The 72089-nt window shown below is 43.6% G+C and overlaps 1 protein-coding gene and 1 long non-coding RNA gene across 3 annotated transcripts in view; one reads left to right on the top strand and one right to left on the bottom strand.

The window, feature by feature from the left end:
* Positions 1-8104, top strand: part of LOC139409142 (mitochondrial coenzyme A transporter SLC25A42-like) — a 19458-nt gene extending 11354 nt beyond the window's left edge. The window contains exons 6-9 of one of the 2 annotated variants that reach the window (XR_011634361.1): positions 62-178; positions 4956-5107; positions 5215-6485; positions 7153-8104. Coding sequence is in view for 1 of the 2 variants with exons in the window: in XM_071153898.1 (XP_071009999.1) it covers positions 62-178; positions 4956-5107; positions 5215-5540 (595 nt within the window). In the remaining variant the exon portion in view is untranslated. Of the gene's footprint in view, positions 1-61; positions 179-4955; positions 5108-5214 lie in introns of both variants that reach the window. The other variant, XM_071153898.1, reaches the window with a different exon arrangement.
* A 33425-nt stretch (positions 8105-41529) lies between these two features.
* Positions 41530-71461, bottom strand: LOC139410140 (uncharacterized). The gene is made up of 4 exons (XR_011634457.1): positions 70145-71461; positions 68715-68755; positions 56695-56810; positions 41530-42596 (listed from the first exon to the last, which is right to left on the bottom strand). It is a non-coding gene; the product is annotated as an uncharacterized lncRNA (long non-coding RNA).
* Between the last annotated feature and the right edge of the window lie 628 nt (positions 71462-72089).

Below are 72089 nucleotides of genomic sequence, written 5' to 3'. Positions count from 1 at the left end.
AATGATATCCGTTGTGGAAACCATAGCTGCACTCTAATGTAATTTGATCTGTCTGTTTCAGAGCCCTTACTCCTTTTCCACGTTTCCTGGCAGGGTCGTTGGCTGGCACCACAGCTGCCATGCTCACCTACCCCCTGGACATGGTGCGGGCCAGGATGGCAGTGACACCCAGACAAATGTAGGGCTCTCCAATAATACTCTTAAATGTCAATCTTTGAATGTATAAACATACCTGCACACGGGGCTCTAAAGTGCGACAAAAAATGCGGCCAAATATTTTGCTGTGTGACCAGGAGTTTTATTTTGGGAGCACTGTGTGACTATGAACAAAATCTCCCATAATTGTTGTTTCCAAGTGCCTTAAAGAAACAAGCGAGTGCAGATGTGTTAGCATCATGGTTGCACCATTACTACATTAAAACAGCTAGCTTCCTTCTAACCCAACTAAGATCTGACCTATATTACCGCCTCAACATTTTTATATTTCTATAGTGGATTGCATTGACCACATTTTACATTCACAAACCATTTCGTGGGCCATTCTAAAACTACTCAAAACCACACCGTTTCTAAGCCCAAAGGCGCAAAATCATGAAACTCCGGGAAAACTTGCGAAACAGACCAAGCAGACTAGGCCAAGGTTTGGGGTTTGAGAAGTCAATGAGAAAAGTGAAAAATTCATCCATAGTTGTTAACATTCTCAATCTAAAGACACAATCTAGACTCTAGCGAATGTCTTAAGTAGTTAAACATGTTACTCCTCCAACCGTGTGAAAGTGATTTTCGTCAAGAAATGACTTTATATTGAGGAGTGCCTTTGATTTGACGGCCTGAACAGTTTGGCGCGATACGGAAGTTAGACCCGATGACGTGTTTCTACCCATGAGTTTTAGCTTGCCAACTTCGCCATGACATCGCCTACAAGTGTGATCTGGGATTTATATTGAAGAAGCAGTTTCTGCCTATCTTCATACTGTACTGTCTTTGTCCAAACATTTGGGGTCATAGAAAGAAAGGACAACGGATAGATTCTTCAGGAGATCAATGATCGTCAATACAAACCTTACGTTTTTAAGAGACTGTGTACAATTTTCAATGTAATGAATCTCAATAGGAAAATAGTGATTTATACACAATGTAGAAACCTACTATTCCACAAATGACTTTGTCATTTCAATGACAGGTATTCATATTATTTATTTTAGCTTTTATAATAAACTAATGTTTAAAGGTGTTACATAATGAGTTAACTCTCTTGCAGATAAACATGTGCCTTACACAAAACAAAGGTTAAAAGACCGATGCAATCCATGGTTTACTCATGAGTTGTCTGAAAAATGACAGGAAAGAAATGTAGCTTGGGTTAAGGTCAGATGACTGATTCTACTTCTGATTGGCAGTCCTTCAGACATTGGAGAAATGGATGTCTATCCCTGTTTAAAATAACAAAATCAACATGCTTCTTGAATTGTGTATCTGAGAGTGGTGGTAATCTAGCCAATTTCTGGAAAGTGGTCAAATCTTTAAAACAAAACTCCACCCCCTAATTTTCCCCAGCAGGTTTTGACAGCCTCTGCACCCAATCTAGACTAAATAGAAATGTGTGACGCTTTTAATAAGCATTTTGCCTCAGCTTGGCCACCTGTTTGAAAGGATCATCTCTGAAAATCTAATGACCTCAAAACAGATTGTAGAGAATGATGCATTAACAGACTAATATACTTTATTTTTTATTTCAACCCTTTGATGTCTATGATGTATGAATGATGATGTACAGTTGAAGTCAGAAGTTTACATACACCTTAGCCAAATACATTTAAACTCAGTTTCACAATTTCTGACATTTAATCCTAGTAACAATACCCTGTTCTAGGTCAGTTAGGATCACCACTTTATTTTAATAATGTGAAATGTCAGAATAATAGTAGAGAGAATGATTTAGTTCAGCTTTTATTTATTTCATCACATTCCCAGTGGGTCATACGTTTACATAGTATTTGGTAGCATTGCCTTTAAATTGTTTAACTTGGGTCAAACGTTTCAGGTAGCCTTCCACAAGCTTCCCACAACAAGTGGGGTGAATTTTGGCCCATTCCTCTTGACAGAGCTGGTGTAACTGAGTCAGGTTTGTAGACCTCCTTGATCGCACATGTTTTTTCAGTTCTGCCCACAAATGTTCTATAGGATTGAGGTCAGGGTTTTGTGATGGCCACTCCAATACCTTGACTTTGTTGTCCTTAAGCTATTTTGCCACAACTTTGGAAGTATGCTTGGGGTCATTGTCCATTTGGAAGACCCATTTGCGACCAAGCTTTAACTTCCTGACTGATGTTTTGAGATGCTGCTTCAATATATCCACATCATTTTCCATCCTCATGAAGCCATCTATTTTGTGAAGTGCACCATCCCTCCTGCAGCAAAGCACCCCCACAACATGATGCTGCCACCTCCGTGCTTCATGGTTGGGATGGTGTTCTTCGGCTTGCAAGCCTCCCCATTTTTCCTCTAAACATAGTGATGGTCATAATGGCCAAACAGTTCTATTTTTGTTTCATCAGACCAGAGAACATTTCTCCAAAAAGTACAATCTTTGTCTCTATGTGCAGTTGCAAACCGTAGTCTGGCTTTTTTTATGGCGGTTTTGGAGCAGTGGCTTCTTCCTTGCTGAGCAGCCTTTCAGGTTATGTCGATATAGGACGATATAGATATTTTTGTACCTGTTTCCTCCAGCATCTTCAAAAGGTCTGTTTGTCTAGGATTGATTTGCATTTTTTGCACTAAAGTACGTTCATCTCTAGGAGACAGAACGCGTCTCCTTCCTGAGCGGTATGATGGCTGCGTGGTCCCATGGTGTTTATACTTGCATACTATTGTTTGTATGGATGAACGTGGTACCTTCAGGGGCTTGGATGAACTAGACTTGTGGAGGTCTACAATTTTTTTCTGAGGTCTTGGCTGATTTCTTTTGATTTTCCCATGATGTCAAGCAAAGAGGCACTGAGTTTGAAGGTAGGCCTTGAAATACATCCACAGGTCTACCTCCAATTCACTCACATGATGTCAATTAGCCTATCAGAAGCTTCTAAAGCCATGACATCATTTTCTGGAATTTTCCAAGCTGTTTAAAGGCACAGTGAACTTAGTGTATGTAAACTTCTGACCCACTGGAATTGTGATACAGTGAATTATAAGTGAAATAATCTGTCTGTAAACAATTGTTGGAAAGATTACTTGTGTCATGCACAAAGTAGATGTCCTAACTGACTTACCAAAACTATAGTTTGTTAACATGAAATTTGTGGCGTTTTAATGACTCCAACCAAGGTGTATGTAATCTTCCGACTTCAACTGTACATCTATGATGTACTAATAAAAATTAAACATAGGGCCTGATTCACTTCAAATCTAATTTTATTGTTCACATACACATATTTAGCAGATGTTATTGTGGCTGTAGTGAAATGCTTGTGTTCCTAGCTCCAGCAGTGCAGTAATATCTAACAATACACAACCATACACACACATCTAAAAAGTAAAATAATAAGAAATATAGCAATATTAGGACGAGTAATGTCAGAGTCCGGAGTATAAATACTGTGTGTGTATATACAGTACTAGTCAAAAGTTTGGACACAGCTACTCATTCAAGGGGTTTTTATTTATTTTTACAATTTTCTACATTGTAGAATAATAGTGAAGACAAACTATGATATAACATGTAGTAACCAAAAAAGTGTTAAACAAATCAAAATATATTGTAGATTCTTCGAAGTAGCTGCCTTTGACAGCTTTGCACACTATTGGTATTCTCTCAACCAGCTTCACGAGGAATGCTTTTCCAACAGTCTTGAAGGAGTTCCCACAAATGCTGAGCACTTGTTGGCTTCTTTTCCTTCAATCTGTGGTCCAACTCATCCCAAACCATCTCAATTGGGTGGAGGTCGGGTGATTGTGGAGGACAGGTCACAATGTTTAAAAACATACAGATGAGCTAGTTAAAAGGCTAAGATTTATAGGGGGCTTTTAAAAAAAAAAAAAATGGGATCTTGCCTCTCCCTAAATAGCAGGAAGCAGATTGTACAGTCAGTTCTTGATTTTGGTGACACCGTTTACCAGATTGCAACAGCCACTACTCTTAAACCTTTGGATGCTGTCTACCATAGCACCATTAGTTTTATCACTGGTGACAGTTTGAATACTCACCACGGCATCCTGTAACAAAAGGTTAGCTCGTCCCCATTAAAGTGCCGCAGATCAATTCATTGCTCCCTTTCTGTTTCCAAAGCCCTACTACACAAGCTTCCAACTTACCTAACTTCATTGCTAAATAATGAGCTACCAAACCCGCTTGACCAATTTAAGTCAATCTTCCTTTAGTTTCAGTGCCCTTCATTGTTCGAATAACCTGCAAAATTCCTTGTATCTTGAGTGCCTTTTGCTGCTAGGGCAGTTTAGGACTCTGGTGTTAAAGGAATTCATTGAGGATTGCACTTGTTTCGATTTTTTGTAATGGTATAAGTGTAGTATTGTACCTTTTTTAAAAGTTTTTTTCTTCTTTTTGTTTTATTTGTAATGTTCATTTTCTTGATTGTGAAAATGTTTGTACTCAGGGCACCATTGTGAATGAGACCCTGGTCTCAATTGGGCTCCCCTTTGTAAAAGTAAAAACAAAACAAGAGCTTCAAAAGTAACTAGACTTCATATAGGCCCAATAAAGGCTGTATCTCAATCAATTTTTAAAAAATCTTATTTTATGGTGCTCCTAACTTTTATGTGGTGCTCCTAACTTTAAGTTGGGTGCACCATTGCTACCAATGAAAAATGTTAATTTCGAGCCCTGCCTGCACGTGGTTCCCCCTTTCCCCACTTATTGAAAGTTTAACAGGTATATAGGGTAATATAGGTAATGTTTTTATCCTTGGTTAATATCCTACTCTTCTCTTTCTTCCCTACAGGTACAGCAACATTATGCACGTGTTTGTGCGCATTACGCAGGAGGAGGGCATTAAGACCCTGTACAGAGGCTTCTGCCCGACCATCCTGGGAGTGATCCCATACTCAGGAATCACCTTCTTCACATATGAGACCCTCAAGAAACTGCATGCAGGTACAGCCTCCTTTTTCTTTCACAACTGTCTTAATTTAATGATTAGCTTTTTGATTAAGGGCTTAATTGGATCCATCTTTCTCTCCTTATCCCATTCCTTTCTTCAGAGAGGACTAGGCGGTCCCAGCCGTACTCCTACGAGCGCTTGGCATTTGGCGCGTGTGCTGGCCTACTCGGCCAGTCGGCCTCTTACCCGCTGGACGTGGTTCGCCGACGCATGCAGACGGCCGGGGTGACGGGCCAACAGTACGGCAGCGTCCTGAACACCATGAAAGCGATCGTGGTGCAGGAGGGTGTGGTGCGTGGACTCTACAAGGGCCTCAGTATGAACTGGATCAAAGGGCCTATCGCTGTGGGGGTCAGCTTCACCACCTTTGACCTCATGCACAACCTCCTGCACAAGATGCACCAGTTGGGATACTTCACACACTGAGCCAGCAGAGGGAGCCAGAGGAAAGGTTCACTGTTGAGACTAGAGTTGTCGTCCGTCGGTCACAGACACAATATGGATCCTCTGTAAGTCAGATAGGGATTGAAAGGGGAGAGTGGATACTGGACAGACAGGAGGAGACAGAAGCTGTCCGTTTATTTAAGCGCACATCCTCTGACACATTAAGCACGCACAGCCAGACCCCCCACTCTTGCTGTTGATGGATGGGATGTCTGTACTAAGGCTACAATAAGTGTCATCAAACAGGGTAGATGTTTGATGAGTTTGCAATATGAGAGGTATGAGAATGTGAATGATTTTACATTTCCAGTCCTGATATTTGTTTGAGATTGTGGTATTATCTCTGGTAAGGGCACTTAATGGGGCTGGAGATTATCAGAGGCGAAGAACTTTACAATCGGTTCATTTTAGTATGGAATTTTATCAACTATGCTCACAATGTTTTCTGTTGCTTTAAACTGAAGATTCACTTATATTTTCAACCATGCATTGCTGCTTTTTCTTCTTGATTATTTCAGGGCTTGTTGCAGCTGTAATCCGCTGCTCTGCTCACTTCTGCATTTAGCATCAATGTTTCATGGAAGAGTCACCTAGTGGGCCTTGCTGCCAGAAAATAGTTTATTGGTTGCTGGTAGTTGGGGATGTAGTCTTATTCCAAAGAGCTTGTTTCTGTTTTGTTACGGTTAAAAATGTCAATTTTATGACGTGCCAAGATGGAATGTACTGTCAGGAAAATTATTGGCACCCTTGATAAAGATGAGCAAATACTGTATAACAAGTACTGAGCTATAATGTATGCTCAAAAATGAGAAAGTTATATTTTATACTAATACAGTTGCTCAGAGAAAGAGATTTTGTTTATCAAGTAATATTTGTTTTCAATACCTCTCCTTGCGAGGATAACGACACTGAGCCTTTTTCTATAATGTTTGGTATAATGTTTGGTGAGATTGGAGAACACATTGGGAGGGAAATTGGACCATTCCTCCATACAGAATATTTCCAGATCCTTGATTTCCTTCATCTGCGCTTATGGGCTACCATTTTCAATTAAAACCACAGGTTTTTCCATGTGGTTCAAGTCTAGAAACTGATGGCCATTGCAAAATGTTGATTTGTGTGGTCAATTAACTGGTGTGCGTGGCCAAAGAGCTCAATTGTCATGTCATCTAACAAATGGAGATTGCTAAACGGCATTGGCAGTTGGTTTGGAACCTGTGCTATGGTCAGATGACACTACAATGAAGCCCTAGGCTTCCACAGAATGATGCATATGAAGAGAAAAAAACACCTACTGTTCCATATGGTGGTGGATCTTTGATGTTATGGGGCTAATTTGCTGCCACTGGTCCTGGGGCCCTTGTTAAGGTCAACGGCAGCATGAACTTTACCCAGTACAAGGACATCCTCTTCTAGGATGCTGAAACTTGGCCACAAGTGGATCTTCCAGCCAGATGATAACCCCAAGCACACATCAAAATCCACAAAGTAATGGCTAATTGACCACAAAAATCAACATCTCAGTCTCCGGACTGGTTTAAATTGAAGAGGGCAGACGAAGGATATCGAGGATCTGGAAGGATTCTGTATGGAGGAATAGTCTGAGATCCCTCCCAATGTGTCAATCTCATAAAACATTTTAGAGAAAGGCCCTGTGGCATTCTCCTCGCAAGGCAACTTTTTAAAACTAGTGATCATTTATATCTGTCGTTTAAAAAAAGTTTTTTTGTATTGTTATATTTTGTTTATCTGAGCAATTGCATTAGTATAACATTTTTTTATGTTTTATTCTCCATTGGACCTGACCGTTGGTGTGCAATAATGCCCTCACGTTGATGAGACAGAGATGGTGATATCATAAATAGTTTATTTTTATTAACAACATGCCTACAGTCCCTCACACACTCTGAATGCCATCCTCCATTTAAACAAACTGAAGTGTTTCAGGCAGGAGGCCACAGGTGTGTGCAATCAGCATATTAGCAAGGCTCGCAAGCAGTCAGCTGACAATAAAGGGGCATGTCACTCATTCGAACGTTCAAACCAACAGTTAAAGGTTGTGCTGATGAATAAAGATGAGTTTATTGGATTTGCATGTGATAATGGATTGACAATTTAGCTAGGATCCTAGATATATAAACACACAATAAATACATTCATTCATTTTACAGTGAAGGCTACTCCTTCACTGTCAGTAATCATTTCAGCCTGACTGCACAGTTTCACTATCTGGTGTCTATAAATATAGATTTGTAGTGTCTAACTGGAATCTAATGGATATCATCCATATTTTCCCACTAGATGTTGCCTAAGGCATAAATATATAATCAGTATATTTCTAATATTAAGGTAGTCTTTCTATTATCTGTAGTCTTATTGTGAAGGAAATCCAGTTTGTCATAAATCTGTTTCTATGTTTATTGATACTTTACACAAGAATTTCACTACACCCGCAATAACATCTGCTAAATATGTGTATGTGACCAATAAAATTGGCTTTGTTTGACTTGATATTGATGTCTTGAATATATTAAAATACTAAAAAACGTACTTCTCGAGATCAGTGTATATGTGAAATAACCATTGATCAACACAAATTATGCTAAAGACACATCCTGTATTAATGACTAAACTTGACATCTAATTGCAATATTTTTCATGAATGATTCATTCATAGCAATGTTTCCCAACCCTGGTCCACGAGTACCCCCAACAGTACACAGTTTCGTTGTAGACTACAAAGGGACAGACGACAAAGGGAAGATTACCAAGATGTGTACTGCGGGCATGCGCTGACCAACTGGAAAGTGTCTTCACTGACATTTTCAACCTCTCCCTGTCCGAGTCTGTAATACCAACATGTTTTAAGCAGACCACCATGGTCCCTGTGCCCAAGAACACTAAGCAAACCTGCCTAAATGACTACCGAACCGTAGCACTCACGTTTGTAGCCATGAAGTGCTTTGAAAGGCTGGTCATGGTTCACATCAACACCATTATCCCAGAAACCCTAGACCCACTCCGATTTGCATACTGCCCTAACAGATCCAAAGATGATGCAATCTCTATTGCATTCAATACTGCCCTTTCCCACCTGTGAGAATGCTGTTCATTGACTACAGCTCAGCGTTCAACACCATAGTGCTCTCAAAGCTCATCATAAAGCTAAGGACCCTGGGACTAAAAATATCCCTCTGCAACTGGATCTTGGACTTCCTGGCGGGCCGCCCCCAGGTGGTAAGGGTAGGTAACAACACATCCGGCACACTGATCCTCAACACATGGGTTGAGTGTACTGTACTGCCAGGCACGATTCCAACACCATCATTAAGTTTGCCGATGATACAACAGTGGTAGGCCTGATCACCGACAACAACGAGACAGCCTATAGGGAGGAGGTCAGAGATCTGGCGGTGTGGTGCCAGGACAACAACCTCTCCCTCAACATGATCAAGACAAAGGAGATGATTGTGGACTACAGGAAAAGGAGGACAGAGCACACACCCATTCTCATCGACAGGGCTGTAGTGGAGCAGGTTGAGAGCTTCAAGTTCCTTGTTGTCCACATCACCAACAAACTAACATGGTCCAAGAACACCATGACAGTTGTGAAGAGGGCACGACAAAACCTATTCCCCTTCAGGAAACTGAAAAGATTTGGCATGGGTCCTCAGATCCTCAAAAGGTTCTACAGCTGCACCTTCGAGAGGTTGCATCACTGCCTGGTACGGCAACTGCTCGGCCTCCGACCGCAAAGGCACTACAGAGGGTACGTACAGCCCAGTACATCCCTGGGGCCAAGCTTCCTGCCATCCGGGACCTCTATACCAGGATGTGCCAGAGGAAGGCCCTGAAAATGGTCAAAGACTCCAGCCACCCTAGTCATAGACTGTTCTCTCTGCTGCCGCACGGCAAGCGGTACCGGAGTGCCAAGTCTAGGTCCAAGAGGCTTAGCTTCTACCCCCAAGCCATAAGACTCCTGAACATCTAATCAAATGGATACCCAGACTTTTTGCATTGCCCCCACACCCCCTCTTTTACACCGCTGCTACTCTCTATGCATCTACCTACATATACATATTACCTCAAGTACAACTAATCGGTGCCCCTGCACATTGACTCTGTACCGGTACCCCCTGTTTATAGTCTCGCTATTGTTATTTTACTGCTGCTCTTTAATTACTTGTTGCTTTTATTTTGTATTCTTATTGTAATGAAACAGGCAAGGAGCAGGTCTCGAACCCTCGTCCTTCCAGCCCGAGGTCCGGCGCGCGATCGACTGTGCCGCAAAAGCATGCTCGTGCGGCAGAGTCCGGGCTTATAAAGTCAGAGTCTTTACACAACTTCTTCCTTTCAAAGAGCGCGACCTCGCGCTAGCTTGCGACTCTACGTCTTACAGGAACGCGCTCACCGGCCAAGCACACGCACTGTCGTGGATGCAAGGTCCGATCACTTCTGACACGACCCAGGGTCGTTACAATATTATTTACCTGCATTGTTGGTTAGAGGCTTGTAGTAAGCACTGTAAGGTCTACTACACCTGTTGTATTCGGCACGTTTGACTAATAAAACTTGATTTTATTTAATCACTACCGTGCATGAAATATACGTATTTTCGTAACACAAAACAATATCTCCATTTGTCCACAAGGTGGAGCCAAGTGTTCAGCAAACTGAAAGCTGTGGCTGAAACGGTACACGGTATGTGCAGAACACCGAGACATTTTATTATCTGATAGACTGGAAGTCAAGCCATAATTTGTTGACCTGAAATAACTGTCCAAATGGAAAATAATATTAAAGTAATTGTAGTTTTTCATTAGAAAATCATTAGAAAGTACCATTGTTCGTTATATGTTGACTTGACCTCTGATTGTGGCATAGGCAGTAGGTTGATGTAAAGTATCACTAGATGGCAGTAGTTAGTTAGTTCAGTCTCTGATCACAACCTGCCTGCCTGCCTGCCTGCCCTGAATTTGACCTTCACACTGGTCACTGTGGGGTTTTAGTAGGATCATTGTTATTACTAAAATTAGACCTTCATACACGTTTCTACACCCACCAGTGTGCAGTGCAAATCTTTTTAATTTGTTTTGTTGTAAAATTGTATTTTCTAACAATATAAAACATACACAAACAAAAGACAATAAACAGACTCAAACATCAATGACATCACACCTGCTCAGACCCACCTGTTCCTACCCCAACAATACACATCACGTATGTCTCGCAACCACACTCCCACTCATCCTTCATCCCCTGGACCTTTCCAGTGCTTGTAACACAATGCCATATGGCCTCAAATTACGCATTTATGTTTCTCTCTGTAGCCCAAATTTGTTCAATATTTAAATAATAGTGCATTTGATTCATCCACTGTCTTAACGATGAAGAATCAATTGAGTTACAGTTTTTACCTCAAAGTTTTTTTTCAAAATGATTGATGAGAAAAGTATGGTCCAGTCCATTGGGTATGATCCAGTCCCACCCTCATATGCCACGTCTTGAAATATGCAAATATATGGAATAAAAGTAAACTTACAATGCAAAACTGCAGTGCAGTAAAACAAATATATATATATACTGTTTGGTTATTCTACATATTGAGAGATTGGGACTATGAGGTTCTATAAAGCATTTTTGGCAACATTTAGTTATTGACACAGACTTTTTCTGTTCAATGTTCTTTACCTTTATAGTACTCTAAATACCCCCAATTCATGTTGATAAGTTCAGAAGAACACAAGATAAAGAAAATTGCTGACACCTTTCAAACTGATGAGGGTTCTGTACTTTAAAGCCAATTGTCTGAGAATCATCTTTTTGCAGATAGAACCGTATAGTCCCAAGCTCTTGATATCACTATGGCAATGGACCACAGTGGCTGAATAAATATCATGAAAATATCTTACACGTCTTCAAAAGATACATTCTATTTTTTATTTGTTAGAACATCGTAATTGGGCTCAAACCCATTCCAGTCTTTGTGGTTACACTGAAAAACTGCAGTTCAGCCCGAGTCATGCATCATTTCATAGAGACTTTCAACCTTCAGTTCGTTCTTTGATATAAATGTTTTTATTCCCTAAAGCTTTTTAACAAAGCTTAGCAATTATAAGTCAACCTGTGAGGTGTCCCGATGTCAGAGCTGAACTGAACTGACGCTGCACTTAAGGGCATACCTGCCTCACAAGCACAGATAACCATTGCAGATATCTCAATTCATTTTAGAAATATATTTTTTTTAACTACATTTAAAACAACAATTGTAGTAGTCCCTTAAATTACCAGGCAAATTCCAGCCAAAAAAAGTATACCTTCACCTTCTGCGTTATCTCAGAATCTTTTATTCAGCAAATGCATTTGCTTCAGTGTGCTTTGGCCACGGGTTTCAAAAGATGAGAGGAGTGGTATTGCCTCAGTCGGTCCACTAAATGGACTGCGCATGTGCTGTGATCCTCAAAGTATGGTTGAGATGATACTGTGGCCAATGTGGAGCGATGGCGCCACCGCACCCCCTCCAGTTAATGATATACACCAGTGGGTGTAAGCCTGGGTGTCTGCTGCAGCCTGACAGACTGACTGACCGACCGCTTGCCTGGAGAGAGGACTCTGTCTCTATCCCTCCCTGCCTCTCTGCATTCCTACCTCTCTGCCTCCCTACCTCTCTGCCTCCCTGCCTCCCTCCTTCTGCCCTTGACCTTGACTGTGAATTCTGGGATACCTTGCCACCCTGCAGTGAGCAGCCACCCTGGTATCGCCACAATCTAAACAACAGAACCAGGCAATAAAATGGGCGGAGGGGGCCTGGGATTGTGAGAGTGGGGCGGGGACAGGGATGCTTGGTGGAGGCGCGGTTGCCATAGGTACCTGTAACTGTGCCAGAAAGGAGACCGACGAATTTGCATTTATTCAAATCATGCATGAATAATTTGCTATCCAGCCCTGGAACGCAGGCAGCAAACAATGACGGTTCACACATCCGCACCCCGATTCCCTCTCCCTTCATATCCCATGGCTGTGTGGGAGAGGTGAGGAGGTTATACTGGGAGGTATGCAGGAATAAAAGCTGCTTGGAAATGCATCTGATTTGAATGTGTCAAGACAGAGGAAACATGTCTGGTTAATATCGTTTCCCACCGAATAATACAACGGCTGTGGGTGCCTTTCCGGATGAGGGTGCATTGGGTCCACTGCGCTCCCTTAAAAATGCAGTCGTATTTTGACACATGCTACATTACCAGGTATAGACATGTAGGGATACAATGCAAAATAGAGCAATGTGAAACGGCGTATTGTTAACTTTGAGCCTGTACCCAGAGCGTAGAGGCTCAGTAGAGAGGTCGAATATGGCTGCCCATCAGTGGAGACAGACAACCCTGTGGCACTGTAAAGGCATGCTGGGTAAAATCCTGTGCAGTCACTTTGATAGCCAGCCACTGTCAGGTTCAAAAGCAACGGCCACTCCTACAGTAGCTTTCATACATTCCACCGCATTAATAAACGCCTCGAAAAACATTATGGGGAACATAAATAGCCTTGTAAAGGAAGCCAGGAAAAACCTCTTAAACATCAAGAAGGACAGTGAGAAAAAAATATCAAATCAAAATGCACAAGACAATAAAGTCTCAGTCAAGAATGTGGGATAAATCCCTTCATTCATACAGGCGTTATTCTCAAGTGCTATAAGATGTCGCCTCCCCCACCTCAGCCCCAGCCCACTCTCCCTACCTCAGTCTTGTTAATTCTATAAGATACAGCATATTGCCACTTATCGGCTGGCAGCGTTGTAAAAGCACTGAGGTCACTGCATTACGGAGCTGCTGGGCTCAATACTTCCATTAGAGGGAGTGTTCAGGCTGCACTGGGCTTCACTCAATCAAATACAGCCTCCATACTGCTGTTCCAAGTGCAGGGGAGGGGTCACGCTCACAAATGGAAACTCCCTCACTGGTCTAGAACTAAGCACACATAAATCTAGTTATATACCCCCACTCACTCTCTACATTTTTATTTCTCTCTCTCTCTTTCTCTCCCTTTTTCTCTCATCTCCCTCTGTCACGCGCACATGCACACACGCAAACGCAAACACACACACACACACTTCAATAGGGCTCCTATTCCAAATTCCAACTTAAACTTGAAGCCCTTAGTGGAAGTATGTCTATTTTCATAGTAAGAATGTGAATACTAATGAAAATAAATGTAGTTCTTGAATTTGAATGTTTAATATAAATGACATTTTCCCCATAGAAGACATTTAACATGTAACTACATCTGTTTAATCCTGACATCCACTGGACTAAGAGCAAATGAGTTGCAGATCCACAGAGCCTTAAGAATGAGAAGAGAAAACAGAAAGCAAAGAGGAGACTGCAGCTGCTCCATATACTTCAATGACACTCCACCAATGGAAAACCAACACTGAGTGTACAAAACATTAGGAACACCTCCTTTTTCCATGACCGACTGATCAGGTGAATCCAGATGAAAGCTATGATCCCTTATTGATGTCACTTGTTAAATCCACTTCAGTCAGTGTAGATGAAGGGGAGGAGACAGGTTAAGGAAGGATTTTTAAGCCTTGAGACAATTGAGACATGGATTGTGTGTGTGTGCCATTCAGAGGGTGAATGGGCAAGACAAAATATTTAAGTGCCTTTGAACGGACTACGATAGTAGGTGCCAGGCGCACTGGATTGAGTGTGTCAAGAACTGCAACGCTGCTGGTTGTATATCAAGAATGGTCCACCACCCAAAGAACATCCGGTCAACTTGTCACAACTGTGGGAAGCATGGGAGTCAAAATGGGCCCGGCATCTCTATGGAACGCTTTCGACACCTTGTAGAGTCCATGGCCGACGAATTGAGGCTGTTCTGATGGGAAAAGGGGTTGCAAACCAATATTAGGATTGAGGTTGTGAAGGTTTTGAACATTCAGAGTAATGAGGAAAACACCAGTGTTTTTCCCTCCATATTTCTGATTGCGTAAAAAATGTAAAGTCCCGTTTTTAATTCAGTATTGTGCTTGAGATAAATAAATGTTGGGAAAGAAAATAACGCTTTTATTATATCATGACGCTCAGATCATTGAGGCTACTGCAGGAGTTGAGGTTAACTTCATGTCACTGCCTTTTCAAAAAGGAGGGGGAAAAGAAAACGATAAGAAAAGATGTTGGGGTGCATGGCTAGGGAATGAAAAGTTCAACACATGCTTTAGCTGTGTGGCGGTGGCGTAAAGGAAACAGAATGAGTTGAAATGCATTCATTCCCACTCGTACATTTGCTGTTGATGGAGTAGCTTTGCATCTGATCTCACTTCCCTCCTCTCCCTTCCCTCCCAGTCTCTCTCCTTTCCTTGCCAGTCTCTCCCTCCCAGTCTCTCTCCTTTCCTTGCCAGTCTCTCTCCCTTCCCTCCCAGTCTCTCTCCCTTCCCTCCCAGTCTCTCTCCTTTCCTTGCCAGTCTCTCTTCCTTCCCTCCCAGTCTCTCTCCTTTCCTTGCCAGTCTCTCTCCCTTCCCTCCCAGTCTCTCTCCTTTCCCTCCTAGTCTCTCTCCCTTCCCTCCCAGTCTCTCTCCTTTCCCTCCCAGTCTCTCTCCTTTCTCTCCCAGTCTCTCTCCCCTCCCTCCCAGTCTCTCTCCTTTCCCTCCCAGTCTCTCTCCCTTCCCTCCCAGTCTCTCTCCTTTCCATGCCAGTCTCTCTCCCTTCCCTCCCAGTCTCTCTCCTCCCTCCTCTCTCCCTTCCCCCCAGTCTCTCTCCTTTCCCTCCCAGTCTCTTTCCCTTCCCTCTCAGTCTCTCTCCTTTCCATGCCAGTCTCTCTCCCTTCCCTCCCAGTCTGTCTCCCTTCCCTCCCAGTCTCCTCCCTCCCCCCCAGTCTCTCTCCTTTCCCTCCCAGTCTCTCTCCTTTCCCTGCCAGTCTCTCTCCCTTCCCTCCCAGTCTGTCTCCCTTCCCTCCCAGTCTCTCTCCCTTCCCTCCCAGTCTCTCTCCTTTCCCTGCCAGTCTCTCTCCCTTCCCTGCCAGTCTCTCTCCTTCCCTCCCAGTCTTCCTCCCTTCCCTCCCAGTCTCTCTCCCTTCCCTCCCAGTCTCTCTCCTTTCCCTCCCAGTCTCTCTCCCTTCCCTCCCAGTCTCTCTCCTTTCCCTCCCAGTCTCTCTCCCTTCCCTCCCAGTCTCTCTCCCTTTCCTCCCAGTCTCTCTCCTTTCCCTCCCAGTCTTTCTCCTTTCCCTGCCAGTCTCTCTCCTTTCCCTCCCAGTCTCTCTCCCTTCCCTCCCAGTCTCTCTCCTTTCCCTGCCAGTCTCTCTCCTTTCCCTCACAGTCTCTCTCCCTTCCCTCCCAGTCTCTCTCCTTTCCCTCCCAGTCTCTCTCCTTTCCCTCCCAGTCTCTCTCCCTTCCCTCCCAGTCTCTCTCCTTTCCCTCCCAGTCTCTCTCCCTTCCCTCCCAGTCTCTCTCCTTTCCATGCCAGTCTCTCTCCCTTCCCTCCCAGTCTCTCTCCCTTCCCTCCCAGTCTCTTTCCTTTCCCTGCCAGTCTCTCTCCCTTCCCTCCCAGTCTCTCTCCCTTCCCTCCCAGTCTCTCTCCCTCTCTCCTTTCAGTCACTCTCCCCTCCAGACTCTACTCTACTATGAAATGTTGGTGCACCATTGTTTCCCCACATACCTCTGTGTCTCTGTTGACATGCCGTGGACACAGAGTATAGACAGAGGCGGACTCCTCAGCAATGTGTGGGGCTCTGCCCTGCCTACTGCATTAAGACGGGGCTCATTTTAAACAGCCATGTATTTTCCAAGGGGGATGGTCGGTGCGTCGGACAGACTTTGCATGAGAAAAGCCAGGGTCCTGTGAACCTTCTGCTCCCTGCGTCCACATTCAATAGCTTCATGGTTAGCATGACAAACTGTGCCTCCAAGTTCTCAGACTTTCCTGAACACACCCCCATCCCCCACTTCACACTCCCCGAGCCCCTCTTGTCCCTCTCCTGCACCCCACTTGCACCTCCTTGCACATCCTTGCAGCCTCTGGGCTGAGCTTGTTCTTTTCATTAGTTGTCTGGGCCAACAAGTCCATAGAGTTAGGGAGGTGACCCCTGAACTCAGAGCAGTCCCATAGATACAGTAGCTAGTACACAGAATTACCCCCCATGAAAATAGAAATAACAGCACAGGAAATGAAATGTATTCAGTACAACTTCACAATATAAGATTTGGGATTGTAAGAATTTAAACATTTTCAAAATCATGAGTGATAAAATGTATTCAGTAAATTAACTTGTACTATAAAAACATGAAGGAAGGAAGGAACAGAATTGTTTTCGATGGAAAGCTGTGTCCTGGTCTGGAAACAAAATAGACAGATTTTCTTGCATATGACCACAAATTGATATCAGTGTAATTTACCCTGAAGCTGGCAGTGAGTGAATCCAGGTGAAAGCTATTATCCTTTTTGATGTCACTTGTTAAATCCACTTCAAACAGTGTAGATAAAGGGGAGGTTAAAGAAGGATTTTTACGCCTTGAGACAATTGAGACATGGATTGTGTATGTGTGCCATTCAGAGGGTGAATGGGCAAGTGTTACGTTCCCCAGTTTCTGTGTTGGTGTGGGTTTGTATGTGTGTGCGTATTTCAGGAAATGGAATTCTGGATTCCTCAAGCAGCTGATTGGTCGGCCCCATCGATGATTGGAGCTCTGAACCCTCCCTCTCGTCAGGGGAAACAGCTGTCTTCAATTACCAACTCCTTCTACAGCTGGATAAAAGCCAGGGTTCCTTTGTCAGGAGTAGGGAGCATCTTTGCTATCCTGTGTTAGTTATTGGTCAGTGAAAGTTTTGTTGAAAGTGTTTTGGAGCTGCTGTTTCTGAGGTATGTGTATGCCAATAGGACTTAGTGTTTTTGATTATTGAAATGGTTCACTTTAATCGAAAAACAGTTTTATTTGTTCTGGGGGGGGGGGGAAATCACCTTGAGTGTTTAGGCAAGAGGCTTGCGGGTATACATAACCTGTAGTATTTACTGTCTATGTACACTAGGTAAGACCTGGGTGGACCACCCCATGTATTTTGGTTAGTGCACCAGGAGGTGATAAGATTAGGGAATGAGTTGGTGTGCAGGTAAGGTAGGAGAGAGGACTCTTTATCTTATACTTTTTTTGCTTTGGTTCCATCCAGCCCCTTTTCCCCACCTTACCGTGTTAAGGAATAATAAATTCCCTGTAAACTGTATTTTTCTCTGCCCCTCGTCCTTTCGTCCGAACACATACCTTTTTCGCTCCACGGGGAGTTGAGTTGTACCAGGGTGTTGCGTTCCCTCCGCCAAGAGACAAGACAAAAAAATGTAAGTGCTTTTGAACGGGGTATGGTAGTAGATGCCAGGCACACCGGTGTGTGTCAAGAACTACAACCCTGCTGGGATTTTCATGCTCAACAGTTTCCTGTGTGTATCAAGAATGGTCCACCAGCCAACTTGACACAACCGTGGGAGAAATTAGAGTCAAAATGGGCCAGCATCCCTGTGGAAGGCTTTTGACAACTGTGGAGTTCATGCCCTGACGACTTGAACCTGTTCTGAGGGCAAAATAGGGGGTGCAACTAAATATTAGGAAGGTATGTTCAACTCAATGTTTAGTATACGCAGTGTTAATAAATATATATACACAATTACTGTGCGAGGCACTTCATAATGAGTCCATTGTGTGGTGTTTTAAATAGCAGTTTTGATAAAGACTACAAAGGTTTGTACAGATGCCAGTCTGTTTGTCGTGAACATGGGACATTTTGCAGGGAAGGAAATCACTTTTCTGTGAGCACGTATTCACATGAGGAGCACGTATCCTGCACTCAAAAGTTGCCGTCTAGAACCAAAAAGGGTTCCTTGGCTGTCCACAGAACCATTTGAAGAACACTTCTATTGGGAAGGCCAAAAAACTATTTTGATTCTATCAGTGCACTAAAAACTAAACACACACAAATACCCTGGCTGGGCAGAATGGGATAACGTCCCCTAAAGAACCAGGGCCTCTCCTCTATTCTGTAATGATAAACATGACAGTGTCATTTTATCTGTGAAACCACAATACACTGTGGCTATTATGCCAACATCTCATGGCTTAAAAAAACAGCTACATGGTTGTATAATGTGTCAATTCAACTTGAAAATGATACAACACACAACCCCCCCCCCCCCCCCCCCACACACACACACACACACAAAAAAAACTTTACTTTGAAACAGATGAAGTACATGTGGTGTTAGTAATTGATAACTGACATTGATTGTCACAGTAGAGAGAATGATCTGTTTCCTTACAATGTAATTTTGTAATTAGATTATTCTTTAATTCCTCTGGTTAATTCATTATTCCATGTTTATATTCATACAGTTTTAAAGGGATCCTGCAAAAAACATGTTGCTTTATTATACATGTACAGAGATCAGTCATGTGAGCATGTGTTGCTAATTCAACCAATCAGAGGCAGGTGTACAAAGAAAATGGAGGCTCAAAATTAGCACTTATTATCCAAACAGAAATACACAGGAAACATGGCATGACCCATATCTAAGGCAACAACATGTGGCAATTGGAAACTGTTAATTCACTTTTCTGAGATATACACATTTGTATTTGAGGAGCATTATGACATACATTTAGATGTGATGCATTTCATACTCATAAACTTCATGAATATACATTTTGAAAATATTTAATAGTATATTTTTCAGTCAAAATTAAAGGAATTTTCTGTACCTGAACATTTAGCCTCCTTTTCCCTCCAATAGTCTGAATATAGCATACATGATTCCTTGTAATACTCTGAATATAGCATACATTATTCCTTTTAATACTCTGAATATAGCATACATGATTCCTTTTAATACTCTGAATATAGCATACATGATTCCTTTTAATACTCTGAATATCGCGTACATGATTCCTTTTAATACTCTGAATATAGCATACATGATTCCTTTTAATACTCTGAATATAGCATACATGATTCCAATAAAAAAGAGGAATTGCCGTTCATGTTGAATAATATTTAATCTAATCATTGATAGGATCTTGTAAAAAAAGACTTATGTTAAAGGAAATTGTTAAATAAAATTCCCTGTGTTATTCTTTTGACTCTTATTTGCTGTAACTGGTAATGAATGACATAGGCATGCATTGTATACTGCTCTGTCATTGTAAAGGTCCTTTGTGTCAGTAATGTTTGGGGTTGTTAGGCACCACACTTTGCCTACAAACAAACTACCACTACTAACTGACCAACAGTGCCTCAATTAAAGGACAATGGCCGACCTCTATCCCTTTGATTAGAGTCTATAGGACTCTACTTTTACTTTCCTACAGGGAGGAACTTATTGCTGTCATAGAATGTCATTCTTGTGTCAGTAGCAGCTATAGGATCAGTGCATATGATACACCATAGTAAATGGGAAAATAATGGGGAAATTAATTCAAATAGAATACAACATTTGGTTGAGTAGATTTCGTTCACAGGGGTTGTCTGGTCGCACATTTTGCGGTCCAGGTAGGTGAAATTCATAGAAAAAAAATAGAGAATTATGGAATTTAGATTTTTCCACATTAGGGAGATATGACTCACAATAAATGTTAAAACAACTCAAACATACAGCAATTGTAATCCAGGGACAGACATCAACGTTGGGTCTTTGTGGTATAAGTAATTTGCAGACTTTGCACGGCAAAAACCTCTGGAGTGTTTAGTGTAACTGTGGCGTCACTGAAATGTACCGTTCATCTGAATATAACACATGAAATACATTTAAGCCATTTACTGGTCCAACGCTCTTAACTGCTAGGCAACCTGCCATCCCTTACAATAAACAAATAGGCCTAAAGGTTTTCTAGAACCATAGTCAAAATATCTTGAATATACTTCAATAAAATAGTTGACTCCCCTTAAAGTTTGCCAACATCCACTTTATCACTAGATGGAAAATAAAACCTGTTGCCAAGAGACCTCAGAACTATAGTGGATAGTGTTGACCTAGGGTTGAGTTTTAATTCCCTCACCATGTGACGCGATACAGCAAATGCCAAAACAGTGCAGAAAGTATTCAGACCCTTTGACTATTTCCACATTTTGTTACGTTACAGCCTTATTCTAAAATTGATTAAATGGTATTAGGTGCAGAGCCCCTACACACAATACCCCATAATGACAAAGCAAAAACAATTTTTTAGAAAAGTTTGCAAATTGAATACAAATTTATAAAACGGTATTCAGACCCTTTCCTCAGTACTTTGTTGACGCATCTTTGGCAGCGATTACAGCCTTGAGTCTTCTTGGGTATGGCACTACAAAATTGGCACACCTGTATTTGGGGAGTTTCTCCCATTCTTCTCTGCAGATCCCTTCAAGCTCTGTCAGGTTGGATAAGGATCGTCGATGCACAGAAATGTTCAGGTCTCTCCAGAGATGTTAGATCAGGTTCAAGTCTGGGCTCTGGCTGAGCCACTCAAAGACATTCAGAGACTTGTCCCAAAGGCACTCCTGTGTTGTCTTGGCTGTGTGCTTAGGGTTGATGTCCTGTTGGAAGGTGAACATTTGCCCAGTCTGAGGTCCTGAGCGTTCTGGAGCAAGTTTTCATCAAGGATCTCTCTGTACTTTGCTCCATTCATCTTTCCCTCAATCATGACTAGTCTCCCAGTCCCTGCAGCTGAAAAACATCCCACAGCATGATGCTGCCACCACCATGCTTCACCGTAAGGATTGTGCCAGGTTGTGCCTAAACGATACCATAACCACCATAGATAAAAGACAGTACTGTGCAGCCATCTTCATCGACCTGGCCAAGGCTTTTGACTCTGTCAATCACCGTATTCTTATCGGCAGACTCAGCAGCCTTGGTTTCTCTAATGACTGCCTTGCCTGGTTCACTAACTACTTCTCAGATAGAGTTCAGTGTGTCAACTCAGAGGGCCTGTTGTCTGGACCACTGGCAGTCTCTATGGGGGTGCCACAGGGTTCAAATATCGGGCCGACTCTTTTTTCTGTATATATCAATGATGTCGCTCTTGCTGCGGGTGATTACTTGATCCACCTCTACGCAGACTACACTTTTCTGTATACATCTGGCCCTTCAATGGACACTGTTTTAACAAACCTCCAAACGAGCTTCAACACCATACAACACTCCTTCCGTGGCATCCAACTGCTCTTAAGTGCTAGTTAAACGAAATGCATTCTCTTCAACCGATCGCTGGCGCACCCGCCTGCCCGACTAGCATCACTACTCTGGACGGTTCTGACTTAGAATATGTAGACAACTATAAATACCTAGGTGTCTAGCTAGACTGTAAACTCTCCTTCCTGACTCACATTAAGCATCTCCAATACAAAGTTAAGTCTAGAATCGGCTTCCTATTTCACAACAAAGCATCCTTCACTCATGCTGCCAAACATACCCTCGTAAAACGGATTATCCTACCGATCCTTGACTTGGGCAATGTCATTTACAAAATAGCCTCCAACACTCTACTCTGTGATAGACTGAATTGGATTCAGTCTATCACAGTGCCATCCCATTTTGTCACCAAAGCCCCATATACTACCCACCACTGCGACCTGTATGCTCTCGTTGGCTGGTCCTCGCTACATATTCGTCGCCAAACCCACTGGCTCCAGGTCATCTATAAGTCTTTGCTAGGTAAAGCTCTGCCTTATCTCAGCTCACTGGTCACCATAGCAACACCCACCCGTAGCACGTGCTCCAGAAGGTATATTTCACTGGTCATCCCCAAAGCCAACACCTCCTTTGGCCCCCTTTCCTTCCAGTTCTCTGCTGCCAATGACTGGAACCAATTGCAAAAATCACTGAAGTTGGACACATATCTCCCTCACTAACTTTAAGCGTCAGCTGTCAGAGCAGCTCAGTCAGATAGCTGCAGCTGTACACAGCCCATCTGTAAATAGCCCATCCAACCAACCAACTACCTACCTCATCCCCATATTTGTTTTTATTTTTTCTGCATAACAGTATTTCTACTTGCACATCCTCATCTGCACACATATCACTCCAGTGTTAATTTCTAAATTGTAATTACTTCACCACTATTGGCCTATTTATTGACTTACCTCCTTACTTAATTTGCACACACTGTATACAGATTTTTCTATTGTGTTATTGACTGTACAGTACGTTTGTTTATCCCATTGGTAACTGTGTTGTTTTTGTCGCACTGCTTTGCTTTATCTTGGCCAGGTCGCAGTTGTAAATGAGAACTTGTTCTCAGCTGGCCTCCCTGGTTAAATAAAGGTGAAATAAAAAATAAAAAAGGTTTCCGCCAGACGTGACGCTTGGCATCCAGAGAATCTTGTTTCTCCTGGTCTGAGAGTCCTTTTGGTGCCTTTTGGCAAACTCCAAGCGTGCTGTTATGTGCCTTTTACTGAGGAGTGACTTCCGTCTGGCCACTCTAACATAAAGTCTGATTGGTGGAGTGCTACAGAGATGGTTGTCCTTCTGGAAGGTTCTCCCATCTCCACAGATGAACTCTGGAGCTCTGTCAGAGTGGCCATCAGTTCACACAATTCTGTCTCAGAGCTCTATGGACAATTCCTTTGACCTCACGGCTTGGTTTTTGCTCTGACATGCACTGTCAACTGTGGGACCTTATTTAGACAAGTGTGTGCCTTTCCAAATCATGTCCAATCAATTGAATTTACCAAGTTGTAGAAACAAGGATGATCAATGGAAACAGGATGGACCTGAGCTCAATTTCGAGTCTCATTTCAAAGGGTCTGAATTCTTGCGTAAATAAGGTATTTCTGCTTTTTCGTTTTTATACATTTGCAAAACATTCTAAAAACCTGTTTTCACTTTGTCATTATGGGGTATTGTGTGTAGATTGACGAGGAAAAACATTTATTTGACCTATTTTAGAATAAGGCTGTAACGTAAAACAATTTGGAAAAAGGCAAGAGGTCTAAATACTTTCTGAGTGTTTTTCACGTTTGGCCTGATGACCCCTTTTTGGCTCTCAGGACAGCGACATTGAGAAGCCTGGCCAAACTCCCAATGGTAGTCTGGACAGAAGATAGGGTGAGGTCTGCCCAGTTTGTGTGTGTTTCAACCCAGGGAGGGGGTCACTCCTATAATCTCCAGAGCAGTGTTTAAGAAAGTGTCTTGTACGGTTGGGTTTATCCCTGGTGAGAGTGAGGGAATCTGTCCAGCTCAATAAGCATGTATATCAGGCCATCTCACAGCTCACTGGACTCTCCCTGGGTGGGCTCTGGTCAATACCACCACTGCTGACTGGCCGGGCAGAATGGGATAATCTCCTCCTTTCTTTCAGGCCAGGGCCCAGGGCCTCCCCTCCTGGCTTGGCCCTAATTTCAGGTCATTACCAGTCAGGGCGAGGCAGGGGCTAGGCGGGCAGCCCAGTGCAGGGAACAGAGAGCCCATTTCAGCCAGAGCACTGAAGCGCACTGGGGGTTTTGGGGCATCGCATGAACCGGCTGTTGTGGGAAAACAATAGAAGGCGTGATCACCAAAAAACAAGGCCTGTGTGTGGCTCCTTCTTCCGCTCCAGCAGCTTCCTTCCACACCCCCTTTGCTCTCATACACAGGGACCTAATTGGCACCAAAGACGTAGGCCACTTGGTTTAACTTTCTCCTTTCTGGTCCTTCAGGATAACTCTGAGATGATCTGAATAGCTGTTGCAAATGTTGGACCTCCTGTGTGAAATTACCCATGTTCATATTGTATACAGATGTAGGATCTTAATTTGATCACTCTTTTGTTCATGAGAATTTTCCTGCACTGCTTCTAAAGTTTGTAGTTTCCACTTTGATTTTACCTAACATTACACGTATCAACCCCTACAAAAATGTTGTGTTCAATTATAATCCACATAATCATTTCCTGTTGCTGCAGCATTATTTTCTTGCTGTAGCAAACTGTCTCAAATTAAAATCCTACATCGGTACCTACAATATGGTCAATTTCATTTGATTAATTTAAATGGAAAAACTAAAATAAAACTACTGAGGCAGCTTTTCTTTTTTCAATTACGTTCACTTTATTTTAATTTTTTTACCACAAGACTCTGAAAACATGCAGCAGTCTTTAATTTTTTACATAAAAAATAGTTATTACGATCAATGATATGAAAATTGTAGGTAAGAGAATGAAGCTGCAGTGCAAACACATACAAAGACTTGAGCAAATCAAGGATTTTACATTTAAAAGCTTTACTCTGAAATAGAAACGGGCAAAGGATCCCTTGGGATCTCAACCAATATCCCCCTAAAATTGGTTTCAAAATCTTTCATTAAGAACTAATGAAACTATTCAAAAAAATGTATTACTTTTCAACCACCACTTATAAATGTACCTTTCCCTTGTTAAGACTCCTACTTACCTGACCACACAAACACTTGGTGATAATCAGTAGATTGGAGAACTGAATCCTCTTGACTGTGGTGGGGTATTTCTATTGACCTTTATTACAGTAAACGGCTTTAATTCTCTGTGTGTCTGGTTTGGTTTGCACGGGACATGATGCGTGATGCTTCCACTGCATCTCCATTGTAACCTCAGCATCTGAGAAGACACAAGACAACATAAAAGGCTGATTAGGACAATGAAAGGATCTACAAGGTCTGACAGGTTAAAGATGAGGAAGCACTATCTGACCTTAGATCATGTACACGCGTGCAGTGTCAGCCTAGCCCTAGATGGCGCTGTCTTGTGTGGTGTATCTCTGTCTCCTTCCCTCCCCAGCCACGCTGTGTTGTTGTTTACTACCGGTTGGGGGGATGTGTGTTTATTTGCCGTCTGTATCAGCGTTGAGGGTGACCCCTGAGCTTGCAGACAGTCAGGGGTCAGAGTAGGGCCTGTCTGGGCAAACCGGCTGACCCCCAGCGCCTGCAGCCTATAGGGGGAGGGCCCCCCCCCCCCCCCAGACCAATATTACCTCTGGGAATAGGATCCAGACACAAACACAAACACAATGACCCAAATCCCTGCTCCCAAACACACACACACACTCGTCTTAGACATTAGTCCCTGCATGGTCATAAACTGATGTCACGATAGCTTACGATAGCCTACGCTGCATAGGAGGATGGAGGGAGGATGCTGAGTCTGGGACAGTCATCTAATTATCATTCAGCTCTATGACGAGACTGCATGTGGGGGTTCTATTTGGGCTCTTAACCTTTGGTAGAAATTATCTGATGTAACGCTGATGTAACACCATTGAAACATACTGCCAGATATCTAGTTTCAGTATAAAAATAGTTTTTCAGTATAATGACAACAAGAGAGCAGAGGACCAAACAGATACAGGACATCTAATCACAAACTCACCAGACCCTTTATAAAATAAAAAATAACCAAATAACCAATACGTTCCCCGTAACGAGTAAATGGTCAAGGCACTTACACGGAACTGAGCTGAGCTCAACCCAAAATAGTCCTATGGTGTTAATACCACAAAACCTCCTTTTATTAGCAGAACATCTGTGGGGGTCTGGAGAGGAGAAGAGGCTCTGCCGGTGATTAAAGCCCAACCAGGAGATCCTAGATCCCAGACAGACGTCAACAATAACCTAGCTGGTCTGGTCTGGTGGAGCAGAAGGCCTGGCTGATTTATCAGGGTATTATACAGTGGAGGCTATAGAGGAGACACTGGGGGTGGGGAGGAAGGGGAGATAGGGGGCAGGGGTGACATGGGAGGAAATATGTGGCAGGGGAGGCAGGGGTGTGGGGGTAGGGGAGAGAGGGAGAAGGAAGAGACAGGGGGGCAGGGGAGGGAGGAGAGGCAGTGTGGGGGAGTTGGAGGGACCAGCTTGGGAGACAGCCGGTGTGGCGCACCCCAACCTGCTGACTGCACGGAGACACCAGCCTAATTTATGCATAGTTTGGCTGAGGGGTGGAGGGTGTCTAGGAGCCCCTCAATAGCCCTGGGTGGTGGCTGAGGCTGAGGGTGCATCTATGGAGCTAGAGGGGGTTGGGGTGGAGGTGTATTTTGGGGGGAGATGGGAGAGGGAGAAGGAGGGGGGGGGGGGGGGGGGGGGGGGGCTTGCTCGGCTCTATGCTCAATGCAGCCTGTCTATCTGATGTCCCATTAAGGTTTGGGACAGGCCAGGGCTGAAGAGCTGGATGGGGGGGCTTGCTGGGCTCCATGCTCAGTGCAGCCTGTCTGTCTGATGTCCCATTAAGGTTTGGGACAGGCTGGGGTTGAGGGGCTGGAGGGGGGAACGTATTGTTCAACCCCCCCGTTAGACTGCTGCTCAGCTCTGCCCCATTAGAACAGAAGGCCTGTCTGCTCTGTTGCATACTAATTCTGCATCCCCACAACAGCCATGAATACAAGCTAGTTGCGAGGCTCGCGTGAGAAGAAGGGTGCATTGAGAAAAAGGCAGCCGGCTCAGTGAAAAAGGCTCTGCAGATGGAGAGAGTGGCATATGCTGGATGTGTGTGAGTGCAGCTGGGCTGTTGGCCTTGGGCCTGTGGTGTGAGCCTGGTTGTTGCAGTGTGGACGAGGGCTAGATGATGGTTGAGTGTGGTGATGTGGTCAGACAGTTTAACGACTGTTCTCAGCCATGGACATGCCACACAGATAGGGCTGACATATTGCTCCAGATGTACACACAGCATATGACATGTGAAATGTCCACGTAAGTGTGATACATGGTGGGATGCCTCTGAAAGAGAATGTATGGTCCTACAACAACAAAAAAACAAAACTGAAAATGAGACTGGAAAATACTCTGATATACTCTACAGTACACCAATACTATATACACTATATGTGCAAAAGTATGTGGACACCCCTTCAAATGAGTGGATTCTGATATTTCAGACATACCAATTGCTGACAAGTGTATAAGATTTTCAACGTGGCACTGTCATAGGATGCCACATTTCCAACAAGTCAGTTGGTCAAATTTCTGCCCTGCTATAGCTGTCCCGAGCCAACTGTAAGTGCTGTTATTGTGAAGTGGAAACGTCTAGGAGCAACAACGGCTCAGCCGCGAAGTGGTAGGTCACACAAGCTCACAGAACGGGACGGCCGAGTGCTGAAGCGTGTAACGTGTAAAAATCGTCTGTCCTCGGTTGCAACAGTCACTACCAAGTTCCAAACTGCCTATGGAAGCATGTCAGCACAATAACTGTTAATCGGGAGCATCATGAAATGGGTTTCCATGGCCGAGCAGTCACACACAAGCCTTCGATCACCATGCTCAATGCCAAGCATCGGCTGGAGTGGTGTAAAGTTCGCCGCCATTGGACTCTGGAGCAGTGGAAATGTGTTCTCTGGAGAGATGAATCACGCTTCAGCACCTGGCAGTCCGACGGCTACCTGCCCGAATGCATAGTGGCAAGTGTAAAGTTTGGTGGAGGATAAATAATGGCCTGGGGCTGTTTTTCATGGTTCAGGTTGGTTCCAGTGAAGGGAAATCTTAACGCTACAGCAAACAATGACGTTCTAGACGATTCTATGCTTCCAAATTTGTGGCAGCAGTTTTGGTAAGGCCCTTTCCTGTTTCAGCATGACAATGCCCCCGTTCACAAAGCGAGGTCCATACAGAAATGTTTGTCGAGATCGGTGTGGAAGAACTTGACTGGCCTGCACAGAGCCCTGACCTGAACCCTATCGAACACCTTTGGGATGAATTGGAATACCGACTGCGAGCCAGGCCTAATCCCCCAGCATCAGTGTCAATCTCACTAATGCTCTTGTGACTGGATGGAAGAAAGTCCCAGCAGAAATGTTCCAACATCTAGTGAAAAGCCTTTCCAGAAGAGTGGAGGCTGTTATAGCAGCAAAGGGGGGACAAACTCCATATTAATGACCATGACTTTGGAATGAGATGTTCAACGAGCAGGTAGGTGTCCACATACTTTTAGTCATGTAGTTTAAGTTGTCTCATTTCAAAATGTTGATTGGTAAATGTATTCAATCCCTCAAGTATCAACATTCAATTTAGATCAAATCTTACTTTTTTTTTCATGCATATCAATATTTTCATTGTTAAAACTGTTGTAGCAGCAGAAAGGGCTGTTGTCTGATGACATCATCATGGTAACTACCAGCAGTGGGTTTAGAGGAGCAACATAAAGCCTTTCACTGAGGCTATTCTGAGGCTGCTCCTGGGCTGTGGGAGCTTTGTCTCTGGTCCGGGTAGGCCACAGAGGGCCTGAGAGGAGAGAGGAAATATAGAGAGAGTGAACAAGAGAGTGAAGCAAGACGGGTAGAGAGAGAGTTTGGGCAGGCCTGACTGACAGAAACCTGGTGAAACCTGGAGTAGTGTGTCCGTCCAGTCCGTCCCAACAAAGACGTAAGCCCTCATTAAAAATACATGTCATTGGATCACACTTCGCATGAATCGTGTGATTTTCCCTCCGCCATAAGGGACCATGACTGAGTGGTGAATGGGGGCCAGGGAGAGCTGGGCCAATAGAGCCCCATGCTGAGTCCCCATGGGAACCAGCCCCTCACCGAGGGGGGCTCATTTAACCATTGTTCCTCTCTTAACACAGCTTTTTAAAATGCCTCTTTATGGACTCAGCAAAGCAAACTTCAGCCCATGTCCCCGCAGCCATAGGGAGAAAGTGTCAGAAGGAGAGTGAGGGGGACAGAGGAAAGAGGCAAAAGAGGAGCGTGAAAAAAAGAAAGTAAAGTTGTAAGCGAGAAAGTTAAAAAGAAAGTATAAAATATGTTAAGATTATTCTCTTAACCCCGATCAAAAACAAACTACTGTCAGTGGACTGCCTCATAGTACAACTTTAGGATTTCCATTTTTCCCGCATCTACCTATTGAACATAATACAAATCATTTCAAATCCCCCAGCAGCCACATCGTATAGTACTGGTTCTTAGGTCACGTGACCTTCATTTTTAATATATTGTATGCAGGGCTCCCTTGTGATAGAGACCTTGGTCTCAATGGGACTCCCTGTGAAAATAAAGGTAACCAAAATATATACAACAATGATCCTCTGATTACCTTGGGGATGAGGTTTACAGTATCTGTGATATCAAACCCAAGACATTCGCCAAGCAGCAGTCACAGTGACTGTCTGTGATACAGTCAGCACTGGCTCATGTCCTCTCAGGACTGTGGAACTCCTACAGTACAGCAGACACTATAGGAACACCAGCGTCAACCTGCAGTATGTCATCCTTCAGTGGAAACAACAGACTTGTCTCCTATACAATACGGCTGCTGAACAGAGTCTTAGTCAGTCTCACAGGGCAGCCAGGATAACAGTGAAATGAATAACAATGAACTGGCTCACAGTGAAGTTCACAACGGTAGAGATGATGGGGAGAACAGCAAGCATAGCAGAGAGGGAAAGTGTATGTGTACTGTATGTGAGATGTGTTGATGCACTCAGGAATATCTCAATATGAATACCAAACTGCACTCTAGAGAGGAGCCCCCACAAACATGTAAATGCTCACGCCTCCCTCCTCTCCCTCTCCCCGTCTCCCTACGCTCGCTGAGTGAGGACCCCCTGATTTTATCTGTAGCTGTCTGCTGTGTGCCTGATGAAAAAGCAGAGTGACACAGGGTTGCTACGCCAAAGGCCCATTAGCAAATCACAGTCCAATATAAACATAGTGTTTAACAGGGGTTTCTATGCCTTTTTGGCAGGGGTCCACCTCATAGCCGCTAGCATTAACAGCAATCTAACACAAGCCCAGACAGTTTTAGCCTAGTGTGGAAACACCTTCCTCCCAGCCTCAGCCTGGTCCATGCAGCCAGCCGAGCTGATGGTCTTTGGGCAACACATTAATCTGAATACATTTACATAGAGATTGTGCTACGTTGGCAGAGGCTGGCCACTGCTGAGAATGCACCATCCAAGTCCTCGTGCAAAAAATCACAATGATTGAAATAGAAAAAAAAGGTGGTGAGATGAGGATGCAGGCTTTATATTGCAGGGAGGAAGAGGAGGCAGTTGCTGGGGATTGTCAAATAAGCCGGGCTCCCAATGTGCCCATGTTCCCTCTTCGCTAATGACATCAGTGGCAGATGGGGGAGACTGGGGCACAGGCAAGCACAGCTCAGACACACGATAGCACAGAGACACAGACTGAACAAAGACACTTTTACTGCCTGCGAGGCTGACACCAGCTGGGCACTCTGCAGCAAGATATACTGAGAGACAACATTGGACAAGGAACAAGCATCAATGTGAACACACATGTACCCACAGACACAATCAGACCTTCATCAGCATACAGCATAAGCCCTGAAGAACTCACACACTATCCATCACCTAAAAGTTATATATATATATACACACTGCTCAAAAAAATAAAGGGAACACTAAAATAACACATCCTAGATCTGAATGAATGAAATATTCTTATTAAATACTTTTTTCTTTACATAGTTGAATGTGCTGACAACAAAATCACACAAAAATTATCAATGGAAATCAAATTTATCAACCCATGGAGGTCTGGATTTGGAGTCACAATCAAAATTAAAGTGGAAAACCACACTACAGGCTGATCCAACTTTGATGTGATGTCCTTAAAACAAGTCAAAATTAGGCTCAGTAGTGTTCGTGGCCTCCACGTGCCTGTATGACCTCCCTACAACGCCTGGACATGCTCCTGATGAGGTGGCAGATGGTCTCCTGAGGGATCTCCTCCCAGACCTGGACTAAAGCATCCGCCAACTCCTGGACAGTCTGTGGTGCAACGTGGCGTTGGTGGATGGAGCGAGACATGATGTCCCAGATGTGTTCAATTGGATTCAGGTCTGGGGAATGGGCGGGCCAGTCCATAGCATCAATGCTTTCCTCTTGCAGGAACTGCTGACACACTCCAGCCACATGAGGTCTAGCATTGTCTTGCATTAGGAGGAACCCAGGGCCAACCGCACCGGCATATGGTCTCACTAGGGGTCTGAGGATCTCATCTCGGTACCTAATGGCAGTCAGGCTACCTCTGGCGAGCACATGGAGGGCTGTGCGGCCCCCCAAAGAAATGACACCCCACACCATGACTGACCGGTCAAACCGGTCATGCTGGAGGATGTTGCAGGCAGAAGAACGTTCTCCACGGCGTCTCCAAAATCTGTCACGTCTGTCACATGTGAATTTGCCAATCTTGGTGTTCTCTGGCAAATGCCAAACGTCCTGCACGGTGTTGGGCTGTAAAGCACAATCCCCACCTGTGGACGTCAGGCCCTCATACCACCCTCATGGAGTCTGTTTCTGACCGTTTGAGCAGACACATGCACATTTGTGGCCTGCTGGAGGTCATTTTGCAGGGCTCTGGCAGTGCTCCTCCTGCTCCTCCTTGCACAAAGGCGGAGGTAGCGGTCCTGCTGCTGGGTTGTTGCCCTCCTACGGCCTCCTCCACGTCTCCTGATGTACTGTCCTGTCTCCTGGTGGCGCCTCCATGCTCTGGACACTACGCTGACAGACACAGCAAACCTTCTTGCCACAGCTCGCATTGATGTGCCATCATGGATGAGCTGCACTATCTGAGCCACTTGTGTGGGTTGTAGACTCCGTCTCATGCTACCACTAGAGTGAAAGCACCGCCAGCATTCAAAAGTGACCAAAACATCAGCCAGGAAGCATAGGAACTGAGAAGTGGTCTGTGGTCACCACCTGCAGAACCACTCCTTTATTGGGGGTGTCTTGCTAATTGCCTATAATTTCCACCTGTTGTCTATTCCATTTGCACAACAGCATGTGAAATGTATTGTCAATCAGTGTTGCTTCCTAAGTGGACAGTTTGATTTCACAGAAATGTGATTGACTTGGAATTACATTGTGTTGTTTAAGTGTTCCCTTCATTTTTTTGAGCAGTATATATATATATATATATATACACACACATGCACACACATCTGACGAGACACAACTGCTTTATCTCTCGCATCGTTGATAAACAAATATAGGCAGCCATCTAGCTTTGCCAGCCAAAAATGGCTGCTACCTCAAGAATAACAACAAGAAGCAGCAGCAGCAACTTCATGTTAGCTGATATGACTGAATATACATCTTTGTGACCTGAACCAATGCCAATACAAGAGAGGCCTATAGGAGGTTGGTGGGAGTAGCTATAGGAGGACAGGCTCATTGTAATGGCTGAAATGGAATAAATGGAACGGAGTCCAACGTGGTTTCCATGCCATTCCATAGAGTCCATTCCAGCTATTACAACGAGCCCGTCCTCCAATAGCTCCTCCCACCAGCCTCCACTGGAGTAAACGGAAAAAACTAGTAGCATATTACCAACGTATCATGACGTCAAACAACCATTTCTTGTGATGTAGTAATCTTATGTTCAAATCTACTTCATTCCAAGTTATACATATTTTCCCCAGCAGTTAAAAGGGTAAGTGTGTTTGTAGAATGGATTAAATATACTTGGCAAGGAAAATAAGTCTCGATTAGAATCAGCAAATTGGACACTGAACTTTACCCAACTCACCTCAGAACATCAACGTAAAGCAATATTATTCACTAATCGCTCTGCTAAGCATTTACCATACAAGAAAACATGCAAACAAGAAACGGGTTGCATCTTCTGTTTTGGTATACAGCACAACTTGCCATGCTGGATAAGAAGGACTTGAGAGAGAGAGAGGGGGAACGAGGAGAGAGTGGGGAGAGGAAGGGTTCAGCAGGGACGAAGCTCAATGTGTGAGACTGTGTGTGTGTGTCAACCCCAGCTGAGCAGACATTTTGTTGACATGCTGATAGGGATTTAAGCAGTGGGAGGGTGGGTGGCAGACCAAGGTGAGAGAATGACGGGAGAAAGGAAGCGTTGCATGGTGGGGGGGGGACCGGTTAGGGGGCGAGAGAGAGGGGCTGACAAACGTGCCGTTACTAAGCTTGATTTCAGCGTGAGTTGAGACGATTAGGGCCGGGGAGAGGAGGAAAGGATAGGGGAGGAGAGGAGGGGGGGAGAGGATGGGGGAGGAGAGGAGGGGGTACGGTTCCTCCAGAGGAAAGAACAGGGGGACAGGTCTATTGATGAAGTGATGGGTGAGAAGTGGCTCTCTTTCAGTCCGGCTAATAAAGCAGAAGCCTATGTGAATAATGGTATCTACCACAGGGTGGCTAGGCGCTCGTGTCTTCAGTTCCCCGTCAACCACTTTCTCTGACAAACATCTCATGAGATAAAGTCCCTCCTCTTAAAGGGAGATAATTGTTTATACTGCTGCAGGGTAGTGATACTATACTGTGTGTGTGCACGGTGCTGCACACCTTGTGCACCATTATGCAATGAAAGGGTATCTGAACATTTCTAATAAATGCTATTTATTATTTAACCCTTTCTCAGTGATTTACTGCTTCAAATGTCATGTCTCAAATTTCAAAGTGACATTAAACGCTGATTGTCTTACCAACATGGCATAATACGTGGTCATTAAGGATCATTACAAAAAAAAGAAAAGGTCCCCAAAATAGATCCATACAACTGAATCAAAATGATTTTCACAATACCACCTATTTTCAGATTCAATTATCATATGCTAACCGACATCAGTGTGTGTCTGCTAATGCAGTGATACCGACTAAAACAGCCGCATCCTAATCTGTGGACAACCTCAGTTTGATTGTGGACCAGCCACGTACACCGAGACGGCAAGCCAAAAGGGACATGCTCTGTCTCTGTCTCTACCAGACTGGGGGAGGTGGAGGTCTGGGGGAGGGGGTCCCCGGGAGGCAATAAGTAGCAGCTTATAAAATAAGCAAACACATTTGATGCAGCACCCAAACAGGCCAGTCTGCACAGCAGACGACATCCCTCCTCTGACCTTGACCCTTAGGGTCTTTCTTCACCTGCTCCTGAATGGAAGTCAGTGCAGCTGGGCAGTCTAGCCATTTGCCTGACTGGATTTACCATCCCCATTTTCACCCCGTTCCCACGCTTGGTTACCATCCCCCTTTTTGGGGTTGCTCCGAGCCTAAATGGTCAAATATAATATTGATGTGGCGCATTGTGACTGGCTGTCAGTAGGCTGAGTGTCTTGGTGACCACCATCTCTGCTGCCTCCGAGAGTTTGGAGGTGTGGTGGCTCTATACGTTTCAGCGAAATCATCAAACAGGTTCTTTCTATTTACCAGCAAAAAAAAAATCCTTTCTTTCACACTATTCTTCCCCTTGGCTTTAGGTTTCACCCTCCCATCACACCACCAGAAGTACCAGAAGTACCAGTTATTTCAGCTCATTCTCTTTCTCCACAACGCACTCCTCTCAACGTCCCCCTTTCTTCGAAAGAGTATAGAGAGGGAAGTCTGTGAATACTGTTTGTTGAGTTGAGCTTTGTGTGTTCCACGGATGCTGGCTAGTGTTTTGAGGTGGCCCTTTCCTGCAGTCAAATGACCTAGTGGCCTCATGGGTGGAATGTTATTCATATTTTTTATAATTTCATCATTAATAAACATTGTTTCAAAAAACCTGCCAAAAATCCATTGTTTCTATGTCAAACGGATTTGTTATACTTCAGTCTTCTGTAATGTATATAAAGTGTAATATTGGGATGAAAGCTCAACATTGAACACATTTCAACTCTATATCTGACATGGTACAATTACAAGGTGTCTTCTTTTTTTTAAGAACGTAACCATGTGTGTGAGGTGTATACTTTTGTTTCAAAGCAGATTGGTTGAAGACTACCGAGAAACACTCTGTATGACCCTGATTTAACCCACTGCAATAAATGGTTAAGCAACGTGTTGGGCTGTAAGGTGTGTTTGGTGCTGATCTGCGTGTGTTGGGCTGTAAGGTGTGTTTGTTGCTGATCTGCGTGTGTTGGGCTGTAAGGTGTGTTTGGTGCTGATCTGCGTGTGTTGGGCTGTAAGGTGTGTTTGGTGCTGATCTGCGTGTGTTGGGCTGTAAGGTGTGTTTGGTGCTGATCTGCGTGTGTTGGGCTGTAAGGTGTGTTTGGTGCTGATCTGCGTGTGTTAAGCTGTGGTGTGTGTATGTTTGGTGCTGATTGGTGTGTGTTAAGCTGTGGTGTGTGTATGTTTGGTGCTGATCAGTGTGTGTTAAGCTGTGGTGTGTGTATGTTTGGTGCTGATCAGTGTGTGTTGTGTTGCGGGGTTGAGAACACCGCCTCAGCCCCTCACATTTTCATTATGGTCCAAATCGCAGGCCTGTACTGAGCTTGGCCTCTGCCAGCCAAGCCACCAGTTTAATCACACATAGAGCACTCCATTTTAATTTCCCTCTCATAACCCCCCCACACACACACACACACACACACATTCCACTCCCCACTGCTTCATAATTCTGCCCTCAGAGCTGTCTGTGTGGCTGAGTGTTTGGGCCCTTTGAAATGACATAATCAGTGACTTGGATAAATGCCTGCCTGTTTTCCCTCTGCTCCCTGTAATCAGAAGCCAGCCAGCTCTCCGTACTGGAGCGTTGAAGCAGTGCTGTGTTACTAAAGCAACTCTGGGAAGTTGTTCACTAGTTTCTCTGATGCCTGAGGAGTGATGTCTACAATGATACTGATTAAGAGACTGTTCTCACGGAAGTGCTCCTAGTCCTTCACTAATGGCTGAGGACCGGTCTCCACAATTACAAATGCGGGCCATTTTGTTTGAGGTTAATAAATGTGCCAGCTCAATGATACAATAGCTCCCTCAGGTACATGATCACAAAACACTCCAAAATATCTGATTATTATCATGAGGATACAGGCTTAGAATAAACATACACTAGAACTAGAATTGTCAATTATATAGTAATAAAAATTAAGATATTCAGTAGGTCTCAAAAGGGGAAAATAAATCGCAAGTAAATCCTACATTTCATAGCAGCTTCTTAATAATATAATAATAATGATAATAAAATAAATGAAAATAACCTTGATAACTTACAAGTTACAACCTATTGAATGTATGCTTTTATTTCTGCTTTAAAATTATTATTTTTTTAACTATCGCAAATCAGCACAGATGTGTCTTTCCAAATGCCTGGGATGAAAGCATGAAAAAAAACATCCTATTTATCCCATTTCGTCATTGATGTTTGAAAAGAACTATACACAGAATGTATGCAAATGAATTATTTTTCATTTGAATTAGAAAGTAGGGCAATGTACAAAAAAAATAAAAATGCTAAGCAGGTCTAGGAGAATTGAACAACGGCTATAAATGCTTTCAGCAACTATTACTTCTGTGGGTGGAACACATTCAATCAATATCCAAGCAAATAAAAGCAGCGGGTACTCACAGTGAGGGAAGCTTCATGAGACGAGGCTGCATTGACACAAATGAAGCATGTGCCCACTAACACCACCACCACTAGCCCTACCAGTGAAATGGTCTACAGTTCAAATCCTACACAATAACTAAAACTAGGAATACCATTCTAGAAGCATAGAAAGAGAATGACTCTGGTTCTGTGGCTAGAACGGTTTGTCCTATAGATATTGTATATGGTTTATGTTTGAAGTGACAGTATGCTTCAATCAGCTACATGTCTTCATACTTCTTCTGCCTGATATGCTGATTGAAATGAATACATCCAATCACCACTATTTCTAGCTATTCAAAAATTAATAAATTTTTTACAAATGTATGGGTAGACATTTCTGTATTTAATGTATGCTTATTCTGGGAATTAGCAGCACCAAGATACAAAACTAGTATTATACCACCTCACTCAATTCATACCTTGATTAAATAAAACATCTACAGCTTGAGCTGCCAATCTCCTTTTGGGCTAGAATTACCATGCCATGCCTTGGTCATGGAAGAGGACAAAGCCAAATAAGAAGTGAAAGAGAGAGAGTGTGTGTGTGTGTGTGTGTGTGTGTGTGTGTGTGTGTGTGTGTGTGTGTGTGTGTGTGTGTGGTCTGCCCTCCTATCTGTAAGGATGGTAAGGAATGGAGGGGGTTAATGTCTGTATGTGTAATGATAGAGGTGTGTGCTCCTTCAACTTTGCCAACTAACGGTCTGCACACACACACACTGCATTGTTGAGAAGGAACCTGCAAGTAAGCATTTCGTTGGACGGTGTATACCATGTGTATCCCGTACACACAACTAATAAAACTTGAACCCCCCCACCCACACAAACTGTATCCTCCCTCCCTCCTGTCTGTACCAGCTCCAGCTCTAGCAGGACGTACTGTACCCAGCCTCCCTTCCTCCTTGTACTGCCTGCACCAGCTCCAGCTCTAGCAAGATGTACTGTACCCAGCCTCCGTCCCTCCTCTCTTTGTGCTGAATTATGCATAATTTCAGTGGTGTACTTACACACATGGCTATGGGCATCATTACCATAAAAGCTTTCTCTTTTGGGGGACAGAGCTAGGGGGTACGGGTGTTTTTGTGTTGTCAAGTAAGAGCGTGAATGTCCAGATGCAATCCCAAATGGCAGTTGATTTGTGTGTGTGTGTGTGTTGAGAGGGGGTCTATGCCTTGGGGTTTGGTGGGCTTGCGTGTATGTCTGAATGTCATTTTTGTCTGGCGCTGCTGAAAACATATGGGCTCCCCAGCTGTTCTCAATATGCAAATGAGGGACCAGCACACACCCACTGACCCAGACACACTATTCTCTCTTTACTCCCCTGTTTAAGGACCTACTGTCCCCCAATCCTGACACCACCCACCCCAAACAAATCCTACCCCCTCCTGTCAGACCCCCACCCCCATAGCCTGCTCGTCTCAGCTGCACAGAACACCATTAACCTGGCTGCCATTTTACCCACAAAGGAGATGGGATACAGTAGCCTGGGTGTCGGGCTAGCGTTTGAGCTTTCTAACTAGCCTGGGCAAAGCTAAGTTAACCACTAAGCGCTCTCCTCCCCACAGAGTCTGAGCTGATTAGACAGGCAGCTTGATTAAACCGACCTGATAAAGAGGGAGATAGAGGGATGAGACTGCTTTGAATAAGTAAACGTGCATATAGCCTAGCGAGGCTAGCTTCTTATCCCTATGGTGTCACCCATATTTAATACACTGCCAGTGCACAAGTCACTCTCCCTTGATGGGTACTACGTCCTTTATTAACTGTAATATGACAACTAGGCGACAAACCTTCAAAACACGTCAGAGGAAAACAACACAATACATTTTCAAGGTGCTGCCACAATGACATGGGAAATGTTAATGAACATGAATTTTCTGGGATTTCACACAATGAATTGCATCATCCATCTTGCTTGCCTTAGGTATACAGTATAGTAGTGTACAGTATCTAGTGTTATTCTATATGATTATGTACAACAATGGATCCTCTCTGCCCTCACTCTGGATTGACAAACATATTTCACTCTCATACACTGCATTGTGGTCTGATCGTGAAATGGTTGTGAAATGGCCGAATGCTAACCAGTGTTTTCTGGAGTGATTCAATTGCTGTGAGTTATGAGAGCGAGAGTAAAAATGATTTGATTACTTTGGCTTCAGTTCCGTGTCGTGGTTCCCCCATGGAGACGAGCCTGTGTGTGTGTGTGTGTGTGTGTGTGCATGGTGGGGCTGCTGGTGTGTACTATGTTCCCCCCTCTGCTCAGCACACACACACACACACACACACACACACACACACACACACACACACACACACACACACACACACACACACACACACACACACACACACACACACACACACACACACAGAGAAACACATCAAAGGGCTTTAGAGCAGATGATAGCATATTTCCAGGACACAGATAATTCACAGAGGACTCAGTGCAGTAATTAGCTTTGACAGGTGAAAATGTCTGTGAAAGGCTGAGATTGTAACAGTGCAACCGTCCAGCGTAAAACACCAGGGCAACAGTACATCCATCCCGACTAACACCACATTAAGACCAAAAAGCACAAATATATTGCCTCATCCACGTTTAGCGTGCCGCCCGCTGTTTCCCTCCTGATACCCCTGATCCCCAGTGCTTTGACAAGGCATAATAAAAGGAGTATGAAGCGGCAGCATTGTGCGGGGGAACACAGTGCTGCATGCTGAGCGCTGTGTGAAGGGCGTACACTGCTGGGTCCCACGGTGCAGCAGCGCACCAGGCCCTATAGCGGGGAGTGCTGTGCATGCTAATGAGGCCATTATGTGGTGGAGATGGGCCGGCCGGGCGTGTACTCCCCTCCTCTTATTGCCTTTACAGTGGGGATTTAACAGTATGTTAGGAGGCTACCTAACGGCAGCCAGTCACCAATGTCACATATGGCACAATGTGCAGACAGACAGACAGACAGACAGACAGACAGACAGACAGACAGACGCCGACTGCCACCCCATATTTCACTCATACCAAAACCAGCAACAGTAACGTTATCAAGGCCTTGCATAAAGAAAGATGGGGTGAAAGAGAAACAAAGAGAGGAAGCTCAACCAACCAGCGACATTTGTTTTGTAATTCTCCTGAGCGCCTTCATTAACGCAGCGGCTTGCGTTGTTTCTCTGAACACTCTGTGTTAGTTATTTAGGAGAACAAGTCAGAGGGGGTTAAGACTCAAGCGTATGCAAATGAAATTAGGGCCATTTGCATACCCGTTAAGCAGATGGCGGGCGTTAAAAGCAGTCCGCAGTCACCATCTTGGCTGAGCAGACAGCTGGCAGACAACGGCAGCCATTTTGTAGGTGCGCGGCACGGCGTTGCCAGGCTGAGACACAGCGTGGCGCCTGTCTCTCTGTGCCAGCAGATTGACGCAGGACTCTTAATACTAATCTGTAAGCCACGCAACTACTCCACAATTCAATTACAGCATTATCACACCCTAGGGCATTATGTTTGCTGAAGGTAAGCAGCAAAAATAAAAGAGAATTGTCTGTGCTACATTGCTGTGTCTACTGTATATTACTCAATAGCGATTATACAACGGGTGGTTTGGAATTCCCATTGCTAGAGCCTATCCTGCCCATGATATACTCGACAACATACACATGGCCAGTGCATTCATAAAAAGTTCCAACATTTATGTTGTTACCTAGCAACACACTACTACTCCGACTACTACTTTTACAGATCCACTGTCTCATCTGCCCAGCCATGCAATTTATAAAACTTGATCTCCACTGTAAAAAGCATCTAGACATTATCTCAGGATTTGCAACATTGTTGTAATATTTAAAATTAGATATCTACTCTGTCCCATAGTAATGAACGTATTCCGCATCTTTTCTCAGCAAGTCGAAATCACGAATCAGCATCATTTCATGGATATATACAAAGAAATGTCAATACAAAACCAGGTCAAACTAAATGAAATGCAGCTAGTTTTCGGTCTTTCCAGCTTCAGTCTGAAGTGATTGTGTTAGCTGTGTGGTTGGCTAGCTAGCAAGGGTGGAAGACAGACCCTCCATAGCAACCATTTTTGTATGCTACAATGTTCAACCAACGCTTGGGTACAGGGCAGTCAATACTTTACAGGGCTCCCGAGTGGCGCAGCGGTCTAAGGCACTGCACCTCAGTGCTAGAGACGTCACTACAGACACCCTGGTTGGATTCCTGGCTGAACCACAACCGGCTGTGATTGGGAGTCCCATAGGGTGGCGCATAATTGTCCGGGGTAGGCCTCTCATGTATTATTGCTTAACTGTAGCCTGTCTTTGACGGTTTTATTTGTTTAAGACGATGAATAGTCCTCACACATTTTACACACCATTTGAATATACACCCAGCAATTGTCACATTACTTGTCACGTCTGTGTAAAAGGCTCAAACAATAGAACAGCGAAGCTGGAGGCCTGCTTACCAAGTGAAGTCTGCAACATTGTGTTGTTTGTAGATCTCTCTGTGTAAAGGTGTTCCTGTTTCAGGTCCAAACTATATCTGTCCCCTTTGTCCTCTCCAGCCCAGAAGTTTTCAATCCCTTTCTTCTCCAACGAAAAAAATAAGCACTTAAAGTCATTCTTATTTAATCAAATGTTTTCTATTTCTATGTATCTAAAGATAGGGCTTCTTGTATAGAAGGTCTTTTCAAAGCTCCTTGTGGGGAGAGAATTGTTCAAATATGGAGGAGAAAAGTCACATGATCAGGCCCACTGTTCAGGCCACTGATCAGGCCCACAGTTCAGGCCACTGTTCAGGCACTATATGCTCACCGTCCTTTTCATCTCTCACTCAGGACTCGTTCACTCCTGAATATAGTTCAGCTGTACAGTGAATGGGTTATCAGGCACTACTATATAACCATCAGACAGTGAACTGTACTGTATCAAAACCAGCACCTCTTCCATCTCCATACAGATCAATAACCTCTGCCACCTCCTCTGATAGTAACCTGAGGGGTGAGGAAGAAAACTGGAGGCGAAAAAAGATTTTCTCTGAATCTGCAGACGAGAGAAAAAAGTTCAAATTGTCCTTTTATCCTGGTTCATCAGATGTGGAGAGCATGGTGACTGTACAGTACATGCTTGGAGGGGGACTGACGAGAGAGCCCTGTTCAATTCAATATAAGAACTCTCGCTCAAATAGTCAGGTGGAATGAGTAAGAATGAGTAATCAGCGAAAAAATAAATAAAAAGACCTTTGACGTCCGTTTTTTATTCTCTCTCTTTCTCGCTGGCAAAGTTTTATCAAATGGTCTTGGACCAGGAAAGCCCCTACGGCGGAACCACACATACAGACATGCTTACACACACACAGATAGAGAGAAAGCGGGTGGTTGAGGGTTAGGATCTGACTGATGTGCTCCATACAGTGGCTGGTTCTGGTCCTGCTACTAGAGGAGGAGGAGAGCGAGAGCTGGCAGGGCTGGGTCCCTGGGCTCTAGGGCCGGGGGCAGTGATGGGCGAACTCTGCTAGCCTCTCTCCTCCATATTGATTTGCTGCTCCGCTTTTCTGAGGAGCATCTTGCTCGCGGGGATGAGAGCCTGCCTCGCCTCCCCTTGCCTCGGCTCGCCTGCCCACTCTGCCGCTGCCTGGCTGGCCCCAGCCGGCTCCCTGAGAACCCGGCACGGAGCAGAGGGCCACGGGAAGAGAGGAGCCAGAGAGCCCATGGCCATCGACAGCTGGGTTCACCTGCTCCTTGGTTCATCATTCACTGCTTCCAAACAGGCATCAATCCTATCCTCTCATTCTCTTCCTATTTTCTCTCTGTTTCTCCTCCTCCTCCTGCAAACAACAAGAGACAGGGAGAAAGAGAAAGAGTTGAGCTTAACTTGCAGCATTTTGCCCACAGTATACAGATGTCAATCCTGTGCTTTGATCAGGGAGGTCGGGGGGGGGGTTGGCATCCTCTCAGTTTGTGATGTGAACTTCATCACCCCCTGAGTAAAGAAAAGCTGAAATGGGAGAATGTTGAGTTAAGTGTGTCAGGCAGGAAGAAACTGCCTGCCAAGTGTACTCTGAGCTATTACTCTGACGATTTCCCATTTCCCTCCACACAGCAGCCAGTGACACCATTTGGCTGATGATGCCCCTCCACACAGCAGCCAGTGACAGCATTTGGCTGATGATGCCCCTCCACACAGCAGCCAGTGACAGCATTTGGCTGATGATGCCTCTCCACACAGCAGCCAGTGACACCATTTGGCTGATGATGCCTCTCCACACAGCAGCCAGTGACACCATTTGGCTGATGATGCCTCTCCACACAGCAGCCAGTGACACCATTTGGCTGATGATGCCTCTCCACATAGCAGCCAGTGACAGCATTTGGCTGATGATGCCTCTCCACACAGCAGCCAGTGACACCATTTGGCTGATGATGCCTCTCCACACAGTAGCCAGTGACAGCATTTGGCTGATGATGCCTCTCCACACAGTAGCCAGTGACAGCATTTGGCTGATGATGCCTCTCCACACAGTAGCCAGTGACAGCATTTGGCTGATGATGCCTCTCCACACAGCAGCCAGTGACAGCATTTGGCTGATGATGCCTCTCCACATAGTAGCCAGTGACAGCATTTGGCTGATGATGCCCCTCCACACAGCAGCCAGTGACACCATTTGGCTGATGATGCCTCTCCACATAGCAGCCAGTGACAGCATTTGGCTGATGATGCCTCTCCACACAGCAGCAAGTGACAGCATTTGGCTGATGATGCCTCTCCACACAGTAGCCAGTGACAGCATTTGGCTGATGATGCCTCTCCACACAGTAGCCAGTGACACCATTTGGCTGATGATGCCTCTCCACACAGTAGCCAGTGACAGCATTTGGCTGATGATGCCTCTCCACACAGTAGCCAGTGACAGCATTTGGCTGATGATGCCTCTCCACACAGTAGCCAGTGACAGCATTTGGCTGATGATGCCTCTCCACACAGCAGCCAGTGACAGCATTTGGCTGATGATGCCCCTCCACACAGCAGCCAGTGACACCATTTGGCTGATGATGCCTCTCCACACAGCAGCCAGTGACAGCATTTGGCTGATGATGCCTCTCCACACAGTAGCCAGTGACAGCATTTGGCTGATGATGCCTCTCCACACAGTAGCCAGTGACACCATTTGGCTGATGATGCCTCTCCACACAGTAGCCAGTGACAGCATTTGGCTGATGATGCCTCTCCACACAGTAGCCAGTGACAGCATTTGGCTGATGATGCCCCTCCACACAGCAGCCAGTGACACCATTTGGCTGATGATGCCCCTCCACACAGCAGCCAGTGACACCATTTGGCTGATGATGCCTCTCCACACAGCAGCCAGTGACACCATTTGGCTGATGATGCCTCTCCACACAGCAGCCAGTGACAGCATTTGGCTGATGATGCTTCTCCACACAGTAGCCAGTGACAGCATTTGGCTGATGATGCCTCTCCACACAGCAGCCAGTGACAGCATTTGGCTGATGATGCTTCTCCGCACAGTAGCCAGTGACAGCATTTGGCTGATGATGCCTCTCCACACAGTAGCCAGTGACAGCATTTGGCTGATGATGCCCCTCCACAGCAGCCAGACAGCATTTGGGCCTATTATAAAAATCACCATAGCGCTGGTGGAATTCATAAAAATGATCCTCAACAAAATACAGTCTTTACCAATAACAACCTACAGTATATCCCCAACCACAAAGGTCCACCAAGTTTGGGGTATTTTGCTATTGGCCCCCCCAAATAACAAAAACTATGCAATAGAGACAGGAAAACTCTGCTTCACGGCCTTAGCTATTTGGCACATATTGAATGTGGAAGAATGTGAGGGTGTTTGCCAGTGTCATTCTAAACTTTGTTAAAAAACACGTGCTTTTTGTATTGTCTAAAATTATTCAAATGGTTTCAGCGCCCTCTTATTATGTTAATGGCAGTAGGGAAGATTTCTTTATGGACTCTCGGCTCCATTGTGTCCTTCAACTGTGAAAGACCATGGTCAAACCGAACCCCCTCCACCCCATACCTCCATCACACCACTACCACGACACAACCTATAGGCCTCCTCTCTCCTCCTCACCCCACCTCTACTGTGACAAAAAATATATATTTTTAAAGTCCACAGGCTTAATTCCACACTGAGAAAATAAAGAAATACACTTTTGGAGACTCGCTGGGCGTTTGGAAGTTGGGAGTTGGCCGTTGAGGGGAGAGAAAGGGGGACATAGAGGGGACTGAGCTGTTGGGACAAGAAGAGGGGGTGTGTTAGGGGTACGAATAGGGGGAGACCGGGGGAGAGGTGCATGTCTCAGACACAATAATACTATTCATTGGGCTCAGACATGGGTGTTAACTCCCCTCTGCCAGGACACAATGGGGCTCCCCGACATTCAGACAGCCTTGGTGATATTGTTAGTTCAGGGCTGCATTCCCCCGGCCGCGGGATGAAGCGGACGCATTGTGCCGGGCCGGCAGGATGGATGGAGGGAGGCTTGAGAGGCAAAGAAAGAAAGAACAGGGCGTTTGTCTATCTGTCAGCTCTGAAGGAGAGGGCAGAGGCAGAGGGGAGGGGTACATGGGGAATGGGGTGGTACAGGGGGAGCTTTCGCCCCATGGCATTGGACTTGTGTTTAGAAATCATGCTATAAATATTATTGAAGCAGCCAAGTGCAGAACTAAAGACCCGTGGAAAGAAGGGGATGGGAAAACAGAAGGAACATAGCGATGAAGGCATGACGCTCTTTTCTAAGAAAAGGGGGCTTTGACATGTGGTTTGCATATCGCTATAGTGTTTAGACACATTTTGTTACCGCCTTGCCTTGATAGAGGGAGACCGAATGAGAGAGAGGTAGTGAGACTAAGAAGGGGGTAGAGAGAGAGGGAGTGAGAGAAAGAAGGGGATAGAGAGAGAAGGAGTGAGACTAAGAAGGGGTAGAGAGAGAGGGAGTGAGTGAGAGAAAGAAGGGGATAGAGAGAGAGGGAGTGAGACTAAGAAGGGGGTAGAGAGAGAGGGAGTGAGAGAAAGAAGGGGATAGAGAGAGAAGGAGTGAGACTAAGAAAGAGAGAGAGGGAGAGACTAAGAAGGGGGTAGAGAGAGAGGGAGTGAGAGAAAGAAGGGGATAGAGAGAGAGGGAGTGAGAGAGAAAGAAGGGGATAGAGAGAGACGGAGTGAGAGAGAGAAAGAAGGGGATAGAGAGAGAGAGAGGGAGTGAGAGAAAGAAAGAAGGGATAGAGAGAGAGGGAGTGTGAGAGAGAAAGAAGGGGATAGAGAGAGAGGGAGTGAGAGAAAGAAGGGGATAGAGAGAGAGGGAGTGAGAGAGAAAAAAGGGGATAGAGAGAGAGGGAGTGAGAGAAAGAAGGGGATAGAGAGAGAGGGAGTGAGAGAAAGAAGGGGATAGAGAGAGAGGGAGTGAGAGAGAGAGAAAGAAGGGGATAGAGAGAGAGGGAGTGAGAGAGAGAAAGAAGGGGATAGAGAGAGAGGGAGTGAGAGAAAGAAGGGGATAGAGAGAGAGGGAGTGAGAGAAAGAAGGGGATAGAGAGAGAGGGAGTGAGAGAGAGAAAGAAGGGGATAGAGAGAGAGGGAGTGAGAGAGAGAAAGAAGGGGATAGAGAGAGAGGGAGTGAGAGAAAGAAAGAAGGGGATAGAGAGAGAGGGAGTGAGAGAAAGAAAGAAGGGGATAGAGAGAGAGGGAGTGAGAGAGAGAAAGAAGGGGATAGAGAGAGAGGGAGTGAGAGAGAGATAAAGAAGGGGATAGAGAGAGAGGGAGTGAGAGAGAGATAAAGAAGGGGATAGAGAGAGAGGGAGTGAGAGAGAGAAAGAAGGGGATAGAGAGAGAGGGAGTGAGAGAAAGAAAGAAGGGGATAGAGAGAGAGGGAGTGAGAGAGAGAAAGAAGGGGATAGAGAGAGAGGGAGTGAGAGAGAGAAAGAAGCGGATAGAGAGAGAGAGACGTGAAATGTAGCTGCAGCGGTTGCCGCGTGTTTTGACACAGGGCTGAGGTGACGATGTCCAAAGTCCAACTACCGCGAGACATACTTTCCTCCAGCTCGGTAGATACCCAATGTTTCCTCCCCAATCCACGGATACTATACAAACCCAGAACTGAGACAACACCAAGAGAGTGGAGAGGAGTGATAGTGACAGGTGATAGTGACAGGAGGGACAGTGACAGGAGTGACAGTGACAGGTGTGTATGAGAGTGTGTGTATGAGAGTGTGATAGCAGCACAGTGGGCATGGCAGAGAGAGCGCTGTGACTAGGAGATCCCGTTTAAAGAAACATGGAACAGATACACACTTTGCTAGCCTCGCTATGATACACACACACACACACACACACACACACACACACACACACACACACACACACAGAGAGTATGAGAGTGAAAGCGGAAGAGGCTCAGGAGTGAATGATGAGAAATGTCATGTGCATATGACACATCTTTCTGTCAGTGCTCATGTTTTTTGAAGATACCATTGTGTTTGAGTAACCAAATCACTGAGGATTCAAATAGCAGGTAGGGAAACAATGACAATGCATTTATATGAGGTCAATCGAAAAGATCAAAAATCAACCTTTGATTCAAAACCTCAGAATTCCAAGAGACGGAATCACGAAGGATGGCAGTGTGTGAATGCGTGGTAGAAGTGATGTCACTATAAAAAGGGACATGGATCATAATGCGCATGCGGACACACACACTGGATATCTGCACACTATATATATCCAGCTTTTATGAACAGTACTTTGTTTGTTTCCCCTCTGGTAAACTCTGACCAGTGGTTCCCATGGCAACCTTGCCTCCTCTCTCCCTGAGTGTGTGTGTGTGTGTGTGTGTGTGTGTGTGTGTGTGTGTGTGTGTGCGTGCGTGCGTGTGTGTGAGAGAGAGAGAGAGAGAGAGAGAGGGAGAGAGATGAACAGGGGATCGTGGAAGGCTAGCAGGGAGTGGGGGCTGTTCCGCAAGAGCTTAAGAGCTAAGTATCTCAGATGAACTGTGTAAATGTACATGTGTGTACATGTGTGTGTATTTACATACCTATGCACAGTCTACATCAAAATGAAGGTGAACATGTATAAATGTTTCTTCCTCATTATACAGAACTGCTATTACTAATACTACTTGTGACACAAGCTCACATGCTTAGTAAATTCTTGTAATAATACTTTTTTATGTTGATATTTCAAACATGAATATATGCTTGAGCCTAAAGGATAATCCCTGGAAAGCTCCTTATTCCACCATCACTAGTGCCTGGAACTTACATCCAAACGCAGACACACAATGTACAATGCCACCTCCATGGGTATCTCAGTCAGTGAGTAGATAAACAGGCTTTTGATGAGACAGAGACCACTCTCAGGGTGTTATTTGTGGCTGGGGATCTCAAATAGAGCACTACTTTTGACCAGAGTCTAAACCCAGTTCTGGTCTGGGGGCCAGGGGGTTTGATGAGGAGGTGTTGGGCCAGGCCAGGCCAGGCATTGCAGGGTTGGGCTCTTGTTAGGGGGGCCAATGCCCTTCAGTGGTGAAGGGGGACCAGGTCTTTGTCCCGGTGGAGGGGATTACACCGGCGGGACAGCCCAGACAATGTCTCCCCTCCTGGGAGGGCTGGGTCAACCCGCTCCCCACCAATGACGGGGGCAGTCAACTGCTCACTGACTCAATTAAACACAGAGAGAGAGAGAGAGAGAGAGAGAGAGAGAGAGAGAGAGAGAGAGAGAGAGAGAGAGGAGGAAAGGGAAAGAAGGAGGATAAGAACGGAGGAGAGAGAATGAGAGAGAGGGATGAGCAGCATGGGGTGATACTTAACGAGGGGTAGAGGGTAACAGAGAGGGGAGAGGGGAGGAGAGGATGGAGGGGTTTTAGTCGGAGATTAGGGAGGAGTAGATGAAAGGATCAGGTGTGAGGGACGGCAGGAGGGAAAGGAGGAGCGAAGGGTGAGAGAGACCAGTGGCTCAAAGAACAAGAGGATAAATAAAGGAGTGGAGAGAGAAAAGAGGGGAATGGTGAGCTAGGTGAGGATGACCCTGAAGGTACTGGAGGCCTTTCTTCATGCACTTCAAAATCAAAGTCCTCTCATTATGCCAACGCACACCCGCCCATTCAAATCCAATGACAAATGCACCAGATAATTCCATTAGGGGGGACTTTTATAGAGGATATTTAGGGGACAGTTAAGGAATCCAGGTAACATATCACAACAAGGGCACAGACAGATATGGCTCTGCAACACTTAACAGGGATTTGGCAGCCCAGTTGATTGAACATGCCAAATCCCATTTGTCAGAGGGGTGCACGCGTTTGTATCGACACGCTGTAACCTTGTGGCTCCACAGAAAGAGACCTCAGGTGTGTGTGCTGCTAGCAGGCACACAGGCAGGCAGGCAGGAGAGGATGGGTGGGTGTGGGTTCCTTCTCTCTCTCCTACCCTCTTTTTCTCTGCCGGCCGCAGTGGAGGGAGCCCCCCCTCCTCCCTCCATCCCCAGTGGTAGGGCTGCCAGACAGGAGTGCTCAGCAGCTCTCCGACCGTTATTGATCCTGAGAGCGAGCGGACTGGGGAGCTCCTCTCTCGCTCTCCACAACTTTTCCCTGCTCTCCCCTCACTTCATTTATCAAAGTTAAGGAAGTCTTCTAAAAAAAGGAAGAGGTGGTCGCCAGGATGTTATCTGACTTCATGAAAGAAATCACCCCTGGGCACTCCAGAAAAAGAGGAGGATGCTCTTATCGGTAGAGAGTAGATACCCTCCATACAAGCACCATGCAATCACAGCCAGACAGCCAACCCACCAATCAGCTGACCAACCCACTCAGAGGCAGTAGAAATAGAAATAGCAGGTCCAGGAGCACCACATGAAGTGATGGAGTGACGGGGGGGGGGGGGAAGAATCCTAAAACATGTATTACTGTACCTGTTCCTGCCAGTCCAAATCTGCAGTGAAATAACACTGTAGGGAAAATGAATGACCAGGATATCAGATGCGTGAGTTACCACAGGAAACCTTATTCGCAGCCCCATGCTTTTAGGCTCCAGTTCGACATGCATTTCAACCAATAAGAGGCTAGAATGCGGTGTCCCTTCTCTGAAAGGACTGGAAGTGGTTCTACAGTGGAGTACATCTCTGGCTCCATTGTTGCTGTTTCTCTCTGCACATAAAAGGCCGGGGGAGCCCAGGCAACAGGGAACTGCACTCCTGGCTGAGTCCTGCCGCCTCTCGCCAAATGAACAGGCTATACGTTCCTGCCTCTTTGTGCTGGGTAATTGCCACAATGCATTTTCTCGTCCAGCTAATTAAGTGAGTCCCTCCTATGTCTTGTTCCTCTCCATCACCATTTGAGTGAGAGGAAAGAGAGCTGGGAGAGGGTCGTCAGGACTGGTGTCTGTGTCCCTCTGGTTGTTTACAGGGACAATAGCGGCCTGTTGTCTCAGCAATCAGGGGACATGTGGAAGAAAAAAAGAGGGTAAACAGGACAGGGTGGAGGGGGGAGCGGATTGACTGACACCGCACCAGGGAGTCTACTGGCACACTGCTACTAAAGGGACAATAAGGCAAAACAACATCGCTGTGGTCATTGTTAAATGTTGGAAGACTGAGATTTTAGAAAATAATAGGAGTCAGTATATACCTTGAAAACAGTCAAATCACACCGCTTTACAATCAGATCTGCGCAATGTTGATTTTCATACCATTCAATTACAGCTATTTGTTTAACTAGTCTAGTCAAGAAACTGACTTCACTAAATGTGCTCTTAACACAATACAGGCCTTTATTACAACACAGGAAAGAGGTGGTCTTTTTTCAGTTGCTCACACCATTCAATATCCTTGCTTGGTGATCAGTGAGTCTGTGAGTAACACAACTAGCCTAGGTTATTGGGGACATAGATCAGCAGTCTAATTTAAATTCCACTTTCTAGGAGAGTTGCTATGTGTGTTTCCCCATCGCCCCCTCTCTTTCCATTGTCTAAAGGGCTGCAGCAGTCTTTCACCCCTTAGACCAGGGCTGGACTGGCTGTCTGAGTCTCTACTCCACTCCAGGGCTAGCCGCTAGACACATGCACCCCTCGACCCCCCAGCCTCCCTAGGCCCCCAGCCCAATCTGAGCCCTTTTCCTTCCCACAGTCAAGTTCCTGCCAAGGCCTTGACAGACAGGGTGACATCACAACCGAGAGGCAGGCAGGGGGTCGCCTCAGCACCCTGGACAACACAATACAGGGCATCTGGCGGGGGGGGGGGGGGGGGGGGGGGGGGGGTCAGCACAAAGCATTTACATCCCCCAGAATATGATTATAGTTTATATGGAGGTTGAGACATAAATGTGAGAGCTAAAGAAATAGGAGCAAAACAGATTAGGAATCAGAGAATGATTCAGTGGTGCTAACTGTAGGGGTATAGGAGAGGATGCCAGTCTGTCAAGACTACAGAGGATAAAGAACCAGTTTTGGTGAGGTTTAGTACTGATGCAAAATCAACAGAAAAATAACAACAGATGATTCTTATCAAAGGTTATGAAGAAACTGAGCAAATGTGTCTTCATTTTTTTGTTTCATATCCGATACGAATTGCATCTCTCACTTCTAATGTATTGACCAATTGATGGTCATCGGACGATGAGGAGAGCAGGTGTCTTGGTGTGTCCTATTTCAGGGCTGTATGCGTCTGTGTGTCTACTCACAGACAGCTTGTTAATTTGGAGAATCTAAGACTGTTGGTCTAGAACTAGACAATGGCTCCAATGTGATAGAAATTAGTGTCAGGGTGCACTCTGTACCCCCCTTCTCTGTCTGCTGGTGTCTGTGTGTGTGCGTACGAGTGTGTATCTGCTCTGTGTGCACACATAAACTAAATGAGTTGTGTGTATGCATTGTATAAGTACACAGGCCCAGTGTATATATTAGCAATGTGACTTGACCCTGGCTGCCTGAGCCAATGTTTTGCGATGCACTGGGCGTGGGAAAAAGGGGAGACCTCTTTTCACAGATGCTCTGGCCGTTGCATTGAACCAATGGAGGCCTGGACACCCTGCGCCCCACCCCCCGCCCACCCCCCACCCGCCCACCCACCCACCCACCCCTTTCCTATTCAGTCCGCAGCCTGCTGCCTTTTCAGAGAATAGGCAGCAGGCTCCCCCTCTTCCTAAACCCCCCTTAATAAATGCACCTCACTATTCAGCCCCACGGTTTGTATAGAAATGCTGCCAGAGGCCTACTCGGCTTCTAGAGCATGCCGTTTTCCAGCTGAGAGAGAGAGAAAAAACAATATTCTACATCTCCCTCAGCCACTGGGAAAGCTAGAGCTCCTTGACCCTGCCCAGCTCTTCACATCCACACCCACCGCCAGCCACTCAGTTTTGATACTTCTCCTTACTGTCATTAGCCATCATTTTCTTTGAAGAGAACAGAACTCTCTCTCTCTCCCATTCTACCTCACTCTCTCCCTCCCTCAGCAGCAGCCAACCCTGCTGCAGATAGACTTTAATTTATGTTAACATACGCCACTACTCCCCATACCCCGCCCTCGCTTCACTCCATTCACTGAATTCATCTGAAGAGATTTATTTCCTATCAAGCCGTATAATGTGGAGGGTATCATTTAAATCAACTTTTAAGAACAGCCCAGCAGAGCAGTTTATGCAACAAATATGTAAAGCTTGGGAACATCTTCTGCAAACAGCGGGCTTTCAAGCGGATGTTAACTTTGAGAACCATGGGTATTTGAGATTAGCTGCTATTGCTAAAACTCAGCTCAATCTCCTTCTACCCATAACACATGCAATATTTGTTTTGGATACCATCATGAATGCACTTCTGAATAACAGTAACAAAATAGGACAAACTACTTTATCTTAAATAGTGTAATTGTGGCATTCCAGGTTAACAACATGTGAGTACTATTTCAGGTTGCAGTTAGAGATTGCCGGTGGGCATATCAGACTGTCTCTATACCTGCTGATGGTCTAACCGTGTTGAGGAAGTAAAATAAGTGCTCTGAGTGAGAAGGGCTTGTTCCACAGAACCAGAAAGGACTCCATCTCCTCTGTCCAACATGCCATGACGTTGTAGAGCATGGCTGAATTGGGTTGGGGGTGGAGGGATGGAGAAGAGGAGAGGGGGGCTGAAAGAGGAGATATGGTTCGCTGGATCTGAGGCACTGTAAATGAGAGGATTACCGTTTCCCTCCTGGAGCTTATCCATAAACATAAGAGAGAGTGGTTGGGTGTGGAAACGCTGCTATGTGTAAAATCACAAATCCTTGGCCTACTCCTCTTCCTACGTACAATTGTAACAAAGACACATATGGAGACATGTGTCGTAAAGGCTATATAAGGCAAGTAGAGTGATGTGCACGTGTACTTGCACGGCTGTACGCTAGCTAGCTAATTGTAGCTATATCGATGCACATTGTCTCTACTTCAAATGTACTGAAGTTTTGCCTACGCTTTTAGCCCCCGAGCATCTTCTAAACCAAAGCAGGTCTTCATCGATCTATCTATTTTGCAAATATGATATTGACTCCATATGCTATGACACGGGCAGTTCCATTGAGTTGTGGAAGCGGAGCGAGGTTGAGAGGTGGTCGGATAGTATGGATGATAGCCCACAGGCTCTGGAAACTTTCCTCTGATCTTCTGTGTCTGATTCTAAAATGCAAGTCTTCCTATGGGCAATGCTGATATAGAACCCAGACCCATGTCATAGAATGTGGCTAGGGCCTGGAGGAAAAATGCATTTCTCCTTCCTCTGATGAAGAACTTCACTTCTCTGTGGACGAGCTCCATCTCTCCTGCCTCTGTCTACTCTGTTCCCTCCAGGAGGGTTAGCTGTGCTCAGTGGCTCCCTGCCATTCACTGACCTGTTAGCTGTTAGCATGCTGTGGCAAATCTCAGGGCTATCACTCAAAACTAGGAAGTGAACAGGGGAAAAGTATATAGAGTGACTCACATAAGTAGCTGGTCCTATTTCTACCCATCCACTGGTGCATGGAGCGTAGTATAAAATATCATCTTTGTAGTACATTTCAAGGGCAATGGTCAACATATTTTCCACAAAATGTGCCTCACAAGGACTATCACTTCAAGTCAAGATATTGGCAATTATAAGTGTATATGACAGCTGAGCAGCCATGTCTCTAGGTAAAGTGTAAAATAATTAAGTGTTGTCTAATATGATACTGAATATTCAATACCACCACACAAACGCCTCACAGAGGTCTGCTGAGGGAATTCATTACTTTCGTTTTCACCAATGAAACATCTCATGACTTTTACAATCACAGTGGAAAAACATACACACTACTCCATCCCATCCTGGAGCGACTCCAACGCTACTCACAGAGGCTGAGCCCAGCGTGGGAGAGAGAGAGGCAGCCACAGAATTTGATGTGCTGAAAAAAGTACTCATTTCTTTTTCAATCTGTGTTTCACAATGCATGTGTGCCTGGAGAATTGCTGCTAAAGTTCACATGGGGAGGGAGGTGACTGAACCCCCGTCTTGCAGGCAAAAAAACTCACCAGAGTAAAAACAGAGAGAGAGAGAGAGAGAGAGAGAGAGAGAGAGGAGAGAAAGAAAAGAAAGAAGGAATAAAATAAGTGCCATTGAACTCTGACTTGAGATTGTGCTGTTAGGGACAGAGAGAGGGAGAGGGGGTGTGTGTGTTTGGGAGAGGGGGGGGGGGCAGAAGTGGGTTAGGGAGAGGGTTTTAGGGGGAGGCATGGCTTGGGCTGAGGGGAGGCGGGAGGAGGGGGCAGTGGGGGAATTAGAGGGGTGAGGGACTTAGCCACACTCGCAGCCTTTTCCACATGAGCACACCTTGCACACACACTCTGCCAAGGTCCCCCAAGTATCTTAAAGGGATAAGGAGCATGGACAAAGGAATTAAAATATAGATTACACAACCAGGCCACCCTACGCCTCATCTGCCAAAACTCAAGAATCAAACAAATTGGATGAGACATTTTAAAGAAGGGGTAAAAGTGAGAGAGGGTGGAGGAATGAGAGTGTAAAAGACACACAAAGTTGCCAGGGCTAAATGGATGAGGGCCTGGCATACAGTGCTTTCAGAAAGTATTCACACCACTTGACTTTTTCCACATTTTGTCATGTTACAGCCTGAATTAAAAAATGATTAAATGTAGATATTTTTTTGTCACTGGTCTACACACACTACCCCAAGTAGAATTCTATTTTAGAAATGTTAATAAATGAAGAAAAAATGAAAAACTGAAATGTCTTGAGTCAATAAGTATTCAACACCTTAGCAAGCCTAAATATGTTCAGGAGTAAAAAAAAAAAGTGCTTAACAAGTCAGAAAATAAGTTGCATGGACTAACTATTTGTGCAATAATAGTGTTTAACATGATTTTTGAATGACTAATTCATCTCTGTACCCCACATATACCATTTTCTGTAAGGTCCCACAGTCAAGAAGTGAATTTCAAACACAGATTCAACCACAAAGACCAAGGAGATTTTCCAATGCCTCGCAAAGAAGGGCACCTACTGGTAGATGGGTAAAAAAACAAACAGACATCCATTATCCCTTTGAGCGTGGTGAAGTTATTAATGACACTTTGGATGGTGTATCAATACATCCAGTCATTACAGAGATACAGGCATCCTTCCTAACTCAGTTGCCGGAGAGGAAGGAAACCACTCAGGGATTTCACCATGAGGTCAATGGTAACTTTAAAACAGTTATAGTTTAGTGGCTGTGACAGGAGAAAACTGAGGATGGATCAACAACATTGTAGTTAATTCCACAATACTAACCTAAATGGCAGAGTGAAAAGAAAGAAGTCTGTACATAATAAAAATATTCAAAAACATGCATCCTGTTTACAACAAGGCACTAAAGTAATACTAGGAGATGATTTCACCTTTCAGCAGGTCAATAAACTAAAACACAAGATCAAATCTACACTGGAGTTGCTTACCGAGAAGACAGTGAATGTTCCTGAGTGGCCGAGTTACAGTTTTGACTTACATCTACTTGAAAATCTATGGCAAGACCTGAAAATGGTTGTTTAGCAATGATCAACAAACAATTTGACAGAGTTTGAAGAATTTTGAAAAGGACAATGGGCAAATGTTGCACAATCCAGGTGTGGAAAGCTCTTAAAGTCTTACCCAGAAAGACTCACTGCTGTAAACACTGTCAAAGGTGATTCTAACATGTATTGACTCAGGGAGTTGAATACTCATCTAATCAAGATATATTAGTGTTTTATATTTCATTAATGTTTTACAAATATTATAATTTTTCTTCCACTTTGACTTTACACAGTATTTTGTGTAGATCGTTGACAATTTTTTTAAACAATTAAATCAATTTTAATCCCACTCAAGGGGTGTGAATACTTTCTGAAGGCAGTGTAAATATTGTTAATATGACTAAAATCATGGGAAATTGATGATGGCCAAACAAAAGTTATCCAAGACTAAATTAATCTGTAATCAGAAAACAAAAATCAAGATTTCTCTTTTATTGTGAAGTTTCCGTGCCGAGATCGACCTCAGACTCTGGCCTAACTTAAACAGTTGAATTTACGTCAGGAGTTAGCTGTTGGTCTACAGTCTTCCACATCTTCTGCCTCACTGGGTCTAAGAAGCATAAGGTCTGGTGTGTTTCAACTCTGCTGGCATTACAATTTGGTAATTTTCCAAATCCTACATATTATTTTTTTTATGTGTCCATACAGTATTTGTTAAGACTAGCAAGTAAAATTGTTGTTATTGTTTCTAAGAGACATTTTCTGACACAGTGTGAAATGTTCCCACATGAATGAGAAGTACAGGGCCTCTTCAAAATATAAACTGTTCACCCCCCTCCCCCTCAAAAAATAAAATAAAACTCATTATGCATGCTAAGATAGCATTGTGGTTACTATTAGGACTCTCACCTGTTCTCCTTGTCCAGGCCCACACAGCTACTGATCTCTCTCACTCAAATTATTTCTCTGCGTTTTTTTGTTTTTCTGGCTTGAGAAGATGATATATCTGTCCAAGGTCCTGCATCCTGCAAACACAGAAAATTCAGTTGAGATGGTGATGCATGTAGTCAAATTTCTGCAGTAGTTGTTTTTGTATGACACCGCAGGCATATTTTCAGGTCTTGAGGTGTCTGAATAAGGGGAATATTGTTTAGCAGTACTGGAGAGAGACCTTAGGGATTACACACGTATAATAGAATGCCTCTGATGCCACACACACACACTCTACAAAACAATAAATTGCTTAATGACACTGAGCCTTCAGTCATCAGATGACCTAGCTCTTGAACATGGACTCCATGAGTAGCTATAGAAGACATCTTGAATAAATAATGTTTAATTACAGATCTTTCCATGTCAATATAGCCTCAATTGTACATACAGGACCAGTAATTATCTCCACTGCGTTGGTATAATGCAGCCTAGTTATTATCAAAGGTAATATACTATTTGTTAATTTAATAATAATAATAATAATGTGTACATTATTCTCAGAACAAAATAATAAAACATTTTGAACGTTTAGAGAACAAGTCGCCTACTGAAATGTATGTGAAAATATAAGATTGTCTTAAACTACAGACCAAGACACAATTATTCACTTGTCGGACCCTTTACACTTACAGCCTCTGAAATATTAGACAAAATCAAATGTAGGCTACATCAAGTAACCAAATGCATATGCTATGGTTAGGTAACAACGAAAGTATCCGTTCGATGTAGTCCTACATTTCATGGAAACAATGGTAACTTAGGCTATCTGTCGCAAAAATATCTACCGTCCTATATGCACATCGACTTTTCAAGTTAAAACATTACAATCGAACCATAATGTAGGCTACAGCAATATTGTAGTGGAGGAAACAAGAAATGCCACATCTTCGACAGAGATGGAAATAGCGTTGAAAGTATAACAAGAAAAAAAAGATTTAATGAGAATAATGCTGAAATATTGGCTATTTGCTTGAGTGAATTATAAACTATTTTCTCAGAACAACAGCATATTTGGGGAAATTTAAAAAGTAATCCACAACTTTTGAACACTAAGCAACATAAAATGTAAACGGTATTACAGGCATATTCAGTGTGTTCTTTATCAGACAATGGATACCAGGATACTTCTCAATAGCCAATAGAAAAAGTATTCCCTTCAAACTAGCCATGATAAATTAAACTCTGAGAACTGATGCAACATAACGAGGAGTTTGTGCTGGTTTAAAATTGAAAATTGAATTCAAGCTGACCCGCGTGTTTCAAACTTTAGGCTACTTCACCCCCATCACAGTCACACGTGTAATTATGTCGAGAGCACGCTCGCCCACACTGTGCAACACACAACACATTCAATTTCAATGAGCATACTAAAATGGATGCTTACATTTACAGGTTCTTGTTTAATCAGAAAGATGCATGTTATAGTCTTATATTGTTGTATGCTACTGCAGGCCAGGTGTTCTACACGTTTTCGTGATAACCCAGGCCTAAAATTGGCCGAAGTGACATCAATTGTTCCATACTAGTAAACATATTCTAATAACCTTTTCGATTTTATACAGTAAAATAAAATGTAGTAGCAGGTCTATGTAATGTGTGAAACATGGTTTATGGGCCTCATGACAATTTGCATTTGAGTTGAGGCACTAGGCTTTCAAGTTGGCCCTGTCATAGATATTTAAAAAATGGTAATCTTCAACCTTTCCATTGGACACAAGGTCCGCACACAAGCTATGCACAGAGACACACACTGTTAGTTCCTATTGTTAATCCAATATAAAATGCTGAAAGATAACAATGCATCCAGCTTTCAAAAAATGTGGCACCATCCTTAGCATTGCCAGTGGAACAGCATATCAGCCTTTCATTTTTTCCATTTTGTTGCATGGTTCAGAGGCTGTTGCTAAGCTACCAAACTCTGAATTCATAAATTCATAGAGAAAAGTAATAGGTCATTTGCTTGCTTCTTGAGGTGAAAATAAAAATAAACATTGACTTTGTAAATTCATGATGGCACCAATGTGAACCTGTGGCTGATGTCAATCAACAATGCAGACAATTAAAAAGGGGTATAATAATGATAATAATTAATAATTAAATCAAAAATAAAATAACTTCCTATGAGTAAACTTACAGTACAAGGGTTTGAGGATAAACAAAATATAATGGACTCATTTCAGGGAATTCAGTTATTGGACAATTTTACCGAGTTTTTGCTTTACATTCATCCTCTGACAGCTCATCGGGGAGTTGGTGATTACAGACCATAGTCGCTATCGTTTAAAAACAATTCAACCATTGGTATATTGAATATGCACATTGGATCCTTTTTGTATACCATGGGGAGAGAATAAACCAAAACAATATAGGATTGATTTGCTACACAGAACTATGATCCGGACATTGTTATGCGAACAATTAAGCACTATGGGTACATCCACAAACCCTTGCACATCCACCATCCACCCACCCTCACCAGCTAAAGAGTCCAGTATAGTATCATGTATGATGACACTATAGGCCTACTGATAGTATCTACTGTATAGGTCTGTTTTTTCAAGATGGCGACATGGCTTTACATCCTAATGTAAACCTAAAACAATTGTCCCACACTGTAAATATGATATCTACCTTGTTCAAACACGCCAAACAATAAGAAAATAAAAGCTGGCGGAGCGTACAATGTATTGAGCAGACATTCAGACAGTCATCATATCTGCAAAAGGTAAACACACAGCAAGATACTGGACGTGGCCCCACCAAATGCATTGTGTTATCAGTGTCCTGTAAGGCTGCATACCAAACCAAACGTAGGCTAATAGCCAAATTTCTCATCTACAACAGAGGTTAGAAATACACCTCATGTATACACAACCATCTTCCCCCTCCTTTCTGGTTGGTCTCCAGCAAGGTGTCTAGAACCCTCTCATCTACTCTCATATCTCTTTGTTTCTCCAGTGTAATCAAATGCAGCATGGATTTAGGGGAGTACAAATGTATTTTCATCTAGATTTCATCTCGGCTGCTTATGCCAGGTGCCGAGACAGAGACAAGCCTCCATCTGCTGGGGGCCCTGGTGGCAGCCACTCAGACATACAAGACCATACAGACACATATTCATGTGGGAAAACTTCTAGCCATGCTCTCAGGCACACCACACACTGCATTTCAATCTCAAAGGAGCCCTGCCTAGATCCCTCATTTATTAGGCCTCAGCACTACATGAATTTCACTATGATTTGTCTGTGGGTGGTGCGGTGTGGGTTGTTTAGGCCTTAAATCACAGACTACTAAGGTGTCTGGGCTGGAACCAGGAAGGAAGCCGCATTAAACTGATAAGATGTAAATATGGTATTAAATGTAGAGGTGATTCAACGTACATGAGTTGGGTTGCGTCCAGAGAGGTATGCCGCTGAATGATTTATCATAAACGTATAGACACTGGAATAGATGGTTTATCTTAGTACCATTGGTAATGTGTAAATAGTGACCTATTTTCAAATGTGTAATATTACAGACAAAGAATAACTGAATTTAAACCGCCCAAAATTGGCATGATGTCCCATCAGCCTGCAATTTCAAAAAAATAGACCAGAGCTTACATTGCCTATATTTTGGGTGACTTTGCTCATACCTGAAACAGTGCACAACGAACATACCAAAGCAGCAAAATCCATAAATCAGTATCCTAGAGCTAAACATAGTGAACACAAGAGTAACCTGTATCACACAGCCACATGTCAGAGTTAAACTTGAAGTGTTCCATGTAGAAAATATAATTCAAATCTGGGCCTACATCCTCAATGAACAACCCACAGCCTAATAAATAAAGGCCTGTAAAAGAGCCTGGAGTATCCTAGGTTACTCCCCAGCTATAACCACTGGGCCAAGCCCTGGGTTTACTGCAACAGGATGGGCCAGGCAGGTAGGCCTAGCTATAACCCTCTACTGTGGTGCAGTCTCCCCTCCTCTCCTCTCCTCTCCACCCCTGTACATGGCGACTAAGAGTGATTGAACGGCAGCCAAGGTAGCTAGCTTGTTTCAAATTCAACAGGCCAATGTAAATCCCATCTCACGACCTGGGAGTGCATGGGACTGGACTGGAGCATCAGTGAGATCGATGACGGACACTTGTCCATCCAAAAGAGGTTGACATAAATACGCCCTGCAATCGGGTCATCTCTCACCACCCAGCCAACCCTGGCCCTGGCGGCATTATCTGGCACTCACAATCACTTCCGATTCACTCAGCGGTCAACGTTGGGAGTCCGGAGAGCACTCACAGCCTACCTGTCAATTATACACATTCCTCTGTGTATTTACTGCCATGCAAGCCTCACTGTTATGGCCATCCTTAATCAGATCAACAGCTGTCAGTGACAGTAACCAGCCTGTAAACAGTATATTGCCAAAGCAAAAGACACACAACTCAAAGTACAGTGAGTTACCAAATGATAAAAGTTGCTTTACCTTTATACGGTCATATTAACACATGTTTATGTGCCGCCCTTCCTCACCACACTTCCTAGAACATTCGGATTGGACCGCCCTGCATCTTGGTTTTAGTAGACCCACTTATGGGTCAGCATCATCATAATGTGTATTGTGTGTAGAAGAATGCATGTTTCCTTGTCTGTACCCATCTGTAGGCTACATGGAGGGCTAGATGTTATCTCTGGAAGCAGGGCACACAGAAAACTGACATTTTGTTTTCTCCTCTGAGGGTCTGAGAGACTTTTCTAATGAGAGCATCATACACAAGGCCAGGGATATGATGGTACAAACATCTTCACATTGTTCCTTCAGCCCAAATGAACATAGGCCTACCAGTTATTAGACTATACAGAATAATGCTGGTGATGACAATGTCTGCCAAGATGCAAACCAGCCTAATCCAACAGCAATGCAGCAGCAACACTGCCTCAGTGACCTCATTCCTGTGGGTTGAAATTAAAAGCAACTCTTTAATATGTCTAGGCATTCCACTGTGGCCCCTTATCATCAACTTTAAGACAGAAAATAAAAAGGGCATGCAGTCAGATTGCTCTCTGATCTGAGAGGCACAGCTGCTTTCCAACATACTGTAGCTACAGGCCAGCCATATGTGCATTAGGTCCGATTGTTATATTCCGATTGTTATAGTCTACTGCTCAGCAGGGCACGTGACTCACTAGACAGGACCAATCGGTTGAAACTGTTCTCTTTTACCATTTCTTCTCACCCCCGGGTCATACACCGAACCCCAATTACATAATTAATGAAGTACACATCATGCAAAATCACTTCAATTAATCATCATTAGGCAACAGTATCCGCATATATAGATTCCGGGTACCACTGTCGCGACCACCCCTCATCTCCGATAGAAACGATTATGCGATTATGTCCAATGTCTCCCCATACATTTCCTGGGAATGCCATTCCAGGCTATTAATCCGATTTGAGGCAACATTTATTACATCTTTACCCCCCCTGGAACAGCGGCGTTTTCCGGTGCTTTCAGCCGGCACAGCCTGCTTTTAGTTCCAGGGCTCGGTGCCTTTCTCCGACATCCCCCGATCCAGATTCGCTTCGCTCCATTGGTGGTTCCTGAAGTCTGCAGAATTAGTTTATACATTCGGTTCTCTAGCTTTATGATATCACATAAACTCATACAGCTAGATAACCAAAGAGAGAAACTAACCCACGTCTCTTAAAGGGACAGCCGCGTGCCCGATGCTGCTTCAGTGCTTCTGTTGTGGTCACATGGAGCCATTACATTCGCTTGTATGCAGACGCGAGCTCTCGCTATCAAACACGCTCTGTCGCACGCACGCACACACACACACACACACACACACACACACTTGCATGCGCGCGTGCGAATGTAATAGGTTACGCTATAAGGCCCGATTTCAAGAGCTTGCTTATGTATACCCGAATGTATTATTTATGACTGTAATATTACAATGTTTTGAATAGGCTGAAATGAGCGTGGTGGACAGTGTACACAATATCATCATGCGTAAACTAGCAGTCATCAGAGAAAAAGCCATGCTTCCCTACATGCACATGCTCCCAAAACTACCATCCCAAATTCAATTAGTTGTTCTTAATCATCTAGGCCTAGTACAGTATAGCCCCGCCTACAAGTCCTTCACACAGCAAAAGCTTAACTTTGAACTCACAAATGCCAAGTCATATCAACACCGACCATATCAACAGTACCAAGTCTGCAACAGAAACGTCATGGATAGGTAAGGTCAGAAAGGCTTCTACATTATCCCTTAAATATCACATTGCAACCCAAACAACCACAGTCGTTTTAAATGCCAGCTCCAATCGACCAGTTCATACCATAGACTAGCTTCGATGTTGAGTAAATGACTAGAGAAAAGGGTCTAACATGACAAACTATAAAAGCATGAGCTGCAGCTTGCTGTAAGGACTACAAGTAAATGTCAACAACATACTTGACAGAGAGCAGCTTCAGTTCACCTTTAAATGAACTGCATTAAAAGCACATGCTGTTGACAATTTGATCTTGAATGGATATTGAATTAAATGGAAAAGAGGACATCAATAATAGGCTATTTTCAGGCATTGGCCCTGGATTCAATCAAATTCAAATAAATAAATGGAAACGTCTTGATAATATCTGAAAGTAACCACCGACTAATAGAAATACTTTGTTCTATATGATGAAAGAGCAAAAGTCTATTGATTTCTAAACATAGCATCCATGAGTCTTTATACTGTACAGACTGTCCTTCATTTCCAACACTGTCTTGCTGATGATTCGTTTAAGAACACAAGGCCACTTCTGACACCACAACAATATAGGCTAATAAACAAGGCATATGCATTATTTAAAAAAAAATGTAATACTCACATTCAAATAATGATTACAACACTCTGTTCTAGGGATTCATCTTTAGTAATCAAAAGGCACACTAAAGGCTATAGGCCTGCATAAACATTCCATGATGGCTCACATAGGCAAACAAGAAAATTCTGAATTCCCATTCAACTCCTGATACGAAGCCATTCTGTCAGTAGAGTGAGAGCCACGGATCCACAAATGCTCAAAAGATGTTCCATACATTTCCGGTACATTCATCAAGGCTTGTACGCACACCGTCCCCGGGAGCACTATGGAAGTACACCGGTCATAACACGTTATCGAGAAATTCACCACAAAACGAGGAGAGGAGAAAGAGACGCAACTGTCATGGTCAGAGGCACCGGGAGCTTGGCTGGGTCAGGGAGAAACTCTCACAGGCCACGGGGGTCACACGGCCAATAGAAATGTGATGTCACCAGCATTAGGTATGCTTATTGACACACATGGTTGAGAAACCCTGGGACACTGTGGTGAACACGGCCGTGACCAAGCGCTCTGCAATAGCCTCAGATTCCAAAATAGCATAACACCAGAGCCTCCCTCTCTGGTTCACAGTGCATAGACATCAGTGAAAAAATAACTACTCTCTCTTTTGATGTATTGCAGCTCACTGAATAAAGCCGGCTTAAAATCCATTCCACTATCAAAAGAACATTGGATATCATAATGCACTAAACTTAATTCCCCTCAACAACAACAAAAAAAATATTAATCTTATAAACTAGGCCAGTATGTAGCTCATTTTGTCATATAAAACGCCAATGCCATTATTGTACAATGCAGGGAGAGAATACTTAGGCCTATCTGATCGAGGTCAACACGCAATCTTACTTTCATCTGATTATTCGAGGTAGGAACAGGCCAGTCACTCCAATCTCAGATTATCATGAAAAGCCATTGACAACGAGTTGCCATTCAATAACATTATAGGCCTATATAACACTTTCCACTATGGAGGTCACCATGCTTCTTTGCCACACACCCATTCTTGTTGAATATGAATACGAAATCAGTAGCATATATATATGTTGCTGGAGTTAGGCTATGCTCACCAGAAAGCATGTAATGTGCATTGTATTGCATCATGTTACAGAGTTGAAGACATAGACCCGATAAAACAACGGATTAATAAGTGTAATAAAGATTGGAAAGATTAATTGTTTCTTAATCATTCATCATCATTATTTGATCATGTGAAACATAATTTTACCAACTTTGGAGTATTTGGTGCCAAATTAACATAAATTCTCTTTTTGAATAATAACCTAATCACTAGTCCAGTTACTGCTCTTTTAGCCTAATGATTATGTGCTACATATAAATCCTCAAACACAGTTTGCTCTTAAATCAGTGAAAAGAAATTGCTGTATTCATACTATCATTCCTATCATTGCAGTCAAAATGGTAGGCTAGTTATATGAAATAGTGTTTTTATCTGAATTCCTCAACTCATGAATTTAAGGACATGGCTAAGAATAAACTAAACCAATTAGACCTGGATACATTTGGAGAAGTCTGTCATTTCGTTTGTGAGGGATCATTTCATAGTAGGCCTAACTGAGCGTCTACATAACTAGATGTTAATATCTACAACACACAAATGACAGTCTCCACACACACACACACACACACACACACACACACACACACACACACACACACACACACACACACACACACACACACACACACACACACCTTAAAGTTATGAAATAAATATTGGTGTATCAATGACGTGAAAGTGCAATACTAAAACAGTAGGCTACAGGCAACCAATGGACGATGTTTGATTCTGCTGAGACATCCCCTATTCTTCATGAGAAAATGGAATCTCCCACATGCGAAATGTAAAACCGAGGCCAGACAATGGAATGAACCATTTCACTGAATCAAAATTACAAAGCATTATAACGAGTCTCTCATACATGGTACATGTCTGACTCTACTGTAGGCCTACAACCATGTTTCATTCATGTGAATAATAGCGCGTATTTAAAAAGTATCAATCGGTTTTCATATTTTGAGGCTACCCCTCAGCGTATAGGCCAAATACCCACTATTGATATTAGGCCTACACATTAACTTGAATTTCAAACCTCATGCATGACCGTAATGAAAACACAGACCTTACCTAGTTATGTATAGCCTAAAACTACAGTACAGCATGACAATGTGAATGTTGTGTGAAATTTCATCACGTACAGTTTGTTACAAAGCTTTATGCATTACTCTTACACAAACCAAAATTCGATTCGTTGTTCACGCATTCGAAAAGGTATATGATCTATAATGTAGCCTTCTTGGCTACTCCTTCAATAACACACAAACTTTAATTATATTTTATACAAGGGTGAGAATGATTCATATGCTGTTACGAATATATAGGCCTTGAAGCTATTTTGTACTAACGTCAAATTAACTATTTTCAGAAAGCTATCATTTCATTATTATAGGGGCACCAACAATGGAAGAAATGACTTGGTTTGCCAATATTATGATTATTATAATATAAACTTATTAGGCTAGTTGATTTTTACAGAAACAGACCAAACCAGTCTATGACAAAGTTACAACAATGTTTTCTTTCAAGGGATATAACCACTGTCATCAATCCATACTTAATCATTTATCTTCGTTTCATAATTGGAAGGTTAAAAGATCATTAGAGTCAACGTATCATATAGGCATTTCAAGTAAAAGCCTTTAACATGATTTAGGGTACAATTCTTGGATTTTTCACAAGGATGTGTTATTAGCCAAAATATTTTCTCATAGGTCAAAATATAGCATATTTCTCCAGTCGTCATAATAGGCCCTAATGTTTTTTGATAGCCATTGGAAACAGTTAGCAATCTAAGCTACTATGGAGAACTTCAAGATAACAGTTAATAATTTAAATATTCACAAAAACATCAATAAATATATAAAATACTTTTACGTGTAATGCATGGTGTGAAATGAACTGAAGTTACTGCATTATTACCTATAAAAAACACCACACACAAGGTTAATAATTTACAGTAGAAATTGGTACTGAGATTTCTGTCAAACAAAAAAATATTGTATTTTGTGCATGGTCATTACGGGCTACAGTAGCATATAAACCCTTATCACTAATGTATCAGAAGACCAATTCCCCGTTAACAGGAGCTGGGCACAGCCCGCCCTAGACTTCACCGCGTCTCCTCATACAAAGCGAATATTCACGACATCTATTTATTCTGTTAATCTACCACGGCACAGATTAAAATGACTGACAGGTGCTGAGCTAGCCAATGAGAGCTCGCGCTCTTGGCCTATGATTATTTAGCAGTCTGGTTAAATTGGATTTGTGTAGGGGTTCTGGGACTGCAATCAATATATGTACAATATTAACCAAAGAAACCAGGCAACCCAGCTATAGATGAGATCGTTGAAGACTTTGATTTTGTTGAAGACATAAGCAAGTAGATCGAAGCATGTTCAGCAGTGATGACAGGCCTATAAATTACTTTTCTACAACAACAATCATATATAATTTGAGTAACATGTAAACCTCAATACCTGACATTATAGGTGAATTTATGGCCAATGGGAGACTACATTTACATAATTTAGCAGACGAAGAGCAAATAGGGTTAAGTGCCTTGCTCAAGGGCACACCGGAAGATTTTTCACCTAGTCGGCTCCGGGATTCGGTAGACCATAGCTGAGAAATTGACAAATTTGTTTTCTTGTAATGTTTTGAGACGGTCATTTATGCATGGGGCCTGATTTAGGCATTCTAAACCAGTATAAAGCAACATTTGCACCTGTAAATGTTAGATATAGTATAAATTAGCATTATGACAATAGATTCATATTTCATCTTTGTTTTTGTCTTACCTTCCTAACTTTGTACAGGTGACGGTCTGTAGGCCTATATCTGGGCACAGTTAACAGTATATTTTTTTAAGTACTGTTTTTGAATACTTCCAGGCCCTCCTCTTTCCTTGGTGCAAAACCACCTCATAATTCAGCTTTAGGTGAATTCATTATGGACCATCAAAGGACCAGGCACGCCCCCTTTCTGCGTCATATCCTGTTTTATAGGCTTCCATGATAGGTGCACTGTCCACATGGCATAGCCTATACTGTATGGCTGGACGCAGGTTTCTGGTAGCCTGTACATTTATAGAGGAAAATATTTTCGTCAGTGCCTTACCTTTTAACTATTATTTGACTAATGTGTATGTCATCTCCACATAGTAGGCCTAAATAATAGAGGTAGCCTAGGCTAAGTTGATAAAGGTTGCATACATTTTACAATGATTAATAGTATTCTACACCATATTGTTAAATCAATAATGTTATGATAACATATATAAATGTACAATGTAAATAGTTATAATATTGTGTACTATTCATATTGCTCATTGGTCATGGCAAAGTAGCCCATTTCCGATGTATTTGTAATCATCGAATAACCGGCTCCTCCTAACAATAATTAAAATGTAGTTATAAAATAATAATATGGCTTTGATGGGCTAGCTATAGAAACTATAAAATCAACCGTTAGAATGAAAGCGTCTATAGGCCCTCAAACGAATCAGCCTCTGTTGCTGATAGCTGCTTTGACTTGAATGTACGAATAGTCCACTATCGTATAAATCCACCCCATACATCGTTGTCATTTATACAATGATAACACAGGTCTAGAGATATATTGGGACTTTGCAAAGTTGTATATACCAATAATCGCATTGCTTCACAAGGATTTGTAGCCTAACATGAACTGAATAGGGTACCAAAAGGCATGGCCTAGAACTGACTTTATGCCATACGGTAGCCTATATTGAGAACAAAATAACAATTTATTTAACATTATTCACACCCTTTAACTTTCACCCCACATCGATAAAATAACATAAGTGGTATAGCTATGGCTAATGCCAATATTACCATTTGCCATAGGTGCAGAAAACCCAACATGACTTATGTTTCTTCTATTCTTCTGAACGCTAAAGATCACAGCTAAAGCAATGTTAACCTACGGACACATTTACCGCAAAGAAATTGCATAGAAATAATTTACCTTGCTTGTATGAAAGTCTTTCAGATTTCAGCACCTGTTGCCTGTTGAATATATGCATAAAATACAATGTCAACTATATATATATCTTTCCTATATATATATATATATATATATATATATATATATAAAGTTGATGTTACACATAAACAGGTGTACTTATGCAAGAAAACATTGTTAATATCAGAACCAAATCTATTCAGATGGTGCACAGTCCAAAATGCACCGAAGATGACATATAGGTAGGCCTATTTCAGCAGCTGATTTTAAACGACAAGAGCACAACTAATTTGTGATGGAAAATTGGCAGCATTGTACATGCTTAGTTTACTTATAAATATTTTCGGGCTTTGGAAATGAAAATTACAGTGACATGCATCCCTTTACCCAGTGGGTGAAGGGAGAAGGGGGGAGAGGAGAGAGTACACACACACACGCAAACCTGCTACCACTCAATTGCAAAACCTTTGCCCATTTATAACGCAATTAAGCTTTTTGATCCACCAATAAAGTTCAGAAGAAAAAAAACAAGTCCAGGCAGCTAGACTCAGAGAAATAATATAGGCCTACCATCACATAAGAAAAAATGTAAACTGAACTCTATTTCAACTGGTCACAATGTCATTAAAAAAATATAAACCGACAATTTCTATAGATAGTATTTTTCTCGGTTCTCTTGAGGCTTGGAAAAATAAAGTTTATCTAAAATAATACAAGTATTTTGTGTGTTGCCAAGATTCTCTTGGCTCTATTGTTGTCCGCTGCAAAGGCTGATTAATTAATTTCACACTGTAGCTCCAGAGAAGATTTTCCCACAAACAAGTGACCGAGAAAAATGTAGCCCCAAAGAAAGTCAACATCAAGTTCAACAACGTGCTGGCGCTCATTAGCATGACAATGGTGTCTGGGAGCACAGAAGTCTTCTTAACAAGAGGGTCTGGCGTCAAGACACTCCACCTCCCAGACCCCAGAACATTTTCCCAGGCTCTCCTAACAATCGCACAACTGTTTGCTTTAAACGCCAGCGCTGGGGCCACTCGGTTCACCCCATCATTACTCCGCGGACTGCACAATGGACGATTCCGTTAAGACATGACATATTAACGCCGACATACTGCTAATGTTTTCTTACTTTTCAATGGAAGTAAAAATGTGTAGCCTATATCATTTCAAACCACTTCAATAAATAATTTTAAAAAACTAACAATAAATGCAAGTGGATTATAATGCTGTTATTCCGCTATTAGGACAAATATTATTATATAGACTACTTTTGTAATAAGTAAAACAATTTTAAAAAATAATAATAAAAAGCAGTAGGCCTACCTAAGCAATTCCAAAGTACCACCAAAATTGACATTTTTTAAATCTTATAACCAACTCAAGTAGGCTTGACACCCGTTGCTATAATAATAATTTTAATGCATACTTACATACCGTAAATCCAATAAAATAGGCGTTACTGATGTCCACATTGAACTTCAGTTAGGCAATAGAATTTTTGATGATAGAAAAACTCGAGTTCTGCAGCAGCAGTGTAGAGTTTGCTACAGCTATACGATTTTGAACTGAGCCAGCGAGAAATAAACCCGGAGCTATCTTGCATAGATACATTTTGAAAGAGACCAAAGGTATGTACTGAGTCAATCCAATCCGGAGCAGTTTACTACAAACACTGGCATTAGTCTACTTTTGCTTGAGTGGCCTGAGACAAGAAAACTGGCCAAACGACTCTCTAAATTGTGCAAGTGTCCAGACTGCCAGTCAGTCCCGCACCACATGTCGTTGGCCTCGTCACGAGCCCGCCTGGCGTGGACGTGTCCAGAAACCCAAACAGTTCTGCTCCTCTATTCATTGTCCATTGTGAATTGATGTCTATTGTTCCAAATCTGTGTGAATTCTCCTTTGCCCTTTTTAGTTACGCCCATAATCTTTTTCTGAATCACTCGCTAGACAAGAGACAGAGATATATGTAGGCTAGTGTGGAGGCAGAAGTAGAGAGATCTATAGAAGGGATCCAACACGACTTAGATCCATGAGCAGAGAAATAGAATGCTTGAAAGCCTTTTCCCATCACTCGCCAAGACGCAATACACCCAAATGCCAGCCAGCTACATCTCCAAGTGATTCTTAACTTTTACCCATCAAATGTTTCCTTTTTTTCCACTTAACATTGGCCACAATTACAACTCCATCATCCAACTCCACATTATTTTAAGTCGACTCTCTTGCAATCCTCGCAGAAAGGCTGGATGGCACAGTTCTAAAAATTGCTGGCCTACATTTCGGCACCATCGCATCAGCGGAGAGGGACCCGTCACTGCAACCACGGGTCCCCGTGCTGCGCCTTGTTGCTTGAAGTAACACTTGCGTCAACTGCTTGCCTAGTCACTGAGTCAAAACGCGAGAGAGTGAATACGCGCCAAGCCTTTAGTCCCGTTCAGAAATAACAAGGAACATGCTAGCGCAATTATTAGAGGTGGATAAGACACAGTTTCAGCCGAGCAAATGAGCGAAGCACTGACTACAGCCTCCTCTTGTCGAGGACCACTATGAGAAAGGATGATTTCCTCTGGGTTCTGTATAGGTTCTGGGTCACGTTGCCTTACGTGGGTCTCGGTGGCTACGTCTCCATCCTCAGACCGCGCACAACCGTGTGCTGTTGAATAGTGTTTTCTCATGCGACCACAGAGTTAACGCTTGTAACAAATGAGCAGGTACTTCATTCGAAAACACGACGGATAGCCTGATTGCAGGTGGATTCCGCGTTGAGTTGAAAGATACGTGCAAGTCCAAGCGCCTCGTATTTCACTACGTGAGTGAATACGTGCTTACGTCAGGAACCGGGATCGTTACCCTCCTTAGACGATTCAACGTTATCGTGAGAGGTTTAAGTAGGTTATTAGCAAAAACATAGTTTTGTGCATTTTAGTGTATAGCTATGGTTGATATTTTGGCAAATAACGTGTCTTAGTTGGAAGAGCATGGCACTTGCAACGCCAATGTTGTGGGTTCGATTCCCACGGGGGACCAGTACGAAAACACATGAAGATGTATGTAACTCACTACTGTAAGTCGCTCTGGATCAGAGCGTCTGCTAAACTGTAAATGTAAAACATTTTGAGAGCGAGATATCTGTTTCACTTAATGTGCCCCTACATTTATTTACACTACAAACTATGATAGGCTTATACACATGTAGCATGTTATTTTTTTCAGTTGTGTGTGTGTGTGTGTGTGTGTGTGTGTGTGTGTGTGTGTGTGTGTGTGTGTGTGTGTGTGTGTGTGTGTGTGTGTGTGTGTGCAACAAGTTGATCAGCTTTCCTCAACATATTTCTCTTAATTTATGTCTGTTGAATATCTGAATATAATAGGCAT

This window comes from Oncorhynchus clarkii, chromosome 5 (assembly GCF_045791955.1).
Source record: "Oncorhynchus clarkii lewisi isolate Uvic-CL-2024 chromosome 5, UVic_Ocla_1.0, whole genome shotgun sequence".
NCBI classification, from domain to species: domain Eukaryota; kingdom Metazoa; phylum Chordata; class Actinopteri; order Salmoniformes; family Salmonidae; genus Oncorhynchus; species Oncorhynchus clarkii.
The sequence above is the reverse complement of the archived record's forward strand: the minus strand, read 5'-3'. Positions and strand labels throughout refer to the sequence as shown.